General features: G+C 38.4%; 1 protein-coding gene across 2 annotated transcripts; it reads left to right on the top strand.

The window, feature by feature from the left end:
- The first annotated feature begins 9,757 nt into the window (after positions 1–9,757).
- Positions 9,758–50,445, top strand: DSE (dermatan sulfate epimerase). 2 transcript variants are annotated; one of them, XM_063310853.1, is made up of 6 exons: positions 9,758–10,081; positions 26,816–27,284; positions 36,142–36,395; positions 38,636–38,875; positions 41,866–42,073; positions 47,287–50,445. In XM_063310853.1, exons 2-6 carry the CDS (start codon positions 26,869–26,871, stop codon positions 49,034–49,036), a joined length of 2,868 nt encoding a protein of 955 aa, XP_063166923.1. In that variant the 5' UTR covers positions 9,758–10,081; positions 26,816–26,868; the 3' UTR covers positions 49,037–50,445. The 2 variants fall into 2 exon arrangements, with proteins under 2 accessions (XP_063166923.1, XP_063166931.1); XM_063310861.1 differs by lacking the exon at positions 9,758–10,081 and having other exon boundaries at positions 27,196–27,280.
- The last annotated feature ends 7,666 nt before the right edge of the window (positions 50,446–58,111 follow it).

The raw sequence follows: 58,111 nt of genomic DNA, 5'->3' as shown, positions 1-58,111 counted from the left end.
CCTACATGGGGCCAGGTTACCTGAGGGACCGTCTCATCCCCATTACATCAGCCCGCCCTACCCGATCATCCAGAGAGGGCATGTTGCAGGCCCCATCCATAAGTGAATTTCATCTGGCAGGGTCCAGGAAAAGGGCCTTCTCTGCAGTGGCCCCCACCCTCTGGAACATCTTGCCCCCAGAGGTGAGACAGGCCCCTTCACTCTGACCTTTCAGAAGGCCCTGAAGACTTGGTTCTGCCATCTCACCTGGGGTGGGAAAGTGAACAACCATTCTTGGGGGTGGCTCGCACCCTAGAGTCCCTCCCACCAGCTTGGATTTTATACCCTCTTGGATTTTATATTTATTTATTGCATTTTATAATATTTGTGATGTGTCTGGTTTTATGAGATTTTAATGTTTATGTTCGGAGTTTGATTTTATTGTAAACTGCCCAGAGTCCCTCTCTTGGGGGAGATGGGCGGTAATTAAATTTGAATAATAAATAAATAAAAAAGAGGACAAAGACAGAATTAGTCAAACTTATACAAATACAGGAATTTATATGAATAGACCTACCATAGGCAGTGGTTCTTCTTTTGAGGAAATACTAATTAACAACCATACAGTAAGTTAAGTTACAAGAGGTGGCTGCAGAAATACAGATCTGGATTGAAGCCAAGATTGAAGTGAATAATTTTAATTAGTCTCCAGACAAAAGGAAGCCCTGCGGTGCCAAATCTGAAATTATACTATTCTGTGCCTCAACTCAGCCTTCTTTCAAGGTGAATGGATTCTTCCTCAGACTCACAAATGCACAAAGAAGAACAGGCGTTTAGCAATTAGCCTCTAGACACAATGATGTGGGCAGAGACAGCCTTGTGCAGAAGAAGAAAAGGGGGAAGGGTGATGCACATACCCTACAACACACTCCTGTATATTCAGCAGGCAGATCTATAAAGGCCTTCTTAGAGCATTCAAATGGGTATTTCACTGTAAGTTCAGGCTAACAAAACACATGCTATAACATTTTATGTCCAGACCAATAAACCATACTGTGGCTTAACATGATGGTAAGAGAATGGCTGAGTTCCCACAACATACCAATTCTCAGCCACTCATATGTGGAGACAGCCAAGAGCCACTTCCATAGCAGCTGTACAAAGTGAGAAAATATTTGTGCGCATAAAAATCCATCTGCCTACTTCAAAGACTTCTCCCAATTGCAGCAAAAGCACAATCTTTCTCCATGTCTCCATAAAAAAGTGGGAGAGATTGTTTCAAGTGCTAGTAATAAGGAAAAAAAAATGTGTGAAATCCCAACACATTCCAGAAAATTCCTTTGTCAACAGCAATACAAAACAAAAATATATAAACAATTTACACAATTTTATCAATTTCAAAAACATTCATGGGTAAACTAAAGACCAGCATTTAATGTGCTACATTGTCTGGAATTTATAACAGAAAAAAGCTGATTTTAAAATAATCATTTTAATTATATTTATATTATCTCTTTAATTCTAAAATCAAATGCTAAAAAGTCTAAGTAAAAATAATGTATTAAACACCTTAGAACTATGAAAAAATTAAAGACCTATACTTTCAATAAGGGCAACTTCACTGGTTGAATCCATGTTTAAAAAAAAGAAGACCCAACATGATGATTTTAAAGTTTTGCATTCTTAGGTAAAACCATCGATCATCAAAAGTTATTTACAGTCTAAGACCAAACACAATAAAAGATCAGCGTACAGTACAGTATCTATAAAAGAAAATTTTAAAAAACTGCAATAAAATCCTAAAACATTTAGCAGCTAACAGTTAATACAATTGAGGAGGAACCAGACGGTTTCTAACAGCTACAGCTATTGATAAGAATGTCGCAGCCTTCTTAGAGGTTTCTGAAGAGTGGCCACCCAGGAGAAGGGTAACAGCCTCCTGGTCGCAATGGCAACAAGGGTTATTAACAATAGGAAGTATTAAACTTGATCGCCGTCTGGTGTACAATGGACAATTTAATAGCACATGTGAGACAGATTCTACCCCCGAGTCTGAACAGAAACTAGTTTGGCTTTCAGATGGGAGGCTTCTATGTCTACTAGCTGTTGACCTAATAGGTGGCACCCCAATTTGGGCCAAAGTAAATAATCTCCCATGTGGAACATATAAGATGTTATAGAAAGATCTAGGGACAGACCAGGGAGGAGGAGCGATTGCTATAGAAGGGATGGAAGACTTTGACTCTGTCATTTTGGATATCTAGATCCTAAATCCTCTGCTTTAGTTCAGCCAGTATGATAAAACACAATAGACTCATAATATCTTTACCTGATCCTTGAAAATATCTAGGTATTATTGCTCTTTTCCAGATTATTATCAATACTGCTGTTAGACAATGTTTAAATATATAAATCTGGACAAAATCTGGATGATTTCTAGTTGGCAGCAAAGAGATACAGAAAGCTCTAAGCCACTGCTATTATCTAGTCACATCCAGATTTTTACATGTCAGAAACGATAGCCCTACCACCAACCTGAAAGCTTATATAGATAGATCAGAATTACATCCAGAAAATATTGTTGACAGAGGATGGTAACTGTTAAAAAATTCAAGCCAAATGTTTGCTTAGAATTGTGACTCATTTTTATGTCACAAAGGATTTGTTTTTAGTGGAGTAAAGAATTCACTTCTACACACTCAATAAATGTATAGCTGCAATTCCCATAAGCATTCGTACATCAAGGTTAAACAAGAGTCCATAATTACACAGGGAATCTTTTCTTTCAGCATTTTTCAGTCTTTTGATCACCTAAAATTAAGAGACCAAAGTGAATTTTTTCAGAAGCTTAAGACTCTTTATAAAGGATTACCTCAGGTTCATTTCTGTATTTTATCTAGTGATACCATGCAGTTTTGATGTGAAATTCTTGCAAACTGTATTCTAAGCAGCTGCTGTAATACATGTAACTATCTTATAGCAGCAGCTAAGCACTGATAGGGATAATTGATGATCCTCCCCAGAGCCTTGCATTCTATCTATCAGCAAACCAAAAAGTAATTTTAAAAGCTGCATGTCATGCTCTAAAAACTGTCCTTCTGAACTTTGCCAAGGCTGAAATTCAGAGCCTAGAGTGACAAAAATGCAGAAATCCAATGTAATTTTATTACCCAGCCTCATTCCCTCTTTCCTTGTTTGAAATTTCCTTCCTCTAGAATAACTAGTCTCAGCACTTCTTCTTGACTAAAGATTTTGGGAGATACAGTCATACTGGATCCCATGCATTTGTGTCATTTACCCCTGACAATTCCAAACTAGCAGCAGGAATGGCAGCTGTCCAGAGGCTACCTTTAATTAAAATAAATGATTTTAGGTGATCCAGTTAATGCATCTCCTAGTTCATTTGCAACCTGTGGCCTGAATCACTTCAGACTGCAGGTGGGGATTCACTGGATAAATGAGATTTAATGCATTTCCATTTAAAAAAGGTTTGACACAATTATATTTACATTTTATATTAAAGGAAAACAAAGTTTTTTCCCAGTATTTATTTTAGGATTGGAGGACAGGAAATCATGTATATTCACTGATAACACTGAGGATAGTACTGAATGATATGCATTTTATGATAATTAGCTTCGTAACAACTATTGAAATGTTAATCTTTAAGAACAGGTTGGGTATTGTTTTCCAGGGCTAATTTCATCTTCCTCCAGTTTTATTGAGCCTGCTGATGTGGCACTATATTCTTGCCTGCAAAAAGCAGCTGAGATGTTTCCCTTCCTCTGACTGATTGTTGGCTTCAAGCTTAGAGTTTGCTAAGGAGGGGGAAGGAGGGGAGAAATAACTTTTTTAAAAAAGAGAAGGAGAATGCTTAGAAGGAGATTTAAATCAGAGAGTTAAATTTCACAAGCTGAGGCCTTGTCTGGGTTTCCTTTGCACTTTCCGCTATTTCAGTTTTATTGCAGGATGAAATAAATGAAGCCACAGGCAATGATAAAAGCATGAAGAGTATCTGTAAAGATGTATGCAGGATTTTGGAATGCATGCATAGCACAGCTACATGAACTTATAGCACACAAGAGAAACAGAGAAGCATATCAGAGTGATTTAACTTCATTTATAGCTCTATAAACTGAGATGGTGATTTTAAGGACAATAAATCAAAGGAAAATGGTTGGGTATCATACTATGATAATATCCAGGTGAAATTACTATGAGAAGCCATAAAGATGGCTGCCTTTGTAACATATAAAGGAGTTCAGGCCATGACATTGATATATCCATGACAACCATCACATATGCCATGAAGATATTACATAAGTAATGAAAATACTACATTGGCCAACCCTTTGGCAATAGGTTGAATTCCAGATGCCAGTCTGAGGCCACATCGATACAGATGCTTTACCATGTTCCCCTCCCTTCACAAAATCAGCTGGAAATCATGCCACTTTAAGCATTGCTACCCCACAGCAAACCCCTTTCACGAGTCCAAAATGGTTTCGTGCTGTGTTGCTGTCTATACAGCTTTAACGTATGATATTCCAAGGACTGTGATTGGTAGTCAAGCCCCAATGTTGTCCCATCTACTATACAAAAGGCCTCTCCAACTGGCATGTGCAATGCTCTAGTAACTTGTGCAATGCATTTCTTTCTCTTTTTCCCACTATACTGTCAAGAGACCTCCTTTTCTTCTTTGTAACTATGGGTTGACTGTTCAATCTTTTGACCACTAGGTGGGGTTTCTATACCTTGGCTGCCATCTAGTAGTCATCTGGATTTATGCAGCCAAGATATAGCCAGTGAATAAGTGTTCCCAAAGACCTGGATTTAGCTATGGGGATCAATGTGGGAGCTGTAAACTAAGAATATAATGTGAGGGGAGGAAGTGAGGAATCAGGGCAGCCACCACCATGCAAGCTACAGACTGAGTCCTTTCAATTACTCTTTCTATTACATGCCTTAAGCCCCAGATGGACTAGTCAATTTCAAGACTTTGCATTCTCTAGATCAGTGTTTAACCAGAATCCTTAAATGCTCACTACATATAAATAAGTGTGCCAGTTAATATCTTGAACATAAGGCTGTCATCACATGCTTTCTAAAAGGTTGCTCTTAATAGGGGGCCATTTCATGATCATTCCCCAATTTTCTCCTTCCTAAGAAATGTGCCCAGTGGCTGCCTATATTACCTTTTATGTACCAAGCAAAAAACATGTGTATGTACTGTATTTTATAGTATACAGTAGTTCTTAGTTTTTTTTAAGTTTCTGGGTTGAAGCATTAAATGTGTCCTTGCTCCCTCCCTCCCTTCTTTAATATTTTTGATGCTTTACTGCCTGCAATAGTTTTCATTTATGTTGTTTTATTCTATTTTTCTTCTCCTTTGTGAACTACTTCGAAACTTCTCAGAATGAGGCAGGATATAAGCCATTAAAATAAACAATGCATGCATATATACATTGGTTATGAAGCAGCCCATCAGAAGCACACTCTAAATGAAATTCCAAAGTTTATTATTCATTCATTCTACTGTACTCAAATCCCTCCCTTCCTCCACCAAAGATAGAATGATTATTCCAAAGTCATGCAGGGAGCTGTCTGTCTGACCACATTACAAAACCAATTCCTGCACTCCAGTCCAGTCCTTAGTCTATTACATTACACTGGCACAATAATAGCTTGTGCAGGCAAAGATCATTGTGGATAAAAGCTAGCCTTAGAATGGAAAAAGTACAGATATGCATGCTGTGGAAAATATGGCTTTAACTGTTCCCCTTAAAGGCATTCCAAGGTTTTAATAAATAATTAATATTGGGTTTATAATGCAAAACAAAAGATGAGGCAGGAAATCACAGCAGTTTGCCAGGCTGCAGTGGCGACTGGTTCCTGCAACCTGGCAAATGGCTGTTTTCTGCCTCATCTTTTGGTTTGCAGTATAACTCCAATGTTAATTATTTATTAAAACAATGTTGGTGCATATGCCTAATTGCTACAAGATCTGGCAGACAGAGCAAAGCAAGTACCATACAGAGAAAATACTGAAGAGCAATCATAAAACCTCCCAGTTTTAAAACAGGAAACAGAAAAAAGAAATAGTAAATATGCAAATATTTTCAAAGGCAAAATATTTTACATTCTTAAAAAGAGGAAGCACGTTGTTCATTCCAGTATAAACACAGTTTGCTCCACTTCATTTTTAAACATATTTTTCTGTTGCTTCTAATTAATGTATTTGATGACCTAAATCTTCCTCAAAAAAGCATTCTTTAAAAAAATCAATTTATTTAATTAATTATTTAACACATTTATATGCCCCCCCAAGTCACACACAGTGAGTCTGGGAGGCATAAAGAATTGAAAACCAGTAAAACAAGAAAAAACCAATAAACCTCCCAACCCCCCACTGGCAAGAGACACACTCTAAATTAACCATTTAATCAGCTCCGTATCAGCCTGGGGTCCCCAGGCCTGATGACAGAATCATGTCTTCAGGGCCTTCCGGAAAAGTATCAAGGTGGGGGCCAATCTTATCTCTGGGGGAATAATATTCCATAGGGAAGGATACACCCACAGAGAAGGCCCTTTTTCTTGGTCCCACAAGGTATACCTCCCTCATTGATGGGACCCGCAACATACCCTGCTTCCCTGCTCTGGTGGGCTGGATTGATGTAACTGGGGTGAAGCAGTCCTTCATATAACCTGGCCCCAAGCCATGTAGGGCTTTAAAAGTAATAACCAGCACCTTGAATTGGACCCGAAAGCAAACTGGCAACCAATGCAGCTCCCACAAAAGAGATGTCACGTGCACAGATTTAGGCTTATTGTCAAGGCAGCCACGCTCAGAATAAGACTCAGACTCACTCAGAAGGTCTAAGGATTTCTGGTTTTATTTGAATGGTGTGCGTGCAAAGAGAAAGACGGGAATCCTTATGTGGTGACAGGGTGCGCTGTTTATACTTTGCTGGCAGACGTCGTGCTTCTCCACCCTCGGGCCAGGACCGAATGGGTGCTTGAGACCTCGATGCGTCAGCTGATGGGCGATCCCGGTGATCTCCTTTGTCTCCCTGTCTTCATCCGGACCGGGTGCGTCCCCTGAAGGTGTTTCCCCGATCTTCTGATAGGCGTTAATTACTGCCTGATGGGTGCTCCCATTATGTTGGGCATTACTCTGTGGATATGCGTGCCTGAGAGAGGTGTGAATGCATCCCTGGGGGAAATGGGAAGGCGTTCCCCTTGCCTTTTGATGGGTGCTAAGTTTGGTCTGAAGGGCTTATCTATTGTGTTGGGGGTTCCCTTCTGGATTATGGGTGCTTGAGTGATTTAGGGATTATGCTTATTCCTTCCTCTTACCTAATGTGCATGTTCCCCGTTGTGATGCACATATGCCTTGCAAAAACATGACACTTATGCAAAATTGTGGGGGCTGCCGCATTTTGAACCAACTGAAGCTTCCGGATACTCCTCAAGGCCAGCCCCATGTAAAGCCTGTTACAGTAGTCCATACGAGAGGTGACTAGGGCATGGGTGACTGAGAGAACGGCATGTCAATCCAGGAAAGGGTGTAACTGGTGCACAATTATAGTTAATATCCTTTGCTTATAAGAACTCATATACTAAATCAGAGTTACAGATTTTCCATGCTTTTAAACATCTATATAGGCACAATATGGTAGTGACTCCTGAAATTTCAGGTGAAACCCCCTCAGTATGATGATGGTGATGGTGATGATTTCTTTCCAAAAAATACAAACATATGAGATATTCATGACACTCAGCAATATTTCTCCTTGAAAGCAGATTAAGCCCTTCATGGCATGGGATCGGGTTATCTGAGGGATTGCCTGTGCCCAATTACATCTGCCCATCCTATTAGATCTGGCAGAGAGGGCATGCTTTGGGTCCCATCTCCTAGGGATCTACACTTGGTGGGTCCCAGGAGGCAGGCCTTCTCTGCTGTGGTGCCCACCTTACGGAACATTTTTCCCCCTTCCCCAAGTGAGGTTAGCTCCATCCCTGTTAATGTCTGGAATTCCCTAAAGTCCTGGCCATGTCATCAGGCCTGGGGGTCCCAGGGAACTGGGGATATTTTAAGATGGTTCTATTATTATGTTTAATTTACTCTGTCCTGTTCCCAATGGTTGCATTTTTAATAATGACTGTTTTAATGATTGTTTTTATATATTCATTGTTTTAATTATTGTACACCACCCAGAGTCACTTTGTGTGAGATGAGCGGCAATATAAATTTGATAAATAAACAAACTCCAGTGAGTTCTAGCTGTCACTCAAAGCTGTTATGCGGTTATTCTTTTTCTCCTTAATTTTCTTTGTAATGAAAAATAACAAGTAGTGCTGGGAGAAAATGATGATAATCATGATGCTGATGTTGATGTTTGATGATGATGATGATATGCAATCAAATCAGTGTCAACTCTTACTGACCACATAGATATATTTTCTCCATACTATCAGTCCCCAAACCTGGCCTTTCAGGTCTTTCAACAGAGTACCCATACTTTTGGCATAATTTCCTAGTGTTCTTCACTCATCCCTCCCACAGCAACCCCTCACTCATCCTGATGAGGCAGCATAGCAGGACATTAGGGGAATGGGGAAATAGGGATTTATTTATTTGATTTATATCTCATGACACGGACTCTGGATGGCATAGTACAAGGCTAAAACAACACTTAACCAGCTAACCATTATAAATTAAGGTGAAGCCTTAATTGGATGATAAAATGGATAATAAAAATGATGTAACATGGATTATAAAAGTGATAGAAAGTGCTCATAATACCTCAATATGACCAGATTTATTTTCTAAGGGACTTGACCCAGTGGTTAGAATCTCTGCTACTGTGCTGTCCAGAAAATTCAAGGGTGCAAATAGGAAAATTAGGTGGCTGTACTTTCTGTTCCATAGCAGCCAACGGCCAAGAATCGACAGGAAAAGGTTGCAGCTCCCACTCCCTCTCAATGTAGTATCACTGACCCAACCTACTCTTGTAATGCGAAGAAAACAGAGTGAACCAAACAAAAGCCTACAACCCTTCCCTTTCCTGTGAAAAACTTCTTCCCTTTCTCTTCTTTCAAGGTCCAGGAGCCCTGATTGTTCACCTGGTTAGGGTGGGGTGGAGGAAGAATGGGATATAGCTGAGCTGAGGAAGCAAACGAGCAAAAACGCTTGCTCCTTAAAGGAGAACCAGCCAACACATACTTTTACTTCTTGGTGGGCCACGTACCGGGCTAGTTGGCCGTCATTAACATATTTGCCACCGAAAGTGCTCCGGGGAGCTAAAGGGTGAATAGCTGCGCTGAGGCGCCCTAGACGTGAGGAGGAAACTGGTAGAGGTTACTTCTAACGCTTTAGGCAGTCTCTTGCCTCCCACCTTCCCCTTTGGTACCCAAAAGGCCGACCAAAGGGCTCAAGGCTAAGCGCAGCCACTGCTTTTTCGTGCGGGAACTTCACCGCCCGCCGCAAAGGTCCAAGGCGACCGAGCTACGGAGAGAGACTCCGCTGAGGCCGGACAGAGTAGGGTGAGGAGAAAGGGTTGTTTTTTTCACGGATGCCTCGGTGCTTCTTAGCCACGCGACTGCTCCAGGGGCCCGAGACGGGTGGCCAGCCTTGTTACGAGAAGAAGTTACTGTAAAAGGCGGCTTTCTCTCTGGAAGAAGCATTCCGGGAAGGGGCTCACCTCGCGCTCTGCCACTTTGGCGGGAAAAGAACTTCACAGGCGCCCGAGACTTGGAGCAGCCTAAACCAAGATCAGCGAGGGGGATCGGGAGAGAGGTGGGACTAAGGGGCTCCTCGCCCTCTTCTCTCCCCCAGCTGCCTTCTCCGGTGACGTTGCGGTCTCCTCCCTCTGGCGGAGCTCGGGCGCCTGCGAACGCCGTCCTGTGATCCGCGCGGGCCGAGCTGCTTCTATCCGTCCAGCTACCTACCCGGTCAAGCATCCGTCGCCGACCGGCCGGGACTTCGTCTGCCAAGCGGGAGTGCCTGCGCAGGGCACGCGGCGGCTTCCTTCACTCCGGTGGCTCAGCCTCCTGCCGCCGTGGCGTGAGAAGGGCTGCGCAACAGAAGGCTGGGAGAGAGGTAAGAAGACGCGGCCGTTCCTTCCTACATCCAGCGACAGGCGGCCCGTTACCATAAGTCTTTTTCTCGGCCCACACTTGGAGGTCGGCGGCGGGGGTCGGGCTCTGAGTTCGTAAAAAAGACCATTTGGGGGAAAGGAGGCCTTCCAGCGCTCTGCAGATGCCCTGGGACATTTCATCCATTACCAGCTAGCGAGTAGATTGCAAATCTCTTAGCGGTTAGAAATTGGTTATGTCAGAGCTTCGGAAACTGGAGTTGCAATCCCGTGCAGTCCAGCTAAGGAGGCATTTTGGAAATAGACTTCCCCAGGCTGGCTCCTACCATGTGAATTGGACTACAGTTCCCATAACACCCAAATCAGTATGGCCAAAAGCCAGTCTAAGTAAATATGCTTGGGTCTTTCCAAGTTGCTGCCCTGTGCTGCTGGCATTCATCTTCTTTTCCAGGTAATAGAGTTTATTATTCAACTATTTGACCGTTCTGGGTTTTAGAAAGAATGTGTGGAGTTGGGCCAGCTATGTGTATATATGACATGCCTCTGATGGCTCTCTTGATTCTGCACTCAGATGCCCAGCAAAGTACAAAGCCAAAAGCAGGGCTAGTAATTTATGTAAAGTTTGGAAAACTTGAACTGGAGAGATTAATGTTTTTGGAAGTGAAACTCTCCCAAAGGACATGACTGCTGTGTAAGTTTTGCAGACTTTCTGCCTGCCACAGACATTTAGGAACATGGTTCTCTGAACTGACTCAAGAAATAAATGTCACTGAGCAAATGTGACTCAGGCCTAGTAAATATATTTTAGAGGCTAAAAGTATAATCTTTTTGCCTTATTCGTGCCATGTGTAAAGGTTATTAAAATGGGATTGACCACAAAAATAGGCTGAAATTGTATAGAACCGGGACAGCGCAGAAAACTCCACTGAACTCAGTTCTGATTAGGTACAGGTAGATGTGCCCTCTAAATCATGTTCTGAATGTTCTCAGTTATTTTGTACTGTAGTTGTGTTTTAGACTGAACTCACACAGCCAATTCCTGCGCATGAAAGTCCTTGAGAGTAACTATTGATAGGACAGTAGTATAGAATTGCAGTGTAGTTTAATGGAGGACAGATTTCTTAATCTGGTATCAGAGTCATTATTGGAATGAGCTGGTATGAAAACAGCCAACATATACCATCTGTTTAGGGCTTATCCCCTTGTTTTGAGTAGTATGCTGTCCTTCTACTTTTGTAATTATCACATGCAAAATCAAATACTGAAGTTTATCTAAATGAAAGTGTAGCAATTAAGCAGAGGCTGGAGGGCCGTCTGTTGGGATGCTGTAGTACTAGATTCCTGCATCGGGCAGAGTTGGACTAGATGATCTCTAATGTCATTTTCAATCTTTATATTCTATGATGCTTTACATATCACTGTTGTCATTAGGTACTGAACAAAATGTAGCAGACAGCCAGTTTGGTCTAATGGTTAAGGCTTCAGGCTAGAAACCAGGAGACCGTGAGTTCTAGTCCCGCCTTAGGCATGAAAGCTGGCTGGGTGACCTTGGGCCAGTCCCTCTCTTTCAGCCCAGCCCACCTCAGAGGGTTGCTGTGGTGGGGAAAATAGGAAGAGGAAGGAGTATTAGGTATGTTCCCGGCCTTGAGTTATTTGTAAAATAATAAAGGGCGGGATAAAAAATAGTTCAATGCTGCCATCCTTTAGGAAGCCTGACTATATCCACAAAAATCAGATGAATCTGCCTAGATTAAATTGAAGGGAAAATTAAGACTTCAATGGTATATACATTTATTGGGGAATACGGCACATTGAAATCCTATTTAGTAGCTATATAAAGAGTTGTGCTATTTCATTTTCTTAAAGGGGGGGGCTGGGCAATATTTTGATGCCAGAGAGTCTGTTATCAACATTTTGTTCAGTACCTAATGACCACAGTGATGTGTAAAGCATCATAGATTATAAAGATTGAAATTGACATTAGAGATCATCTAGTCCAACCCTCTGCCCATTGCAGGAATCTAGTACTACAGCATCCCAACGGATGGCCCTCCAGCTTCTGCTTAAACAGTTCCAGTGAAGAAGAGTCTACCACCTCCAAGGCAGTCCCTTCCACTGTTGAATACCTACTAACGTTAGGATTTCTTTTCTTGACGTCCAACCAAAATCAATTTCCTGGTAACTTAATCCCATTGGTTCTTATCCTGTCTTCTGGAACAATCCTTCCCTGTCTTTTATACAACAGACTTCCAGATTATTGAAGATGGCTATCATTTCTTTCCACAGGCTTCTCTTCTGCAGGCCAAACCTGCACTGCCATACCCAGTGCCTCTAACTATTTACTTGTAAGTTATTTCTCTGAGGCCCTATATCATCTTGGTTGCAAGTAAAGAAGAACAGGACTTTTAGGGTGAATGTTTTAGAAGGATTTTTTTTTTTAAAAAAATGATGTTAAGCCTATTTTGGAACTTACCACTGCAATGCATTAATATTTCCTATTTAAAAAAAGAGCAAGAAGAAACTCATATGCATAAACGAGCTGCCTACTGCAGAACACAGAAATCAAGTTAGACTAGAGAGAGAGAGAGACAGCCCCAGAGTTTACATCCAAAGTCTTTCCTCCCACTCTTTCAAGTTAATTGACTACAGTTTGTTCGTAGCTTGACACAAGAAAAACATTACCTTTCTTTACAATCCCATAAATAGTTTGCTTTAATCTCTCTCTTTGTCTATGTCTATTTCATTGTTACTAATGGATCTATTTCATGTTTTAAAACTTAGGAAAATGAGGCAGTGCATATTTGACTCTAACAATGAATTTTATCACAATTCCGGTTTGAAAAAGTTCTGATAAGATGAAGAGAGAAAAAAGTAGGACAGGGGAACATGTAAGGGGGGCAAAGGAAAGGACTATAATAGCAGATGTTATCATATTATTTGAGTTCTGACTTTGTCTTCCTACACTGAGCTATTTTCAACTTCTTTCAAATGATACAGGATTTGCAGTACTGTCCTACATATGCACACTAAGAAGTATGCATCATTGTACTCAATAAGACATACCCTCTAGCATTGTCCCATCTGGCCCTCCAGGTGGTCTGGCTTTGCAATTCCCAGAGAATCTTCAGTTATGTTGGCTTAGAATTGGGGGAATGGTGGTCCCAGCTTGGGGAAGACTGGAAAAGTCTCAGCTCTGGAGGGCACCAGCTTGGGGAAGACTAGAATGTAAGATAGCATCCTGAAATTGTTCTTAAGTAGTACAGACTGCTGTTAACATCTTCCAAAAGTTGATTGTTTGGGACAAAGAGACAAAGAAGTCAAGTTGTGATGCCATGGAGATCAGTGGAAATCATGAAATAAAGGAGTAAACCAGAGATTTTAAGAGTGGGTGTTTTGTTTCTCTGTTTCTGTTCCATTAAAAAAAAAGTTTGTAACATTATTATAATGTCCTCTCTTTGGTGGCAAAAAGCAGCTAAAGAAATATTCCTAGTTTAAGTAAACAGTTGCCTGACAGCAGTCTCTTTTCCACAGTGACTTATATCCAAATATATGGGCATTGGATAGTACTGCATAAAACTGTGCCTTTGAAAATGGGCATTCTTGTGTGGTGTTGGAATATAAAAGGGTGATACCTCTTCAGGCATCATTAGTATGTACAGAACCAAGCAATTTAGAACTTAATGTCTGGGTACTGCTTGGTCTATGCTGGTACTTAATACTATAGAATTGTAGGGCACAAAGAAGGAACCAGTGACAAAGTCTTGCACAAACAAGGCTGCCATTCCTTATTTGGAACCTATTCCTGACAATGTTGAGCCTTTGAGCTTGACTTGGATGAGTGGAGCTGAATTTCTTCTTTGTTACTGGATTGCTAAACTACTTTGCTTCATAGGAAGGTAAGTAGAATTCATTGCATATGTACAGAAATCATTACAGTGGTCAGAAACAGATCTGATTAAATTCAGATACACAGTTATAATTCCAAGCATATTATCTAAAAGAAAGATATGGTGAATTTATTGGCAATTATGCCTGGGTATATTGCATAGAGATGGCTTATAAATTACATTGATTTAGATGAGACGTAAATTTTCTTTGAAAGAGGAAGAGCATTAAGTGTGCTATAGTGATCAATGGGTATGTGCAGAAGATACCCATCTAATGAACTGAAAACTAATATATGTGTGGGAGTTCCACATGTGTTGGTGGAAGACCAGTGCATTAGTGTCTCTTCAACTGAGAAGGTCAGGGAAAATAGTGAAAATGCATGAAAAGAGGACAATGTTCTGTCTTTACGTTTTAACTTAGCCACTGTATGGAATGGAGAAGCATGATCAAGGAGGAAATAAATTTGAAAGGGCCCTTGTAAATTTAATAGTATGAACGTTAAATAAAACTGTCAGTTTCCTTATATTTGATAAATTTGTATTTTGTTTATAAGAGAAGTAGAATATATTGCTACGTACATGTTAACTGAAATAGTCCCCCCTCAGTGGGAATTTGTCTCTGATACATGCCTAGAATTGCACTATTAGTGCAACAGAAGTAAAAGATTTCTTTTGCTATATTGTATTTAATTCTGAGGAAACATGTTTTAAACATCTGCTTTGCCATTAAAGGAGTATTCACATTCCAAAACCTTATCACCACATGGTATTCTCACATCATTAGCTAAATCAAATTCCTCAGACTCATACTTTTTTTTTTTACATTTTCCAAGCTAATTCTACTATAAAAGGGAACCCAGTATTATTCATGCTTTTTTCACATTTTTTTCTGCCTTTTCTCCATCTCCAATGCAATGATGCAACTAATTCTGCTTATCAGAGTTCAAGGCATATTTGCCAGAGCCCTATACTTTTATCCTAAACTTTTGTTCTCATTTGTAATTTACAATAGGTAAGAATTCCATGGTATTACCTGCAAGATTATTCTAGGTTCTAAGTCCTGCATATAAAAATTTGCATGGTTTTACCTCCCCTACTTTTTCTCTGCCCTCCAATCAGTGTGTATCTAAATCCTTTGTGGTCTCATGTGCATTTTTCTTCATTTTAGCATTACTGAATCCTGCAGTGGGCAGTGAAATTAACCAAGCAGCTTCATTGCTAAAATCTTCCACAGGAAATCCTTGAGTGGTATAAACATGAGATCCACCCTGTTCTCCTCACTACACTGATTAAGGAAGTCTGAGGTTGCATCATGATAGTAATCATTTTTGTAGCAAGAGCTCTTCTCCAGCTATACTATTGGTCAGATTTGATAATCACTGCCCACAGCAAATAATAGATGTAACAGCAGTGAGGTTGTTACTCAACTTACCAGCAGGTGTCCTCAAGTGTGGTCACTAACATTGCAAAAAGATTCAGCTAAGTGTGGAATGAAGAGCTGGTAGTCAGCCAAATGGTTGTCAGTCAAATAAGGATAGTGATGTTGTAGCCTCTGAAAAAGAATCAGGAAAGCAAAAGTTTGCTTATTTGTCAGTTGGAATGCTACCTCAATAACCAAATTGACTTAATCCTTCTAAACTGAAGTAACCATTTTAAAGAATAAAACAATCAGTATAACTTCTTAAGAGTACTAATTTATGAACTTCATTAAGTTGAAAGCCATACCCATACATTCTAAAACTGGCAAGCCTTTTCCTGATTTTTGTTTAGAAACACCAAAAATTGTGTGAAAGCAGTTTGCTTTATCTAAGAAGCAGTCTAAAATCTTGAGATTATTTATTTATTTAAATTTATTGGCCATCCTGGACTCTGGAGATGGCACATTAGAATTTTCTTTCCACGTGTGCATGTGTGCTTTGTTTTGTATTCCTAAATGAATGTAAAATATTGATTCTGTATTAGAGTTTTATCCCATATATATATATATATATATATACATACATACATACATACACACACACACACACACACACACACACACAAACTCAAGGCAGTGAGCATCCCTAATAGTCCTGTCTCCCATTTTCTAGTGTTAATTCTATTTCTTATGCTGCAAATTGTATCATGCAGTATTTCTCATAATTTTAAAAAAATAAAATTTACACTCAGATGTTTATAAATGGATAGAAACAAAGTAGCAGGAGTAATAAAATATGTATCAAATGGAAAATGTCAGCACAGCTATTGGTGCTGCTGTGTAAATGGGCAGGATATGTGGATTAAAGCCTGTATAACAATTCCAATTATATTCATGACCAGTCAACCCCATAAAAGTTGTATAAAAGAAAAAATACTACAGCAACACTGGCAGACATTCCTAGCACATACATCATGACATTTCTACCAACCATCACTAACTCTAACGGTATCCAATACCAGTCAATAAAATGCAGTGGCAAATATCACTCAAATTGCTTTATTAATTGTCTTTGCACAAGCTGCCTCCACAGTGCCTTGAGTACAAGGCTCCTGTATGAAAGCAGAGTGTTCTGGAAAATGGATTACAATTACAATCCTGTTCTGCAGATTATTCCTCCATGAAAAGAGGTCCATAAATCTGCACACCGAAAGACTGAAGCTAAGCAGCAGCATTAAACTATCTAGTAGCTCAGTGGAAAAGGAAACTCAAGAGGAAACAGGAAATGAGTGTTTGAAGCCATGGGGTGGGGGGGCAGATGTGTGGCTTCCAGAAGGCAAAGCAGAGTTTGTTGAATCTTGATAGCAGCCAGGTTAAAACAAAACAAAACACCAGATTGCAAATAGGCTTATCCACACTGACACAGGCAGAAGATAGGTTTGTGATGGGATTCTAATAATAATCCATGAATCAGGCCCATTACAAGCCCTCTTTACCTCCTACCTTGCTTTTTTTTCTTCATAGTTAACCCTATCTGCTCTGTCAGTGCAGAAGCATACTGAATAGAGGATTGATTAATAAGTCAGATATATAACCTGCCTTTCTTCCAGGAGCTCAAGATGGTATTGATTATGTGCCATCAAGTCGTTTTTGAGTCTCAGTGACCACATAGATAGATTTTCTCCATGATGATCTATCCCTAACTTGGTCTTTCAAGTCTCCCAATGGATCACTCATTGACACTGTAACTGAGTCGATCCACCTTACTGCTGGTCATCCTCTTTCCTTCCACCTTTCCCATCATTAGAGCCATTTCCAGAGAGCTGGGTCTTCGCATAATGTGTCCAAAGTAGGATAATTTGAGCCTGGTCATTTGTGCCTCAAGTGAGAACTCCGGGTTGATTTGTTTGATGATCCATCAGTTTGTTTTCTTCAAGATAGTATACAGAGCAGTTTTTCCCCTTGACTACTGTGTAAAGTAGGTTAGAATAAGAAAGAGTGAGCTAAATGGTGGACTTGAATCTTCAGTTCAACACCTTAACCCCACTACACCACACTGAAATACAGCTTGGCAAAGTGGCATAAATCCTGGGTTTGATTTCTGGCTATACAACTCTTAAAGAACTGGCAAGATGTATTGCCAAATTGGAAAACTACAATTTCCTGTTGTTTTTCACTGAAAAAAGCATGTGAATTTTAGACTGGTGTACAGATCTAAACAAGTTAAATAAATCTATCCCCTACCCCTATACACCAGGTTGCACCTACTTGTGTGACATCATAATGCCATTATCCTGCCTCTTTTATCTACTCATTGCTGAAAAAAAATGTGCTGTTTCCAGTAGAAATATCTGCATAAAAATATTGTATGGAGACAATACAGTTATTGTACCTTTCTGTCCTTAATTATATTTTTATGATAAGAAAAGGGAGGAACTGGTAGAATAACACAAGAAGGCAACAGATAGGAAATAGAGATATCTAGATTTCACAATAGAATTGCAGAGTGCGGATTGTTTAAAGCTTTCATCTGAAAGTATACGAAAGTCAAAGAGGAGTTTTTTTTGGTGGGGGAGGGATGTTTGAGTGGGACCATGCCATAGTTTGAGTTTGAATCAGAAGAGGTGCTTCTGGGTACAAATAAATCCAAAGACAAAACCTGTCTGTGACTCCTTAAAATATCTGCATCAAATGCTCCTGTTGTGCTGCTGCTCATTTTGGAGCATCTCTTCCGAAGCAGATCTGAAGTGCTGCATAGCTATAATTCCTTCTATTATGAAAGCTACAAATGAAGCAAAGTGATAAAAATGGATACGACGACTGAGGACTGATAAGAAGAGGCCCTTCAGTCACTCATGCCCTGCTCACCTCACAATGGGATTATTGCAAGGCGCTCTACGTGGGGCTGCCCTTGAAGACCACCCAGAAGCTACAGCTGGTTCAAAATGCAGCGAGCAGTAATGGGTGCCTCTCATTGTGTCACCACCGTTGGCTGCCAGTCAGCTGCCAGTCACCTTCCAAGAGCAATTCAAGGTGCTGGTTATTTCTTATGAATCCCTGTATGGCATAGGGCCTGGATACCCAAGAGATTGCATGTCTCCAACTGCTACATTCCAGCAGAGTGTTGCACTCCAGGTCCCCTCCATTAAACACTGTGGGACCTAGGAAGCGTGCCTTCTCTGTATCTCGGTCCCCACCCTCTGGAACAGCATCCCCCAGAGATAAGGATGGCGCCCTCTCTCCTGGGGTTCCAAAAAGCTTTGGAAACCTGCCTTTGGTCCCAGGTCTGGGGTTGATGTTCGTTATTTGTTCAGTAGCTCCTATTTTGTTGATTTTGTTGTTTATTAATTCATATTAATTTGGCTGCCTGATTGATTTAATGTTTTTAGCTGTTTTTATGGAGTTTTTTTTCCTAGTTTTGTATGCCACCCAGAGTCCACTGGAGTTGGATGACCAATAAATTTAAATAAATGAATAATAACATAGTGCAATGAAAGCTACACAGTGACAAGGAGAGCGGTACATTTGTGTCCATGCAGTCCTGACTGGCAGCCTTGTGCAGAATTACCTGGATCCTTTTAAGGAAGTTGAGTGGGATAAAATGGGAGGCAGGAAACAGGCTTCACTGTGAAGAGACAAATGAACCTGTGCTCCATCTTGCTTAGCTGTGCTCCCCATTTTCCCCTGGTAGTTCTCTGACAACCATTTATGGGTATTATCTGTTACCACTATAATACTACCCCATCCAAAGAGAAAACCACATTGTAGTTTTATTAGCGGTGTCCACTTGTTCAGTTCCAAATGATTAGAACTTCCTATAAAAAGATACCATTCTTGTCTTTACTGATTTGTGATGGGACATTATCTGAATATGGGAGAGGGCATTGTAAGGGCATCTGCCTTTAAATGAATATTGCATTCCTTCAACTTCAGCTCCAGCAGTAAAGTAGAAGCTGCCAGGAAATATTAATGCCTGAAGGACTGATGCAGAGTACCTCTGAGATACTTGGGAAAATTTTATGAGCCATTCATTTATTGGGTTATCTGATGTGTGTTTTGTATAAAGTGGGCAGTTTCTCCTGTGCACGCATTGCCAAGTCTGTAGTTGGAGATATATGGTGGCACGGCATCTTACAGCATATTTTCAGATGCACTAGTGAGCTGTGATAGCCATCAGAGTTGGTAATGATAACCTTTACTGGAACCTGGTGGAGACAGAAGGAGAGAACCATTATCTGGCTTCTTTCATTATCTGACCGCTGCTTTTTGCAGATTGGAATACAATTGACCCATGAGCCAGTATAGTGTTCTGGCTAATTTAAGTTTGCTTCTGCTACACCCCCAGTTCTGTGCTATTCCAACAACATATTAAGACAATGGTAGACTTTGATAATATGAAAGAAACCCTGCTCAATCAGTTTAGAGTTGGACTGTCAAAAGTCAGTTTGACCAAAATCATTGGGACTGGTTGTTCAAAACTGGAGTCGTTGGCACGTTCTTTCGAAAAGCAGTAGAGTGTGATCTTTCTGAGCTTGTGATCTAGTAGAATTTAGAGAATTTACAGCTGCTATTATCATTATTATAAATAAAAAATCTACAAATTAATGTACCTATGAAGATCTGTTCAATTGTTGAAAATAGCAAGCAAATATCAAAGATGAATATTGAGGAAATATTAATATCTTTTTTATTGTCATCATATACAGATGTTGTGAAAAGTATTTGTACCCCTCCACTTTTCCCTTTTTTTTTCAAATAATGTTATTAAGAATTATAAATGAGAAGAATAAAAGTCAATACAAACTACAAAAAATAAAAACAAAAAAGGGGGGAGGGAGTATAGAAAAGAAAAAGAGAAAAAAAGAAAAAAGAAAGAAAAAAGTAACTTCCCCCTTCATCCCAGCAGGTAAAAACAATTTTAGTAGCTTATCACTATCCCTAAATAAAACATAGTATCTCTTCTCCCCATAATTCATTTCTTAGATTAAAAAAAACAAAATCTAAATGCTTTGTCAATCATTCTTCGTCAGTAAAAGTCCAGTAAGGGCAACCAGTTATAACTATTTTCTTCTTTTAGCCCCAGTCAAACAAGCCAACCTTATAAATCTTCCCTGATGTTTTAAAATTATTCTTTAACTCCTTCAAGAAAACTCCCAGAGGTAATTTGCTGGTCATCTGTGTATCCAGGCAAAAATCCTTCAGAACTTTAACAATTTCTTTTGTATGTCCATTAGGTAAAGTTTATCCTTTTGTTTGTTGTCGTCTTAAAAAGTCTTTCCAAACTTAGCAGAGCTCTTTCGTATATCCAGAAGAAAAAAATTATCCAAATCAGTTTCCTGCCTTGGTATCTGTTTATTTCCTTTAGGGAATAAATCATCCATCAGATTCATTTGTATTACATTTAAATCCCCGCTCAAATCAATTTCATAGACATCCATTACAACTTGTTTTTGTTGTACAACTTTATTAGAGCACGTTCTGTCCAGTTTCTCAAGCAATTGATCCATTTACTCCAGTAACTTAGCTGAGAGGTATTCAAAAGTTTGCACTAAGGATTTCTGCTCCACTTCCCCCCCTCCCCCCATCCTCTGGCTCCCTGTAATGTCCAATCTTCAAGGTCTCCTTATCAAAAAAAAATAAACAATTGCCATTTTCCCATGAGAAGATATCTTCAATTAATTCAAAACTATAATTCCAAATCTCTCTGGCCCCTTAACCCGTTATTAACTTTCTAAAATCCATATAGTAAGCACCCTTTTGCTGCATAGTCCAGAAATACATATATTTTCAAAACGTTTAAAATCCAATTTACACTGTCGCCTTTTAAGGAATCAGACTAGCCTGATGAATACAGTAAAACCTTGCCAGTCCAAAGGGTCTTAATCTCTCCAGCATACAAGGAATATAAAAATTCATCCAAAAAAGTGATTAAGATATAAGGTTCAGTCGAGCTTAATGTCCATAAGGTTGCTTTGCAAGTGTGAGCTTGATGTAATCCTGACTCTGAGCCACTCCACTCACAGGCTGACCATAAGACAGTTTCTGCAGTCTACTTATGAGTAGTGGCTGTCTAGAGTCATGCGGATGATCTCAACAATTTCTCCTTTGTTCTGGAGAGATTACGCCGGCCCAGATCCAGCATCCAGCCACAGTCTCCCTCGCAAAAGCTGTCTTGCTAGCGAGCAAGCCAGCAAAACGTCAGCCCACCATGGCTCTCAGAGAAAGTCAGCCCCTCCACTGTTTCCCAAAGAATCCCAATTTGCCATTAAATAAGTTGAAACTGACACAAGGAAATGGCAGCCGCAATTCTTTATTCCACAGTCCATAGAGCACATACTTTGCTCTTGATATGTGACTTAGCATGTTCTTGTGTCAGTCGCAATTTATTTCACAGCAAATTGGGTTTCTTTGAGAAAAAGTGGAGGAGTACCAATACTTTTGGCCTCATCTGTATAACCTACTGAATAATCGATCTTTGGTGGTAGGAAATTACTTTTTTCCAAGTTGACATCAGCAATACAAAAGGCTATTGATACGGCTTTTTAAAACTTTATTTACTTCTCAAATTTATACTGCCGCCCATCTCCCCTCAAAGAGGGACACATATTTCACATATGAACGCTGCAGTTTGACAGAGTCGGTCTATATAGACTACCTGGCTGCAGTCTGTCACTCAGAACTGGTAAATGAGTAACTGGAGATTCAGATACTTTTTCCTGCCAAAGTGCTGGGCACAGAAAATGCTTCTGTGTTTCTTTACAGAGATTCTTTAGTTCATTTGTTCAGTCTAATACATGTAGAAGTTGTTCTTGAAGAGTAGAAATGTCTAGAAACTATGGGTATGTTTGAGGACTTATGTATGTAAGGGGGGAAAAGGGGTTGTTTTTGCATCTTACTTGGTGTTTGGTTGCCAGAATTTCTTTGTGAAATACCATTATGAAGAAATTATTTTCATCTGATTCTAAAAACGATGTTTATTTTCAGTGTTCTTTTTTTATATAAGAATTTTATTATGTTTCAAACAAAGATAAAAGCTACAGAAAAACAAAAAACTACAAAGAAAAAAAACCTAAAGTGTAAAAACACCGAAAATTTTTCAAAGTTACAAAAAGAGGTGACTTCCAACTTTTAACAGCAAGGATATACAAAAATTTCCATAATCAATCCCTTACTCTATATTAAACCAAAGTCACATTATTTCTATAAATCATTCCACTGGCACATTGTAAAATTCACTAAATACAGTTACTCCCTCCCCTTATATTAAAAGAAAAATTTATGTAAACCTCCTAACATTTCTGTCTACTATAATAAAAATCAAAGTGAGAAACATAAATTGTCTGCCATTATACTTGATAATACAACAATTTTAATAATCATATTAAACCTAAAACCATCCAAATAGACATTTTTTATTATCTTTAATCTTAATCCGAATCATTAAAGATAAATGAAACCCTAAAAGCAATCTAGATTTTTAGTGTTCTTTTCAAACACATTTAAGATTGTGGGAAATGGTTCTTACAGCATCTTATGTCCTGTACTGTGAATGTATTATTCAGCAGGCTCGTTTTTAGACACCTTTTTTTAGACTGTTTCTTTGTTTCACTGTAATTCACTGGTCAATAATGTAATTGGTTCATGCTGTAGAAGGGGAGAGTCCATAACTGCAGGAGTGATTTAAGGTTAGAAAGACTCAAGCAGTTATTCTATTTGCTAAGTAGGTGGGAATTGTTGGACAGCAGATAGCATTACACAGCAGAAAGAACGTGTGGCAGAGGAACTCTGAAATTAAGAGTTTATTCTTGAGGCTGATCCTGCATCCTGCATGAAAGAAAAATAAAGATAAGCTTTATGTAGGAAGTAATATGGTGATAGGAAAGCCCAAGTTACTACTATCTACAGTCAGTGTTTCTCAACCTTGGCGAGTTTAAGATGGGTGGACTTCAACTCCCAGAATTCCTCAGCCAGCAGAGCTAATTCTGGGAGTTGAAGTCCACCCATCTAAAATGCACCAAGGTTGAGAAACACTGATCTACAGTGGTTGTAGGGTGCTTTCCTCCATGATCCTAAGGTAGGGGAGAGGGAAGTACCTGAACTGCACGGGTCAGAGTCAGAAGAGAAAGAAAACTGAATTGAGACAGGAAGGAAATAATGAAAGCCTCGAGAATATATGTCTTATCAATAAGAGACATGCTACTTAGAGACATGCAAAAGTAAGTCTTCTGGATAATGAAAGGAGATAAACATACAGAATCCCTCTGCCTACTTTCTCTATATCTGTTGCCCCTATTGTCAGCACATGCAAAATGAATTACAAGAGTTGCTAACATTGGCTGATGTAAAAAGCAAATCAGTGTCAGAACTGCTTAGTACTTGGCTGAGAGATCACAAGGATGTACCAAGTCAGTAACTTAGAATAGTAAGTAAAAAAAAAAAAACCCAGAAGAAGGCAGTGACAAATTACTTTTGTGTTGCTGACAACAACGCTGCATACGCACTTCCGTGTAGCCACCAGGAATCAAGTTAAGCTCAAAATCCATATAGTCACCAGGAATCCAGTTCTCTCATTTGCTTGTTTGACATTAGATTGTTGACCAGAATTTCTTCCCCTAAAGTGCCTTACATGCACTTTGGGCAGCTAATCTCCTACCAGTATACTGGAATATCAGCTGCTTTCCTACTGTTTAGAAGATTAGTTTGCTTGTAGTCAGTGGCAGTGGCTGGAAACAGTCATTGCAATTACTCGGCAACAGATAAGTGTGGTTTCACTAAATAAGTATATAATACAAGTGAACTGTGAGTCACCAAACATAGTTTTGTCAAGGAAGCAAAACTAAAGGGCCAGCCACACCATACCATCAGTCATCCTCCTGCGTAGTTTCCTACAGTATATGTAATTCATTCCCTAGTGTTTGGTAAATTAGTTGGGACATACTTTTTTTGTATTTAATTAATTAATGTAAGTATTGCCTTCAGAATTATCTATTGGTTCATGTTCTTGGGAGAAAATTTTATACATATGCATGATTTTGCTCTTCTCATAACTCTTGGGCTTCAGGAATATGTGTTTCCCTTGACTCCACTCTTGGAGCTGTTCTCAAGGGATTCAGCTAGGTTCATTTCAGAGTATATGGTGAGGGCTCCCATAAAAGGTCCTCATAAGGTAGAAACAACAAGCATTTTTAGGCCAAGTTTGCATTAGGGGACATACTCTCCAAAGTGGCCTGGGACAGGGAAGAACATGCATTTAATAAAATCAAATTAAAACCAGATATAATTAAAATTATATTAAGTATTGTTAATGTGATTATTTTCCATGTATTAAATACTCTACTCCCATTGTCACATAGTACAGTTCAGTGGTGCTCTGGGTATAGTTCTGGGAGCCACACCAAGTGCTTTGGTGGAGTTTACACACCAGAAGAGTCTCAGGCTGTACCATCCACCACTGCCAGAAGAACTTTAGGAGTGAGACTTGAAGGCGCCAGCCAGGCTCAGAGGCTGGCATGTGTCACCTCAAGTGGCAAAATGACAAATTAAGAATGGAATTCAATTTGACAAGTAATTTTTAAAAATGAAGAAAATAATCAGAACTGATTCATCTCTGTTCACCCAGATCGTTATTTTTCATGTAGCCTGTGAGCTGTATTGTACAACAATAACACCATGGTTCCCACAGGATCGGACTTCTAAAATTCTGTTCAGCAGTTTCTTCAGGCATGACAACAACCGCATAAGCAGCCAAGAGTGTATGATCCTGTATGAAAGGTTCCTATCTGAATCCTTATTTTTGCACTCAAAACAATAATTTATTAGCCTAATGTTGGCCCCTAGTTTGGAAAACTTGATCACTGTGTGTGGCTTCTGTTTGTTTTAGCTTCTTATGTACTTTTCCTGCATCTGAATTTTATGAAACAGCTTTTCCTCAGGAAAAATGCAATTGTGCAGTAGGCTTTCGATGTCATGTTTTCTCCCTTGGCCTATTTCTGGTTTTAATAATTGAAAACTACTGTTCACTATTTACATAAATCCATCTCTCTTGGCCCTGCTTTCTTTAACCTTTCCCCTTTGGAGAATTTCAGGAATTCTCTGACTTTCCTCTGGGAGACCCTAGGCTGTTTCATCTAAGACCAAAGTTGAGATGATTGGTAATTTTGAAAGAGGGGGGCTGCATGACTGTGTTTAAACACTTCTTTGTTTTACTTTCATGCAAGTTTGCTATTTTCAAGCCTTTTAAAATGGGCATGTATTTGGGAAAATATATGCTTCTATTTAACATTGAGCTTCTTTAGTGGTAGGCTATAAATCTCAGCAGGCCAAATGGAAGGATTCTTTTGACTGAATAGGAAAAAACATGCATGCCCTAAAGGCCAGATAATACAAATATACTTCCAGAATTCTACTCCGCTGTGTGTGTATGTGTTTTTTTTTCCTGCTTTTCTTAATGAAGACGTGTCACAACCAGAGTCTTTGTAAATGACCCTTGCAGACACCTCCCACATTCCAGATCCTTTACTCTACAGCTGTGAACCTCAGCCAATCAAACATTCACAGTCTTGGCAGAGGTTCACATAATCTCTGTCTCTCTTCCTTTCTTCCTGCTTTCATGCAAGAACAGTAAGAAATGTTTTACATTAGACATTCTTAATTATTTTGATGGCTGCAAAGTTGTTTTTTTACAGCCTAGAACTTAGTTTTATGCCTAATTAGACTGTCACATATATTAGAACATCCTTTGTTACAATTCTGAAAGTGCATCAGAGATCCTAAAGATCACAGTACCATTCCTGCAGTAAAACAAAAAAACAAACGACTCTTGGCCAAGTTATATTCATGCAAGAGGCTACTAGCACTATAACTGTTCAGTAGTATTAGACTAATGCAGTTGAAGAAATTAAATATAATCACTAGATAAAGAAAAGCAGATGCAATTGATAATGTTATAATATATTTGCAAAAATTAAGTGTAACTTTTAAAATAACCCATTATGGTTGTTTTCTCACTTCCTGGCCTACAGTCTTGATAAGGTTATTTTAACTAATTTATCAGCCAGTCACAGAGTTGGAAGGGGCCATTTAGGCCACCGAGTTTAATCCACTATTCAGTGTAGGAATCCAGTTTAAAGCATCCCAGAGGCTATGCTTTGTGTGAAGTGTGCACTTTATGATTAGTTTCTTTCATGTATGGATAGTAGTAGGTTTTTTTCCTCTGATAGTCAAGTAACTGCTAATTTTTACAGAAATGCTTTGGGAATACTTGCATCATCATCATCATCATTGCTTCTACTGTTGTTATTGTTATTATCCATACTACAGCAGATGCCTAGCACACTTGCGCTATTTCTTCCCCATTTCTTCCCAATGTTACAACCCAAGTCAACATTAAATTGACTTGACATTAATCAATTTTTCATTCTTCTTTTGCCATCTAGGCTCCTTCAAAAATGATTTGGCTGCCTTCAAGACCTGGAGCTCCAATGCCACAATGAGGACTCACACACGGGGGGCTCCCAGTGTGTTTTTCATACATATGGTTTGCTTTGCACTAATCTGCAGCACTGACAACAACCCAAGCACTGTGGTTCCATTTGTCAATGCCAACTACGATAACTACCCAATGCTGTACTTCTCTAGACGAGAGATACAGGATCTCCGATACAAGGCAGCCACTACACATCAACACATTGCAACTCAGTTGGTTGAAGCTGTTCAAATCATGCTGTCAAACTCTTTGGAGTATCTTCCTCCCTGGGACCCCAAAGACTTCAGTGCTCGGTGGAATGAAATCTATGGCAACAATTTAGGTGCTCTGGCAATGTTCTGCATACTTTATCCAGACAACATGGAAGCTATCAACATGGCCAAAGACTACATGGAAAGAATGGCGGCTCAGCCTAGTTGGTAGATTTTTGTCTTGTTTTTATCGCAAAACATAGTTGTACATATTAGTATAGAAAGAGTATAGAGTATAGAAAGCTTTTGTTTCTTTTTGTAACTGTGTTTTAGAGAATATCTATTTTTAAAGCTTATACCTAAAACAAGCACGACCATTTTTATTCTATTCCAATATATGTATCATATAACGTGGCATTTGAACGAGCATTCAGAATGTAGAGATTTCAGTTTTGGAAGTCCAAAACAGACCATTGGCTTTTCTCCAGTTCGGGAAGATGCTTCCCAGGTCAGGCTCCCACACCAGTTTTTGCTAAAAGTGACCACATTGTCCACTAGCTGATTGCTATTTGATTCTTCGCAGCCACAAATAGCAGCCAGGTAGGCTAATGCATATATAATTTAATACCATTCTCAGCTTTTATCCTAGAGAAAGGATACAATTGAGTTAAATGAACTGTAGAAACTTGCTTGTATTTTAGAATTTTGCTTGGAAACCTGCATTTAAATTGAATAAAAATATAACCATTTTACTTGATCAATTGTTCATATTTTCAAAAGAAAACTTTAATATATAATTGTAATACAGAATATAATATTGTTTATTTTAACAACAGTTTAGAGTTCTGACTTAAGTGTATGGTTTAAACTTCAAACATAATCTTTAACATTCGCAAATACCTGTATGAATATAATTAACGTTGTTGCATAATGAAAGGCGAGAGAATATGAACACCATTTATTTCAATTGCCAAAAATACTGTGTGGGGAGAAATTGCTGGAGTAGCAAATGCTACATAGTTTAAAAGTAGTTATTGTTAAGGTGGTTAATACAGCAGCTGTAGAGTTAAAAAGAAAAAGGGGAGTAAACAATGTTGAATATTTGCTCCAGAGTTTACTCACTTTTAAAGTTGACTGGCAGAAATAACATATAATGCTATTTCAATTTGTCATGAAGCTTTTACATTCCTTAGTGCATCTGTATATAAAAGTTGCAAGGTCTGCATAATCCAGTGCAAGTCCTAAGAAATAGTAGGATTGGCGTTGAAGTAGAGAGAGAAAGAAATTAGCTCACTATCATGTTCAAGAGAGCCAGTTTGGTGTCGTGGTTAAGGCATCAGGCTAGAAACTGGGAGACCGTGAGTTCTAGTCCTGCCTGAGGCACAAAGCCAGCTGGGTGACCTTGGGCCTGCCACACACACTCAGCCTTAAGAAGGAGGCAATGGTAAACCACTTCTGAAAAACATGCCAAGAAAACTGCAGGGACTTGTCCAGGCGGTCTCCGAGAATAGGACACGATTGAACAGATTAAAACAAAAATTTTGTTCAAGTGCAAAGTTTACTGTGAGATGAGATTTGCAGATACAATCTAAATATGTTACATGTGATTCCTACTTTTTCTCAAAAACACAACTTGAACACTGCTGTTGTAATATTTGAAAGACATATTGTTTTCCTTTATCAAGATGTGAATAGTCTTGGTAAAGCATCTGGGTACTTTAAATGATGCTGCTGTTGGAATGCAGCTTAAAATCTTAGTTTGTGCTTAGGTATCTTGTATTTGAAATTTTTCTAAAGTTAAGTTCATTACATATTTTTCCTCTAAATGCTTCTCTGTAATCTCTTCTGAAACAAAGATAATGCTATTAATTTCATTTTCACTTACTATAACTTTTACTGTTCTACATTATCAGTTAAGTTTATTATACTGTATTTCCCAGATCAGAGTCTACAGTTCTCAGGAAGACATTCTGCATATTGGATAATAATAACTATCATCGTCATAACCAATTCCAGGCAGTTTATAAATTACAGTAGAAGACAGTTTATAAATTACTGTTAAAATTACAGTAAAAGGACAAGGGGAGGACAAGGGGAAATACAGCAAGAGATGGAAGGGGTCACATTTATTCAGGTTGCAGTCCTAAATGTAGTTTATGGAAGAATAAGCCCAATTCAACATACTGTGGTTTTCTACTGGCTGTGGAGTCCCTACTATAATATACGTGATGGCAGTGTGTCTTCTGGACACTTCTCTTTCCCCCGATTTGAAAAGAAAAGATCTTTAAACATTTTTTAAGAATATAATTTTAAAATTAAAAATTATATTCAATGAGGCTGGCATACTGCAAAGTAAAATATCAGTGTTGTATTTATTTTCAATGATTCTTTGGCCATATATGTTGTGTATAGAAATCCTTAGAAAACAAAAGTGATGTATTTTTTTTATATGGAATCATGCAAGCCTTTCTATAAAAAAGTGAAAGATAAACTTGGAATGGGAGGGAGTGTCCTGCAGGCAACATTTTTATGAATGGTTGTGTGCAGACACTGTCAAAATTTCGGCTGTACCCTGACAAAGACATTGGGGCCTTGATTTGGATCAGTCAGCATACGTTTGCATTGTGAAGCTTTGCTGTTATGACATTAGGGATAGGATAAGCCAAATGTTTTCATAGAAAATATGGATTTTAAATTCACAATTCAAAAATTTTATGTGTGTGTGGGAGTGAAAGAGAGTGCACTAGGTTAGCTACAAAACGTTTCAAAAATAAAATGTAAACTTTTTCTGGACTGCCAGCTTTATGCAGACCAAACATTTGCTGCTTGCTATGAACTGATCTGATGAGGCTAAACAGTGGTCTTATTTTTTAAAAGAATATATACATTATGAAATTTAATAAATTCATCTTTTTTAAAAAAGTAGTTCTGTTTCTCAAATCTGGACTTCAGCTTTTATTTAGTTTTCCTAAATTTCATACAAACATCTCTACACTGAATGCAAAGATTAATAACTCATATAAAGTTTGCTTTCAGGTAACTCCCTAACAGGAAAAAAAGTAGCAATATTTGCCATATATTTTTAAATCTCTTGGAGAACAGAATAACATCAGGAGAAAGAATTGCTTCATGCTTTATTTGGCATTTATATTTGCCACAGTGATATCCAGTGTTACCAGTATTTCTTTCATTTAATACATAAAAAGGAATTCTTAAACAAGCAATAAATGTGTGCCAATAACCAATTGGAACTCCCTAATGTGTTCCAATTAAAATTTTATTTGTAATGTTATTTTATTTATAGAATAAATACAATAGAATAAATAACATTGTAAGTGTCAGAAAGGAAGGTAGCCTAAAATGGTTGCTGAGAAGAATTACAGCTTTATTGGTATGATCAGTCAAGAACAGCATCAGATAAATAGCTGCCTTAATTCTGGATACTCTGGCTAGGTTCACAATTTATGCTAAGCCCTTTGGGTTTTGCTTATTATATATGTTTATCAAATTTCTAGACTGCCCAACTCCAGAACGACTCTGGCCAGCTTCACAACATAAACAGCAAGAGGAAACATGTCAGGAAAAAAAATGTAGTCAAGAAAATAAATAATAAAAGAAAACATTCCCCCACATCAGCCCCAACCTAAAGGGGCCCACCAAACACCCTAAACCAAGGCCTGCACAAAAAGCCATGCTTTTAGGGTTTGCTTGAAGGCAGGTAGGCAGGAGCCATACAAATCTCTGGGGGAGTGCTGTTCCAGACAGCAGGTGCTGCAACAGAGAAGGCTTGCTTCCTGTGACCCTCTAGATGACATTGCTTGATCGATGAGACCCAAAATGAACTAATTGTGTCTGATCTCACAGGATGGACAGAGAGTATGGGAGAGAGATGGTCCCTCAGATGACTAGGCCCTTTGCCATGTAAAGCTATATAGGTAATAACATCTCAAATTGTACCCAGATGCTTTCTAGTCACCAGTGCAGCTCAAAAATCAGAGGTGTTAAGAGGTATACCAAGGGCCCTCCATCCTTTTTATGCTGCTGTATTCTGGACTATCTGTAGCTTCTGAGTGGTCTCCAAGGGTAGCCCATATAGACAGTATTGCAGGATTCCACTCATGAGGTGACCAAGGCATAAATGACTGTGAGGAAGGCCTCTCAATCCAGGGATGGGCTCAACTGGCACACAAGTTGGACCTGTTTAAAGGACTTCCTGGCCAGAACTACCATCTACTTCTGGAGTAGGAGCTTAGAGTCCAGGAAGACCCCCAGTTGTGAACCAGGCACCTCATAATTATCTAAATCAACCCAATCAGGTTTATTAAACATAGTTTTTAAAAATCCACAGCTTAGTGTGATATTTGAACCCCACCATTGTCTTTTGTGCACTTAATTAATGTTTACAGGTACCATCTTAATAACTTTACTTTTTTTTAATTTGTTCCCTTTTTATGATATCTATTTCATTTGGTTTGCTGGTCGATGACTGCAATAAAGAGACTTTTATTTAGATACCTTATTACCAGAGCTCTGGATGATATAGTACTTAAAATCAAACTACTTAATATATAAAAATATAAATATAAATATATAGTACTGATTTAAGTACATTGCTGTAGTTCATAGCTCCATTAGCACATGACACCTTTAAGACTAAGGCTTTTGTAAATTAGTGTTTTGTCAGATGAGGTGTACTTTTTATGACACTATGAAATCCTTTGTGCTTTTTTCTTTGCAAGGGACTAATGTGATTACTCAGCTGTAAATTATTGTATATGTTGATATCACAGGCATGTCATGATGCCCAGGACAGTAATGTAAATATGGCTAAAGTATGTTATAATTTTGGGTTAAAAATGCATACTTTTGAATTAAAACACTATGGATTATGTTCTATGGATAAAACTCCACAAATGCCTGGCATATGCTAAAATATATCTTACTTAAGGCTGCTGGCAGCTAGTGTTATATCAATATGTTTCAGGCAAAGATAGTCTTGGATCCAGGCCATGAGGGGCTACAGTGAGTGTTTAATAAATTGAACACCTGGCCAACAGATTTATAAACTTCTACCTTGCCAAAATAATTCACCAGATGTTAAGAATTTGTAGCTTAAAAAAAATCAAAATATGCTGCTGTAAACTTGATCGTTACACTGTCTGGTAAAGATTAGGACTATGCAGACCATTCAGAAGGCACCAGTCCTTGTGGAGGTATTTGCTCTGCATCCCCATGCAAGTTCAGTCCACATGAGAAGCCCTCCCAGCAGCTTTGAGAGGACTCTGTGCTGCAGCATTACAAGCACCAATTTTGAAGAGGTGCTCCAGTTGCTTGTAAAACTGCCTCCAAATAATTGCTGAACCCTATTGGGAATCATCAGGAACTGTTTTCACCAAAATATGAACAAATGTATTGTTTTTAATGTGCAAAAGATAAACTAAGTTTGGTGTTCCTACTTTTGAGCCATCAGGACTTCAATACTTTTTGTTAAAATGCAAGCTAATCTCCTAGTTCATAATAGGATTATCTATCACCTTTGAGTTACATGTGATAAAATTTTCCTGGGGCGATATGACACCAAAATATAAGTGTTGGATTATTTATTATAGCTTTTCCTCTTGACAAAAATTCCTCAGTGGAATAGTTCATAATGAAATACAGTTCGTGATAACCACTCTGCTTCCAGTTAGCTGCCTTGAGAAGAGAATAAAAAAGCAAAATCATTCTCATGTATGTTGTACATGTGGTCTCCCAGATCACCCTTCCCCAGTCTGGGTACCTTTCAATGAATAGAGTTCAACTGTTATAATTCCCCAGCCAGATAACTATTACTGGGAGTTCTGGGAGATGCCATTTTAAAAGCAATTAAAAATAATATTTATTTGAATTTATTAGCTGCCCAACTCCAATGGACTCCAATCATGTCCAAGTAGTTTTAATTGCACTTTTTATAGCTCCAGTAGTTTTTTACAGACTAGATGTTAAAATAGGACCTGATTTCTAAGTAAGTAAACGGGGCAAGGCAATGCTATTTATATCCATATGTTATCTTGCCTTCAGAGGGCATGACTGCAGTGGCAGGGAAACAAAATACAATGGAGGTTGAATAAAGATTGCTACTCTAATAGACAAATAAGAGTTTCTAAGCCTTGTGACTTTGGAGAGGCTAACAACTACCTGGATGTGTGAACACTTGTTTGTGGAAGTGAGTTTTGTGTTTCAAGTTATCTTACCCAAAAACAATCAATGATCAGTGACAAAGTGATAGGTTTTGGGGATAAATGTTGGCAAATTTCTCTCTGGAACCAAACTTTTTAGAAACCAGTAACATTTTTATTGCTCTTTTGTAAGACTGATGGTGTGGAAACAAAGCAAGACCATGGGTCACACTGTAAGCTGAAGAAAAAAGCATAGCTAAAAAGAATTTTGGTAACTAATATTAGATACTAGAATATTAACTGAAGTCTTGTTCTGTAAGAAAGTGAACATGCAATCTCTGTTTCATTTTACATCATATGAACTCTCTGCCCAAGATTGAAGGCTGACCTTCCCTGGTTGCTTGGGCTCCCATGATGGAGGAGATGTGATGTCAGATACCATCTCATGTGTTAAAGGGAAAACACATTGATCTTTAACATAAGCAAAACTCTTGTTTGCGCCTTTTTGCTTTTCTGGACCAAACTCAGTAACAACAAAAACAACAATCTGAAGATGGGGTGATTCAGAAAAGGTTGCTGTTTTAGAGCAAGTATGACTGATGAATTTTCAAAGCAAGAATATGCTTATTTAACATATTTATATTGAATTTCACCCATAAACAGTTCTATAATTTGCCCCACTCCTTCCTGATTTTGTTGTAGGAATGGCACTGAAAAAAAAGTAAGCATGATTATTCAAGTGTGTTAGTGGCTAGTAAACTGACATGGGTTAAATATTCTAATTATGTACAGTATTTCCAGTATCTTTTTCCCCTTAAAAGAAACTGTACTTTAAGCAAATACTTACATTTGGTGGGACAAAAATTAATTTACTGCTTTTTGAGGAGAAATATTAGTCAAGAGTAAACAATTCTTCTCAGTGGCTCATTTAAGTTTTGTAAGTCCTCTTCTGTGATGGGGCTGCAACTTTAGCAAAATGACAATTAATGCCTTAATAAATGCAACATTTATTACTATAACTTAGTAAGGTCAACATTATTTGCTTTTTGATAAACAGAATAGTTCTGGGTAGTCCTTCACGAAACATTTAGAACAGTCCCACATCTAGGTAGAAGTAATTAACATCTGAGTTACCTGTTGTTGAATATGCTTGAATATACTCAATTCACTTGAGTTTGTATCTTTTAAACAGGAGGCTTTGTCCAAAAAACACAGCATTCTCAGTAAACTAATTATTTTAACATGGCTATGCTTTGCGCTATTCTTTTTGAGCCTGAAACCAGTGATCTGGTAGTATTTTTTAAAAACAAATGATTTTGCATTTTCAATATACGAGTGCATGCGTAGTTTTCTTTCATTGTAGTGATCCACCATAATCAGTCATGTACTCTAGTGTTTGTGGAAACTGGGAACTTGCAAAGCTTTATGCAAAATGAAATTTCTGCATTTTATGAAATTTCTGTACTCCATACATTAAATAAGAAAAAGAATGGAAAACCTTTATCTAGCATTAATGTTTTCTTCTGTAAATAATGTATTGTTTGTATACATTGTGATTCCTGTAGTCTTTGATTTAGTATATAGGTTAACAACACTCATTCAGCGACTGTTTGAAGTTACAGTGTCACTGAATGAGTGGTGGCTACGACCAGTCGTCGAAGTTCTGGCCGTCCCAGCACCTCTGTGGTCAAGTGATCACAATCTGGTTGCTTGACAACCAGCTTGCACATATAATGGTAGCAGCATCCTGCGGTCATGTGATCGCAATTTGCAACCTTCCCTGCTGCCTTCCCACAAGCAAAGTCGGTAGAGAAGCCAGCAGGGAAGGTGTTAAGTTGCTTGGGTAAGTCTCCTTCACCGGCACACCCTCCCTGAGCCTCGCTGTGCTCATGCTGCACCTCCCCAGCCACCCACGCACCCCCTTACTCCTTCTCCCACCCGGCTTGGACTTGGAACTTCCTGCCAGCTTCCCCACTGACTTTGGTTGTTGGAAGCCGGCAGGAAGTTGCAAGGAGGTGCTCACTTAATGATCCCCAATCCTCACTTAACTACAGCAACAGGAACTGCATGGATTGCTGTTGCTAAGCAGTGCAGTCACGTGATGTCACACTTTAACACTGCATCATTTAGCAACAGAAATTCCAGTCCCAATTGCTACAATCAAGGACTACCTGTAGTCTCTCATGAACTAAAAAACAGAAGGAATGCTATTAGTTGTTTGAAATTGTAATGTTGGTCTCAAAGAAGAATTAGGTTTGCAAACCTCAGAATTCTTCTTAGACTTGGATTAAAGCTAAATCTCTAGTTTTGTACTGACAGAAAAAACCCACAATTTTAATGGTGCAGTTGGTTTATCTCAAAAGGTAATCTTTTGTTTGATAACTAGAGAACGGGGCGGCTTACAAATTATACCCAACTCTCAGATAGTGAGCAGTGTAGTATTAAAATAAGATTAGCTTGAAAATGAGCCAAGCTTCTTTCCCATTGTGGGAGGCAAGGTTCAGTTTATTTCTTGCTCATTTCTAATAATAATTGTTATATGTCATGGGTCTTCCCCCCAGCAATGAAAAAGCTGAAGATGGGGAAAGATTATTGTGTTCCAATAGAAGAGAAAATCTGTAGCTCAGGGCTGAACTGTGGAATCCTTGGTGTTCTCTGAGCTTGGCTGTTTGCTTGCAGACGTTTCATTGCAGATGTGCACTGATGATGTTACCTAGTCAGGTAGTGAAACATCTGCAAGCAAACAGCCAAGCTCAGAGAGTGTCAAGGATTCCACAGATTCTGTGAGTAGAGGTCTGCATGCTCAATATCCTCTGTTAGATATAGCTCTTAGTTTTCTGTTTTAAAATCTCTACAGTTTAAACAGAAATGTTTCTATATCATGCATCTATAAAATGTATAGAGGTGATACCTTTTCTCTTTTACAGGTTAGTAAAGGATGCTCCATGGGATGAGGTTCCTCTTGCTCACTCTTTGGTTGGATTTGCCACTGCTTATGACTTTCTATATAACTACCTTAGCAAGTCCCAGCAGGAAAAATTTCTGGAAGTAATTGCCAATGCCTCAGGATATATGTATGAAGCCTCGTATAGACGTGGATGGGGTTTTCAGTACCTACACAACCATCAGCCTACCAACTGTGTGGCCTTGCTTGTAGGAAGTCTGGTTCTAATGAATCAAGGTAAGTCTTTAAACTGTGTTTCTCAACCTTGGCAACTTTGAGATATGTGGACTTCAACTCCCAGAATTCCCCAGCCAGCATGAATTCTGGGAGTTGAAGTCCACTCATCTCAAAGTTGCCAAGATTGAGAAACACTGTCTTAAACAATGAGCAAGTCCCTTTTAAAACCTGGTTAACCATTTAACCTTCAGAACTGATTCAGGTGTTTTATTATATGTTAATAATCAACAACAGAAGTTTCTGTCTGCATCAACTATAGCACAGTTGTCTTTTGCTCATATTAAAGAAGTTCAGGGCTGTGAAACATGGCATTTATGTAGCTAAACCAGAACTCTCACATCCCTCACTATTGTCAGGATGTTTAAGGTTACTGGGCCATAGATTACCATGCTCTGATGTAGTTCATCAGTATGTTAAATTCAGACAACATATTAAATAAGTTAACTGTTAAATCAGTGTTGAGTCCCTAAGACAATATAAAGTCTCTGAAAGCTCTAGGTGCAATCCCTGCAAAAATTGCAAATGAAATGTAATTTTTAATATATCAGAAGTGGAAAATTATTTAACACATGGGATATGATCATATTTTGAATATTTTGATACTTTGAATGAATATAATTTAAAATAAACATAAATAAAATTTATTTTTTTATTGTGGTCCTGCTACTGTCCTTGGCCACATTTACTTTTTGGAGGCAGCATCTTGTATTGTAATTAAAGATCTGATATGGCCTTTGGGTTAAAAAGGTGTGCACATCTATACTAGATAAATACTAATTTTTAATTCTCAAAATAATTAATCTCTGATTCTCAGAGTGTGTTTGAATTCCATTTGTTTATGGTAGAGGTACTTGTACAGTATTCTTGTATAACACCTTAAGTGAAAGGGAATCATAGCATAAAAAAGATCCATCTAGTCCAACATCTAACCCAACAGTCAGCCAGTTGCTTCTGTAAAAAAAGATGATGAAGGCACCAACTCTTCTCAGTTTGACCCAAGGAATTGATACCCACTGACCTACTGCCTCTAACATGGAGATTTCTTGTAGCTTATTGTGGCTCTGAGGGTTAAACTGCTGAGCTGCTGAGCTTGCTGATCGGAAGGTCGGCAGTTCAAATCTGTGTTACGGGGCGAGCTCCCGTTGCTAGTTCCAGCTCCTGCCAACCTAGCAGTTCGAAAACATGCAAATGTGAGTAGATGAATAGGTACCGCTTCAGTGGGCAGGTACTGGCGTTCCGCTTAGTCCTGCCGGCCACATGACCATGGAAGTGTCTACGGACAAACGCTGGCTCTTTGGCTTTGAAACGGAGATGAGCACCACCCCCTAGAGTCGGACACGACTGGACTTAATGTCAAGGGAAATTTTTACCTTTACCTATTGTGGCTAATAAATACTGAATAACGTATTCTCTAGATATTAATATTATTCTCTCTTAAAGCTATCTAGCCCAGTGACCATTGTGTTATGAAAAAAAAGTACTAGCTTTTGCCCTTCATGAATTTCTTGCCAATATATTTCACTATATGTCCCCATGTTTCTGGTGTTTTAAGTGAAAGAGAAAGGTTTCTTTTTGTGCCATTTTCTTCATGCTGTGCATAATTTTATAAATTTATTTCATGTTTTCTTTTGTTTTTTTCTAAATAAATATCCCAACTCCTTTATTTATTTATTTTAAGATGGAGAAGTTTGCTTTCTTTATCTGCACATTCCCTAGATTTTTTTTAAATGAAAAACTTAATGGCATTAAAAAAATCCAATTTGGACATAGTAAATATTTCTATTAAAAAGTTATGATACTATGTATTTTAATTTCCTTCTCTAATATTCCCAAGCATTAAATCTGCTCTTTTCACTTCAACCCTATTGATGTTTTCAGTGAATTGTTCACCATAAAAAAAAATTCTTGTTTATTATTACCAGCAATTGACAAGACACAGATCACTTGACAAAGGCAAGGGAAGTCCATGAACAGATCCAGTTTAAATACTCCTTACAAAAACCACATGTAGAAAACTATTTAAAACCCAAGTAACTTGCAAATATTTGCTATATTTCCTTAATGAAAACTAGAAAACCTTACAAAAATGAATCTACTACCAATATGTATGAATAAAGATTTCTTATAATTTCAACCATAAAGTGTGTAAGAGAGAATATTAGATCAAATAAGTAGATATTTGATTCCATACTTTAAAAGGTCATATTATCAGTATAATATTGTTAATCTCTTCCTTACAGGTTATCTTCAGGAAGCATACCTCTGGACTAAGCAAGTCCTAACCATCATGGAGAAGTCTATAGTTCTACTGCAAGAAGTGACAGATGGCTCCCTATATGAAGGCGTAGCTTACGGCAGCTATACCACCAGATCTCTTTTCCAGTACATATTCCTTGTCCAAAGGCATTTTGACATTAACCACTTTAAACATCCCTGGCTTCAGCAACATTTTGCTTTTATGTATAGAACAGTTCTACCAGGCAAGTAATGCAAATTAATCTATTTTATAATCAGTTACTAATACATTCTTAGGTAAAAAGGCCAGCTGAAATCTATTATATATAATGGCATGCTATTGTACATATCGGTGTTAAACTTTAGTATTTTCCACAGCTGAAAATTGTAGTTAAGAGTTGGCTCAAACCAGTCACCTTTCTTGTAATGTATACCATGCCAGCCCATTAAGGAATTTGCATTTTCTGGATCATAGTGATACAGGCCCTAGGTTGGATAAACAGTGCATTTTTCTCGTACCAAAGATGACTTCTGTTCAGGGAAGGGCTGTTTACTTTTTTTGACAACAAATCCAACTTCATTTTATGAAAGAGTTTGCACAATTTTAAGCATGATCATTCCTATAGAACCTTTCTGTTGAAACACAGTTTTGTAGAAGTTCTTGTACAATTCTTGAACTAGGCTATCAGATTCACATTTCCTGCACAAAATGATCTTAAATTCACAAAGCAAGCCATATAAAGAGTACTCTGAGACATATATATGTCTCAGAATACACACACACACACGCACACACACGAAATATGTGTAGAGAGACATGAAATCCTTTGGGCTTTGTTATAGGTATTAAAGTACAACAAGATCCCTTGATTTGATATCTCAGTCATCACCTTTGTCACCTTAATCTGGGAGACTGATATTAAATTCACTAGCAGAATCCCAATCTTACCTACATGAACTAGAGCAGTGTTTCTCAACCTCACCAACTTTAAGATGTGTTGACTTCAGCTCCCAGCATTCTAGGAGTTGAAGTCCACACATCTTAAAGTTGCTGTGATTGAGAAACACTGAATTAGAGGATTATTTATTTATTATTTATTATTCAAATTTAATTACCGCCCATCTCCCCCAAAGGGGGACTCTGGGTGGTTTACAATAAAATCAAACTACGGTCATAAACGTTAAAATCTCATAAAAATCAAACACATTACAATTATTATAAAATGCAATAAATAAATATAAAATCCAAGAGGCTATAAAATTTCAAGCTGGTGGGAGGGACTCTAGGGTGCGAGCCACCCCCAAGAATGGTTACCCACTTTCCCGCCCCAGGCAAGACGGCAGAACCAAGTCTTCAGGGCCTTCTGGAAGGTTACGAGTGAAGGGGCCTGCCTCACCTCCGGGAGCAAGATGTTCCAAAGGGTGGGGGCCACTGCAGAGAAGGCCTGTTTCCTGGACCCCGCCAGATGGTACTCTTTTACAGACGGGGTCCGTAACATGCCCTCTCTGGATGATTGGGTGGGGCGGGCCGATGTAATGGGGATGAGACGGTCCCTCAGGTAACCTGGCTCCATGCCATGTAGGGCTTTAAAGGTGATAACCAACACCTTGAATTGGACCCGGAAGCAAACTGGCGCCCGGTGCAGCTCGCGCAGCAATGGTGTTATATGTGCCGACCTAGCGGCACCAAAAATGGCCCGCGCAGCTGCATTCTGGACCAGCTGAAGCTTCTGGATACTCTTCAAGGGTAGCCCCATGTAGAGCACATTGCAGTATATATGGGAGATGACCAGGGTGTGAGTGACTGTTCGGAGGGCTTTTTGTTCCAGGAACAGGCGTAACTGGCACACAACCCAAAGTTGCACACAGGGCATCCTGGCCACGACTGCCACCTGCTCTTCGAGCAGCAGTCATGAGTCCAGGAGAACCCCCAGATTATGCTCTGAGTCTGTCTGGGGCAGTGCAACCCCATCCAGAACTAAAGATGACAATTTCCTGGAAGCCGAGGCGCCGTCAATCCACAGCTACTCCATCTTACCAGGGTTCAGCTGAATAATCATCAGGAATGCATCAAATCTGATGCAGATTCCTTTAAATTTCATCATAATACAGCAGTTAATTGTACATATCATATGGAAAATGTAATACTTAAGATGCATTTTCTTAAATAAAGTCATCATTCAGTCTTATTGATTGCTCTAAGAAATACATTCTCTAGTCCACTGAGGTTCACAAACAAACAAGCCTTGCTATTTTCAAGTTTAGATTCCCTCATAATGTTAATTTAGGATGATCATAAGGATCAAATTAGAGCTGGCATGTTATTGAATGCTAAACTCCCTTAGTACCTAACATAGCAGAGGAAAAATTACATATTTTAAAAGACTGATGGACTCTAAAACTTTCCAAATTATAAGGAGTATCAAATATGTCAATTTCAAATTACCCTATGAGGGCCATTTTTGAGTAGGCAAAACTGTCACTCATTAACTTCAGAAAAAAGATATGCCTTGTAGCAGTGCTTCCCAAACTTTTTATTTCATTACCCAAAATGGCTTATCAGAAAATCCTTTTTACCCGATGTAGGTAAAACACTTGAAGCCAATTTAAATGTCCCTGTTGTGATTGGGTAATGGGTTCATGTATCGTTACCCAAAGAAAAACCACTTTTACCCAATTTTGGGTAAGTTACCCAGGTTTGGGAAGCATTGCCTTACAGTATAAATTAACACCTTAAAAATTAAAACATCATTAACTAATAAGTGAAGCTTCCTGACTGAAAAATGAGGTGGAGAATTTTCCACAAATGAACTTATATACAGGAATGTAGCGAAAAATATTAGGTATAATATAAATTAGCTGTGTTTGGTATTATTTTTTAAATAATATGTTTTACCCAAAATACTCACTTTAAGTGAGGCATTAGCTAGACTTTAATATGCTGCAAAGAATTCTCAATAGACATTCTTACTCTGTATATAAATCCAAGCATATTAATATTTCATAGTCTGATAATTTAACAACCTGATTCTTTAGTTTAGGAGAAAAAAAAACCCTGTTTTTAAAACTTTTATTAGAACCGATCAGATAGATATAACATTACCAACATTAGGTGTAATATTAAAACTTGTTAGGAGCTGCTGCTACTTTCATGGGAAATTTCCATCATTTAAATATGCAATATTAAGTAATGTGCTTACTTGCATATATGTTTATTTTTAATTTTTCCTCTTAGGATTCCAAAGAACTGTTGCTATTGCAGATTCCAACTACAATTGGTTTTATGGTCCAGAAAGCCAGTTGGTTTTCCTAGATAAATTTGTTATGCGCAATGGCAGTGGCAACTGGTTGGCTGATCAGATCCGGAGGAACAGGGTGCTTGAAGGCCCGGGGACAGCTTCCAAAGGACAGCGTTGGTGCACTCTTCACACAGAGTTTCTCTGGTATGAAATAAATCAATCCTTAACCAATATGCTACATAAAGGGTAGACAAAAGAAGATAGGTACAGGAGTGAGTTTAGATAGGGTTGTCAGGAATTTATAGAATCTGTACCATTCTTTCTCAGCCACACATTCCCAAGAAAACACAAAAAGGTTAAATAAGTACTTTTACTGGAGAGAATAAATGCATAACAAGTTCTGTGCATAGCTGTACACAGGAAACCTGTCCTACGTGTATATCCATCCCAAGGTTCAAATCCTGGGCTTCTTCCTCCTTGCTTTTTAAGTTAATAGATTCTTAGTTGGTTGTGTCCTTCAGTTGTGGCAGACTGGAAGGGCTTGTATCCCTTCTTCAATTTCCAGTGTTCCATTGACCTGAACTGACAATGTCTTTCTCCTTTTGACTCTCCCAGTCCCTCCCTCCTTTTGACATGGAATCTTAGGAAGGGGGGGAATGTCTGTTTTTTATTCAGTTAGAGAGAAAGGATTCCCATTTTTAGTCTCTTCTACCCTCCCACTAGGTGCTACCCCATTTCAGAACTCTTCCCCTTAGTTCTGAGCAGTGTAGCACTGTAATGTCTTCCTCAAATCAGTCCTCTTTTCTCTCTGAAAGCTGGAATATGTATGAGGGCACTGCAAGTAAATCTGCTGAAGGAAGCAGGGGGCATGTACATAATCTGTTGCTTCCCAGGGTCTTTCCATGTCTGGCTAGCCTTTCCAATGAATTAAACATTCCACTCTGCCCTTCTTTGCCTGGAGTCCAAAATGTGTTCCACCTTGAATTCTTCCTCCCCTCAATAAGATGGGGGACTAGCTGTACAGAGGTGTAGAAGAGACAAGGATGGTGTTCCAGAACTAGGAGGGAACTGGAAACAGGTGAAAGGCTACAGGACTGATCTGGGAAATGGTCCAATAAACTTGGCATGTAGCTTCTTAGACAGTTAGGTGGAGGGGGGAAATCTGGTAGAAAGCCACATGTCCTGTCCAACTGAAATTGGGAGGCGGGGTCTTTCTGGTGATAACAGTCAGCAGGACATGTATAGGAAGCCTTGGTATGATCCAGTGATCCTTGAGAAGGTGCTGAGTGGCCTGTAGTTCTTGGAGAAAATGGGATTCCTCTGGAAGAGTTAGCAACAGTATGGGTGGTAATTGTATATAGCCTGAAATAGTGTCATCTGAGTAGAAGTAGGAACTGAATTGGCTTTAATGAACTAAGCCATATATAGATCAAGCTAGCTATCTTGCTAGAAGTTAACCTAACAACAAAGGTATGGCTCCAGTGTGGCATTTGTCTTGATTCATCGTCTGATTATGGATAGTGGGCAAAGGTCAAATGGGCTTTTTCTGCAATATGAGATAGAGCTTTCTAAACATGTGTCATGAAATTATATTCTCTATCAGAAATGAGATGATTTGGCAAACCGTGGTTCCAGAAAATTTGTTGAATACAGATGAGTCATCTCTGAGGTGGATGAGGGCGTAGCAGGGAATGAAATGAGCAGTCTTAGAGAAACAGTCAGTTACCACTAGAATAGCATGCAGGCTCTTGAAACAAGGTAGGTCGGTAATAACATCCAAGGACATTGTCCCAAGGTCCCTAAGGGGAGGGGATCTAACAGTCTAGCCAATTTGTTGGAGATAGGTTTGTCATGGCAACAAGTTGGTGAAAAGAAACAAAAGCCATGACATTTGTTTTAACGTGCTACCAAAAGTTGTGGAGCAGACATGGATAGTTTTAAGTATGTGTTGCATTGTTGGAGTTGTCTGAACATAGTTTTGGGTTTGTAGACTTTTTATTATCCTACTAGGTAACATCATCCGTGCAGGAGTTTTGGAGAAATGAGGGTTGCTGGTTGGCACAGGTTATGTATTCTTCTGTTTTGCTTGCTTTGCATGTGTTGGATGCGATGATCCTGTGGTTGGATGTTGTTTGCAAATGATTGTTGTCTTGTTGGTAGATTATTTATTTGGCCAATAAAGTGTTAGTTCTATTTCATCTGGGTGTTAGTTGCTTCCTGTTTGACTGGTGGTGTTGATAGCTGTGTGATGGTATTGCTTGGTGATTTTTTTTTTCTTGTTAATTGTTGAAATGTAGTTCGGTTTCGGTTATTAGGTTAGTAAGGAGATGGCTCTAGTTGTTCTAGGTCTTGGTTGATTGTTGTATTTGTGGAATGTTGTGGGTTGGGCTGATGTGCTCATGATTTTGATAGGTTTAACTCTTTATGACTCTTGATCACTACTTGGTCAGAGTACCAGGCTTCTAAGAACTCTCTTACATTTTAAAATCTCTTTTTTTCCAATATTTCACTATTTTCCTGTTGAAATTACACCCAAGGGTGTCTGTATGGAGGGAGATTGGTGAAGTCATATTGAGTCTTTTTACAGCTAGTTGATGTTTGTGGATATGTCTTGCTAATCTTTTGCTTGTTTGTCCTATGCAGTGATGTTTGCAGCCGTTGCATTTTATTTTGTAGATGACTCCTGTTTTGTCTTCCTTTGGTACTGGGGCTTTGGGTTTGCTTAGAATGCTTTGTAAGGACTTTGTTTATTTGCATACTTCAGTAATTTCAAATGGCTGGAGCAGCCTTTTAGCATACTCCGAGCCTTTGATGTAGGGGAGCATTATCCTTTGAGAGTTGTGAGTTGTGATATTTGTGCTGTTGGCTGGCAGCATAGCAGAGTTACAGAAAGCAGAAATCGACTACCCATGTAACATTTTTTAATGCAATGGATACCCGTGCAGTTTGGAATTATCCATTGCGTTGAAAAATGTCACTGCAAGATGTCCTTACAATGATGGGTGGTACACATCTTTTATCTAGCAACTGACAAGTCCCTGTGACTAAAGGTTGTCCAGCTGTGATAGAAAAACACTCTGAACAATTGAAGAACTGCCCCACAGATAATACTTTAGTATTTATCATAAAGTAATAATACTAAATGCTCCTGCATTGCTATTAAATAGATAAAACTACAAAAATCCTTTCAGTCAATATGGATTGCTTTAATATTTTTCTGTTGTTATTCAGGGTATGACAATTAAAAAGTAAGTCCAACTATGTTCAGTGGGACTTATTGCTTGGCAGGTGTTTTAGAACAGAAGTTTTACTTTGCAGTCCTGTTGTAAATATACTTAGAAATAAGTCCAACTAAGCTCAGAGGAGGCTTATTTGAAAGCAAATATGCACACGACTGAAGTACTAGTTATTTTTCTAAGGAGGTTTGCCATGTGTCCTTTTAAGGTTTAGTTAGAAGTAAGCCCTGATTAGTTAAGAGGATGGGATGGCAGGTTTAAAGGACTCATTGTGTTCTATTTGCATGCCACCTAGACACCTCTTCAGACCAACATTTTGCATATTTAGTCAGCAGTTTTTTTCACCGCACAGATTCAGACTGAAGGTCTGGTGGAGTGTACATTCACATTTTTCATTGACAATAAGGCTTTTTCAAAATGCTGAATAATATTTGTTTTTAATTTAAAGCAGGAAGTGTCAAACATTTGGGATTATATAAAGAAGGGTTTGCTTGAGAGGGGAGAGGCATAAGCGGGTAGAACTCAAAGCAGCAAAGGGGGTTAGATGTGAACAGCATTGTACCACTTGACAATACTAAATGTGATTTGTTGGTACTTTTGGACTAGGGTTTACAAAAGTTAGAAGTTACTCAGGCTAACAAAGAGTACCATAGTACAACCTGCTACCTGTTCAACTCACCTAATTTCCCACCTGAGTGTTCTTGTGAATATGCAAACATTCACCTTTTTCTCAAGCATTTTGACAGGAAACAATGGAGGTAGTCTAATAGGGAAATGTATTGTCCCTTCCCTGCCAATTTTCCCTGACATTTCCAGGGAAGTAACAACCCTTAGCTTTGCAAATGGATAACTGTTGTAGGATAGAAAACATTAAACAATAACTAAGACACTGAAAATCATTTTAAATTGACACTATATAACTGGCCCAGTTCAGCCCAATGCAGCATCCTCCCATAATTCTTATCCAGTATCAGATGAAGGAAAGCTGCTTGAGACAATAAAATGCAAGGCTTATTTCTTTTTTCCTTGTCAAGCAACATATAATTTTGTTAAATACGAACTTCATAACATTCTTGAACCTACTTACTGTTTCTACCTAACTTCTCCCTTGTTTAGAGAGCCTTCTTGTCATGAGCACCGTTGAGCTGAATGCATCGGCACAACGGCACACATGACAATACCTAGGAAACTAGAGGAAGGGATTTAAAGATAAGCAAAGCACGCACAACAACAGACACAGACCCCGAGGAGAAGGGAACGACCCCGGCCGGATGAACAGCCATTAGAACACAAAGGGGGAAGAAAGAACGACAAAGACAGGGCGGATCACGAGGCACACCTGAAGCTGTCAGCAGAACGCAACGGATATCGCCCAGCTGACAGCAATCACCGGCCGGAGAAAGAAAACGATCATGAGCAAAGCCCGGGGCACCGGCAGGGGCCCTGCGACCCCTCACCTACCGGCAAGGAAGCATGCAGGACTTGGGGGGATGACCCAACCCAAAGTGGGGGGGGGGCGCTGGCCGGCGCGGGCTATTTAAACCCCGCACCGGCGCGCTCCCTTCACTCTCAGCTTTTTCTAGCTATGCACTATGCTGAAATAAACCTGAACCTGCTCTTCCCTGAATCAGTGTCTGTGTTTCACTCAGTGGTAGGCAGCGCATGACACTTCTTCACTTTGGAATATCCCTGTCCATTCCCAGATATCAAGATGTTATACTTGGGAAGGGAGAAGGATTGCTAATGGACAAATGCAAACATCATTTAAGCCAGACAGATATTTGAAAGGGTAGTGCCTGACTTGGAATAGAGCACAGTTTTTCTAAACAAGTTTGCATTCTGAATTCTCCAAATTCAGCCTACTCTTTTTCAGATGAGCTTTTTTGAGAAATTCTGAACCATGTAAAACATGAGTTCCTAAAATGCAAACTACTATACTTTCTATATAACGCAAAAAGCAAAAATTCACTATAGTCTGCTTCATTAAAGACTACTGAAGAGTGGAATATTGTTCCATATCAACACTGACAAATGGCTTGATTTTTTACATAGTAAAAAATGGGATAGTAGTAGTGTGGTTTCTTGTAGTGTTTTTGTTACTTCTGTCCTGTCTTGAAATTCACTGATTCAGGATGATTTGTAAATGGAATAAATAACCCATTCTCTTTATTTTTTTGAAAGGTATGATTCAAGCCTGGGGCTTGTACCTCCACCAGACTATGGTATTCCTAAACTGCATTACTTTGAGGACTGGGGAGTTGTAACGTATGGAAGTGCTCTGCCAGCCGAAATCAACAGGCCCTTTCTTTCCTTCAAATCAGGAAAGCTGGGAGGACGTGCAATATATGATATGGTTCACCAGAACAAATACAAAGAATGGATCAAAGGTTGGAGAAACTTCAATGCTGGGCATGAGCATCCAGATCAGAACTCCTTTACATTTGCCCCCAATGGTGTACCTTTCATAACAGAAGCTCTGTATGGACCAAAATACACATTTTTAAATAACGTGCTTATGTTTTCTCCAGCTGTATCAAAGAGCTGTTTTTACCCATGGGAAGGACAAGTTACTGAAGACTGCTCATCAAAGTGGTTGAAATATAAACATGATCTGGCTGCAGATTGCCAAGGGAGAGTAGTTGCTGCTATAGAAAGAAGTGAGATCATCTTTATCAGAGGAGAAGGAGTGGGTGCATACAACCCTAAACTAAAGTTGAAAAGCGTACAAAGAAACCTATTACTTGTTCATCCCCAGCTTCTCTTGCTAATGGACCAAATATATCTTCATAATGATAGTCCTGCCAAAGTGGCAACTAGCTTTTTCCACAATGTTGATGTGCCTTTTGAAGACACTGTTATTGACAACGTCCATGGGGCCTTCATTAGGCAACAAGATGGGATCTACAAGATGTACTGGATGGATGATACTGGCTATAGTCAAAAAGCTATTATTGCCTCAAGAATGTATCCCAGAGGCTACCCATACAATGGCACAAACTATGTGAATGTTACTACTCATCTGCGTAGCCCGATCACTAGAGCTGTATACCTCTTCATTGGACCTTCTATAGATGTCCAGAGTTTCAGTGTCCATGGGAATTCTCAGCAGCTGGATATTTTTGTAACCACCAGTGAGCATGCTTATGCCATTTATCTGTGGACTGATGAGAATAAAAGCCACTCTGTCTTTGCACAAGTTATTGCAGACCATCAAAAAGTTGTGTTTGAACGAGCTTCTGCAATTAGGAACTCCCCAGTTTCAGGAGTAAAAAACAATATTGAGATAGTAGAGCAAAACCTTCAGCATTTCAAGCCTGTGTTCCAACAGCTGGAGAAGCAGATCCTTTCACGTGTGCGGAACACCGATAGCTTCAGAAAGACAGCTGAACGCCTACTCCGGTTTTCAGATAAAAGACAGACAGAAGAAGCCATTGACAGGATATTTGCAATTTCTCAGCAGCAACAAGGCAGGGCAAAAAAGAACAAAAAGGTGGCCAAAGGCTACAAGTTTGTGGATGCTGGCCCAGACATATTTGCACAAATTGAAGTCAATGAAAGAAAAATTCGGCAAAAAGCACAAAGCTTGGCTCAAAAAGAATCACCTGTGGATGAAGAAGAAGAAATGAAAGATCTTCTGGATTTTGCAGATATTACCTATGAGAAACAGAGAAGTAGTGTGCCAGTCAAAGTTCAATCTGGTCTGGCACAAATGTCCACTGCTCGAAGCAATGCTCCTTTGGTGTCAGCATCTTACACACGTCTCTTCCTCATCCTGAATATTGTCATTTTTTTTGCTATGCTAGCAATGCAACTCACTTGGTTCCAGAAAGCCAAGAGCTTACATGGGCAAAGATGTCTTTATGCAATCTTGCTAATTGACAGCTGTATATTACTGTGGCTGTATTCTTCTTGTTCCCAATCACAATGCTAGCAAAAAAAGAAAAAAAGGACTGTGAATGCTATTTGACCATTCTATGGTTAGGTGTGTTTATTCAAAGGTCCAGAACAAGTTTTCTTTTCTGAGCACATTCCAGGAAATAGCTGTGGAATAATTGTTCTCTTTTAATCAGAGATGATGAAATTAATGGGCATTGAGACATTTGACACATTTCTCAGAGTACCACCTAGGTACGGGTCAAGTCTGTTCTATAAATGAATGTCATGTGTTTTTGTTCTGAATTCAGTATGTGCATTTAATTTTCTTCTTCAAAAGCAAATTCCTTTGTTACTGAGTTGATTTATTATTTTCCGAACATATGCAACTGGGATGGTTTAATCAGAGTCTAACTGGTTGTTAGCATATGGATAATCCTCAGATGAATGTAACACTGTTATATATTCCTTTTCACTGTTTTGCCTGTTTTAAAGTACTGGCACTATTACAAGTAGCATTTTCTTTTAAGTGTGGTTACTGCCTCTTCTTAGTTAGCCTTCAGAGAAAATGCTATTTGTAATAGTGCTTCCACCCTAGTTAATAACTGTGAGGATCTTCTTTCAAATGTGACCTGTTGTGAGATGGAAAAACCATCTGGGCTAAGAGATCTTGAGATATCAAGAACCGAAGTGTATCTGACGAACCTTAAATGATAGATTATGTCCTTCTACGTTTCCATAGATATTCCCCTGCATTCAGCCTCTTTTCCCATTTTTACTGGAAGAACAATGACTTAATTCTACATAATTCTGCCACCCATTAATCTAAGGGAACAGTTATGGCTAATGCATAGCATATTATCATTTTTTGAGTCCAGCATCCAGTGTGTATGGGCATACATGTTACAACGTACAGAATATGCATAATCTAATGCTACAGCAGGGGTGGTATTTTTATGAACTATTCAGACAAGTCAGTTCTTCACAATCTGCTGTAGCTAATCAAATACTCAGTGATCAATATATATTAGTGTGTCAATCAGCTTACCTGAGAAATTATACAGAATATAAAATTGCTAAGGTTCTGGAAAATGGAAGAGCACTGAGGATGGAAGAACCTATATCTGGTAGTCACTGATATTGGTATATTGGGAGGGTGCACTCAGTGCATAAGATGATGTCATTTGTTGAACTGTTTCTGTATAAAAGTTGCAACATTTTCCCAGGAAGCATATTGGAAATGGTTGATAGATGAAGCTCTTGACCCTGCTAGATTTGAGCATCAGGCCCATAGATACTGGAAATTGTTCAAACAAGGAATACTTTTGACAACCACTGTGCTACATGCCTGCAGGAAAAATCGTGGGTTTGATTTGAGCATAAGTAAAAGCTGAAGAATTTTGTTTTAAAGAAAATAATATTTGTCCCAAATGTCTTTTGCTAAATAAATAATTTCAGTTATGCAAATACTTGGTTATTGATTATTACAAGAAAGAAGTTATAAATTTCTCTTTCTTTGCATATGAACCTCACAGAATTTGTTGCTCAGAAGTAACTCTACAACCTTAACATTTGTTAAATATCTCATGGCTATGTAAAAGTATGTGGGCATACGAAGGCTGGTTCCCATTTAGAAAAAGCAAATTTAATTAACTCTTATCATTCTACCAACATACCCCAATCTGTGCCCTCCATAACATAGCAGTTGTAATATAATAGCTCTAGAAAGCATAACTGAGTGACTGATTTCAGATGATATATACTGTACAGTACATAAAATAAATATGCAAGTTAGAGAAAGTAGCTTGTAATTAAGTAGATATGGGGGCCATTTCCTGCAGAAATTGATATAGTAAGTGAAATTGCACCCAAAATAGAAATTAGAAATGCAGATTTTAAAAAAAAATCCAAAGTTATGTGAAAACAAGACAAAACAAAATTTTGATTTAAAAAAAGAGCAGATCATAGTGCAACAAGTGGCTTCATCCCAATCTTTAAGAAACTGCCCTAGTTCACATAATACCGGTAATGTGTTGGGGTGTGGGGGCAGGAAATTTGACATATAGTGGGCTCGCACATTGCATTAACCCATTATTTTATTTGATTATGATTTTGGATAAAGTACAGTGGCTAGATTCATTGCATTATTGAATATTGCATTAAGCAGTAAATTATAGTAAATATAGCAGTAAATTTACAGTGGCTGAAATTCCACAATATGTTGAGTCAAAATAAAACAAACCATGCAATGATTGAACATAACAGGTAATCCCAGCCATTGTCAATATCTACCTCCTTAATAGAAACTAATCCTTCCACTAGTCTAGCATATGTACTATATATCACTACCCTGTATATTTTATTTATTTTATTTATTTCTCAAATTTATACTACCACCCATCTCCCCCCAAAGAGGGACTCTATGTGTTTTTAATATGGTATATTTAAAAATATTAAGTCACAATATTCTCCTTTCTGAAAAACAAGTCTTGTTTTTAAATGTAGAAACACATTCATTAAAGTATTGAAAAGAATATCCTTTTAATATTCAAAATTCAGGATCCAGCACTTAAATGAAATATAGCCATGTAGAAAAGCAAATGGGAATTCAGCAGTCTTGAAGTTTGCTAATGCTGATTCATTGTAATCATAAAAAGGTGCTTATGCATGAAACTACATTTATGCTAGCAAGATAGCTGTTGTGTCTTTATAGGATGATTCGCATAACCATAATGTTACCTACTCAAGTTTTGATGCTGAATTCTTCAGACATTACACAATTAAGTATTTTGGCAGAAATTTGAAGGGCTCCAAACCTTGGCTCATACTAAGGGCATCGTACTGCTATAATTTTCATACAGTTTGATGGATTATACATCGCACTGAGTCCAGCTAACGATGGTTGATGAACCTCATTGGTTTAAGTGGAAGTTAGTATAAGTTCATTCTTTTTCCTTCATAAAACTAGGCTGGCATAATTGATGTCGCTAAGTTTGAGATCAGTTGGAGAAACAAAAACAGAATGAATGCCTTTTGAGAATCGAATATATTTTTAAAATAATAAAAAGCAATAAATAATACAATGAAATCATATATAAAATGAAATCTGGAAAAAAAGGGAAGATGTCTAACAATTCTTAGCACGATGTCTTAAGAATTCCAGATCAAGAAAGGCCTATATATGTGCAAATGAAAATATCTACAGCTAACCCTAGGAAAGATTTTTCTGGAAACTTGTTCTTATTTTTTATGGATTTTTTGCAAGAAAGTCAATTTAATGCTAATAAAAATTCTGGCAAGTATGAAATAAAAGCTATTTCAATGACCCAGTATCAATTGAATATGTTCTTGATATGGACATCACATTCTGCATTTTAATCATTTCTGGCTGGAGTAGGATATTTGAAATTGGCTTTGTAGAAACATCCTTTAATTTGCTGGATCCAAGATAATTCTATTTACCTGAAAAGTCCAAGGCTTAGATTCATACTACCCTGAACCTGAAATAGGTCATTTTCTCTCTATTGAAACTAATAGAAGGCAGGAAAATGGGAAAAGAAAAATAATTTTTCTTTTCTTGCTTCTGGAAGTAACGTTTGTCCAGTACTAATTGATAAGGTTTTAGAAGAAGCAAATTATCTCTCCTGGAATTGTTCTGAAGGCAATTAGCAGAATGCTGGTCTTTTAAAAATATGCAGTTGAGTTGGGCTTTCTCACTTTACCTATGGGAGAAATTATGTATGTGAACCTTTTTCATACAATGTCATCCTAAATTCAAAATAAAGACATTAAAGAAATATATATAAACTACATATAGGACATTCCTATGGCACCTGCTTTTATTTTATTGTTTGATACCTGTATAGGAAGCCATTAAATGTATGCAGTGATTTTACAACCAGCCCATATGTGCAAGATAACAGAAATCCTTTTATTTTGTAATATAAGTTGCTGCTCTTATAAGGCACTGTTTTCATTAGAGATTTACAGTATATCATAGTATTTGCTTGTAAAACTGATGTGACATGGACAATTACACAGTGTATATGTTGCTTTTTCTTAGTATGCACAGTGAGTGAAAAATAACTACAGGATGGAGTCAAAGTTTAAAGAAAGTTGTGATACTAATCCTACCATAATCATAATGGAAAACAATAAGACCTTGTTGCTGTCAGTTCATTTATTGTGCTAAACCATAAGAGGTCCTGCTCAGATTTTGACGGTTAGGATCTTGTGTGAACATAACCATTAGCCTATGGGCTTAGCATATTTTGCAAACCACTTAAACTATGGTAAAATAATATGAACTCAATGCACAGGAATCTTACTTTCTACCTAGAACTTACGCTGAACAAAATAAATAAATGCTTTCAGCTCCAAAGATGGAAATAATATCCCAGTATCCATCCATCTTGGCATCACTTATAGGCACTCTGCTCATTTTCCTTAAATCTGAAAAACAATCACCAGCAACTCCATTGAGGAGGTCTTTGCCCTGCATACACAGAAATGAGTATTAATATGTTTATGAAAGCAGAAATGGTTTGTGGTAAGTTCTCTAGTCACCCATCACTTCCTTAGACACACTAGAGCTTCCTGATTCAGATGTCTTCTCCCTAAAAGCTTATTCTGAATTTAACAGCTACTTTTGAAGCAGACTGACTGACCACTGTTAATTCTGCCTGCTTTTTCAGGTAGATAAATATGACACATACGAAGTCCTCTAAAACTGTCAGGAAAGAGGGACTAACAAAATCGCCCATCCAAATACTTCATTTGTGATGACCAGCTGGGTAGTTCCACAAGGAGGAAGGAGAGTTTTCCATTCCAGTTACAAAGAGCATCTGAGAGCCACTCAGAGTTCATCCTTGTATACTCTAATACATACAGAAGGCTTTTATTCAACTTGTTAATCAGAATTGTACTTTTCAGTCAAACTATGGCAGCTCTTTAAACACTAAACTTGGAATTGAAGTTGGCTTTAGAATAATCAGAAATAAAAATTCTGAACCATAATTTACCTTCCATAGTTAGTTTATTTAATAGTTATAGGAGTTTTATGCTAGCCTCATCATATTCCCTGTATATTATATTATTTTATTTTATTTTATTTTATTTTTTAATTTAATTTAATTTTAGTTTATTTGAGCCTTCAAGACAGTCTTGACTCTTGATGACTACCTGGATGAGCCCTGGCAGTTTTATTGGCAACATTTTTCAGAAGTGGTTTGCCACTGCCTCCTTCCCAGGGCTGAGAGAGCATGACTGGCCCAAGGTCACCCAGCTGATTTAGTGCATAAGGTGGGACCAGAATTCACAGTCTCCCAGTTTCTAGCCTGGTGCCTTTAACCACTACACTAAACTGGCTGTCATTCCTAGGATGCGATACAAAAATAAATAAAACAACTGAAAACAAAAATACACTGTTATGCAGGGGGAGGGGCATGCTATTACTCTGTAATGGCTAGTGACACCCCAAACATTCCTAGAAATTGAAAAGATCCTGTATTAGGGAAAGGAGAGAATGGCCATGGCCCCCTTTCATACCATATCCAAAATTTATCTTCAAATTGTGACAAGTGCATTTCCAGCTAGCGTGCTCTTCACAGGGTATCAAGACACAACCCAATTCTCTGGGACTGTGCTACAAACTAACCCTGATTCCCAGTGAACTTTTTCATTCGCATGTATTAATACTCTCAACAGTTCCCAAACAGTGCTTCTTTTACCAAAATAAACTGTTTTAAAAATTTTGGGATGGTGGTGGTAATGCTTTAGAATGTCTTTAAATGATATTTTTTCTACCTTGGGGTGTGTGTGTCTGTGTCTGTATGTGTATTCTCCACCCATTAGAATGATAATGGTTTAAACATAGAGAAAATAAGTAAACACGTAAATAAATTTATTATTACATCCAAAGGCTAGGTGCTTAAAATAGCCTAGAATGGGCAGACAACAATACATGGTAAAATCTATGTGGTTAAGGCAACGGGCTAGAAACTCGGAGACCATGAGTTCTAGTCCCACCTTAGGCCTGAAAGTCGGCTGGGTGACCTTGGGCCAGTCACTCTCTCTCAGCCCAACTCACCTCACAGGGTGGTTGTTGTGGGGAAAATAGGAGGAAGAAGGAGTAATAGGTATGTTCGCCACTTTGAGTTATTTATAAAAATAATAAAGGTGGGATAAAAATTAACTAACCAACTAACTAAAATATGTTTATCAAAGGGAGTTCAATTTGACAACCAACTGGTCATGTTTCAACTGATGAGGGTAATTTTGTTCTGGTGAGCCTCATGTCAGTCTTCTATATGGCTCTGAGGAGAACCCTTTATATAGGAGATACAAGAGGAGGATTCTGGCTCTCTTAGGGACCTTTCTGGTATAAGATACATTAGCCTGCTTCACAGAGCCACTTTGGTGTAGTGGTGAAGGCATGAGCCTAGAAACAGAGAGACCGTGAGTTCTAGTCCCATCTTAGGCCTGAAAGCCGGCTGGGTGACCTCGGGCCAGTCCCTCTCTCTCAGCCCAACTCACCTCACGGGGTGGTGGTTGTGGGGAAAATAGGAGGAAGAAGGAGTAACAGGTATGTTCGCCGCCTTGAGTTATTTATAAAAATAATAAAGGCAGGATAAAAATAAAAAAAAATATGCTACAACTGCTGAGAAAGATGGATTTCGAGTTTTGCTGATGAGTGCTGGTTAATTGTTATCACTCTCTACCCTGTGTGCAGCATTTTTCTATCTTATTGGAGTAGCAGTCCGCTTGTCCCCGATTAAAAGTGAGCAGGATTCATCTGGGAGTCATGAGATATTTGCTAATAGAGACGTGATAAGTTTATTGTGAAGAACCCTATAAAATTTGAATTATAGCAGGACATGCCCAAACTACTCCTTTAATTATTTTAAAGGCAGGGCAACCAGAAATGCAAAACTATCAAGCTAAAAGTTGTTCCTTGAGTTGTTCCTTGAATTGGGAGTGAAGTTTCTATCAGCATGACTGTAGATTGTACAGTGGTGTGGATTCTGGATTTAAATTAGGGATGAGGAAATGAATACTGAAAAATTCCCTCCATTGGTCCTACAAAATGCAAATGCCAAACAGCACACTCATCCCTTCTCTGGATTTAAAATATGCTTACAGATTAATATTAAGTTTAAAACAGAACAGATTCCCTAGATCATTAATAGTGAAGAAAATACATTTCCTGTTCCATCTGTCTAAAGGAGGTTTTTGTTTAAGGCAACAAAGGTCAGTCAAAGTTTAAGGATTCCAGTGTTGTACACTCTCTGAATATTATATGTTCCACTGTCTCTAAAAAAGAAATTTTCTGGGCTACACACTTCAAAACAGCAGCTGTGTTTGGGTAACATTTGTCTACATATTGGCTCAGGTTTATTCCAAGTTTGATTAACTGTCTCCCCTTTTTTAAATTGCCAAAGTCTACAACTTTTCAATCTTATTCTTCCTCTATTTGAATGGAACCTGACTTGTATTTCTTCCTGAAATTTGCATGTATCGTATAAGAGCCTGCCATATAAGTTGAATAAGCCACATCTTGAGATTTAATATTCACAGCAAGGAATATCACCTGTATTTTCTATTCCTTTTCAAATTTTAAGAATTCCATTCTTGCTCATCTCGTTTAAAAAAATATCAGCACCAGTTAAAACTACAGCTTATAAAATGTGATCAAACCTTATTGATGTTCTTAGATGCAGAGAAGGCCTTTGACAATTTGAACTGGCTTTCTTTTCAAAGTTTTGGAAGATATGAACTTAGGAGAGAACTTTATAAAATGGGTAAGATCAATTTATACTTCACAGAAAGCACAAATAATTGTTAATGGAGATCTAATAAAGCTTTGTGGGATGCAAAAAGGAACAAGACAGGGATGCCCAACTGTCTCCTTTCTTGTTTATTTTGGTTCTTGAAATACTGAATAGAGATATAAGGCAAGAGAATTGTTGGAGTAAAGCTTAAAAAAGAAACTTATAAGTTAAGGGCTTTTGCAGATGACTTGGTGTTGGTTTTGGAAGTTCCTTTAAAGGGAATTGAAACATTAATGGGAAAACTAAAAGAATTTGGTGCATTAGCAGGTTTTAAGATCAACAAACAGAAAATGAAGATGCTAACAAAAAACATGAAAATAGAAGATCAAACAGAATTGATGAATAAAATGGGTTTTAAGATTGAGAAGAAAGTAAAATATCTGGGTATCACTATGACAAATATAAATTGGACTTTATTTCAAAATAACTATGTTAAGACATGGAATGAAATTAAAGAAGACATGGTAAAAGGTAAAGGTAAAGGTTTCCCTTGACGTAAAGTCCAGTCGTGTCCGACTCTAGGGGGCGGTGCTCATCTCCGTTTCAAAGCCTTGGAGCCGGCGTTGTCCATAGGACACTTCCGGGTCATGTGGCCAGTATGACTCACGGAACGCCGTTACCTTCCCGCCGAAGCGGTACCAATTAATCTACTCACATTTGCATGTTTTCGAACTGCTTGGTGTGCAGAAGCTGGGACGAGCAACGGGAGCTCACCCCGCCACGCGGTTTCGAACCGCCGACCTTCCGATCGACAGCTCTACAGTTGTCATTGCTGGGGAGAATTTATGTGATAAAAATGAATGTCTTGCCCAGAAAGATGTTTTTGTTTCAAACAATACCTGTTTTGATAACTGATGCACCATATAAACAGTGGCAAAAGGATATATCTAAATTTGTGTGGCAGGGGAAAAAAACCACAAGTTAAATATAAGGTTAAATTACAAGATACAAAGGAAAGAGGAAGATTGGGTCTACCTGATTTGAAATCGTATTTTGCAGCTTGCTGTTTGGTTTGGATAAAAGAGTAGGTGCTGCTGAGAAATAGAAGGCTCTTGGAGTTAGAAGGACATGACCTGAGATTTAGGTGGCATGGGTATCTGTGGTACAATAAAGTCAAGGTTAATGTGGATTTTAAAAATCATTATGTTAGACATGCCATATTAAGAATATAGAATAGATACTAATCCAGGTTGTACCGAAAAATACCTTTGTGTTTCTCAGCAGAAGAAGCATTTTATAGATGAGAAATAATAGGCAAACACAAATGGCTAACTTATCATGAAATACTAGAATTTTGTCAAGGA

This window comes from Candoia aspera, chromosome 1, assembly GCF_035149785.1.
Source record: "Candoia aspera isolate rCanAsp1 chromosome 1, rCanAsp1.hap2, whole genome shotgun sequence".
Lineage (NCBI taxonomy): Eukaryota > Metazoa > Chordata > Lepidosauria > Squamata > Boidae > Candoia > Candoia aspera.
The sequence above is the reverse complement of the archived record's forward strand: the minus strand, read 5'-3'. Positions and strand labels throughout refer to the sequence as shown.

Coding starts and splice junctions, on each gene's coding strand:
- DSE (XM_063310853.1), top strand. CDS start 26,869: ATGAGGACTCACACACGGGGGGCTCCCAGTGTGTTTTTCATACATATG. Junction 27,285..36,141: donor ATGGCGGCTCAGCCTAGTTG/GTAGATTTTTGT, acceptor TCTCTTTTACAG/GTTAGTAAAGGATGCTCCAT. Junction 42,074..47,286: donor CTTCACACAGAGTTTCTCTG/GTATGAAATAAA, acceptor TTTTTTTGAAAG/GTATGATTCAAGCCTGGGGC.